This window comes from Myxocyprinus asiaticus, chromosome 7, assembly GCF_019703515.2.
Source record: "Myxocyprinus asiaticus isolate MX2 ecotype Aquarium Trade chromosome 7, UBuf_Myxa_2, whole genome shotgun sequence".
Classification (NCBI taxonomy): Eukaryota; Metazoa; Chordata; class Actinopteri; order Cypriniformes; family Catostomidae; genus Myxocyprinus; species Myxocyprinus asiaticus.
Window position 1 is genome coordinate 43,901,809 of NC_059350.1, and position 72,089 is coordinate 43,973,897.

The window sequence follows — 72,089 nt, forward strand, 5'->3', positions numbered from 1 at the left end:
TTTGTTGGAGAAGGAGACTCTCTGCAGCAACATAATGCTCAGCTACATCTATTTGCGATGTGGAAGATTGAGCCGCCCCATGTAGGTATGTCACTGTGGCCATTACCATGTCTTTCCAGGTGTTATACTGATTTGCATCTGGGAGTTGTACATCAGGACTAGTGCATAGGTGCAGGCAGAGTGCTGACTTCTTTAATTCGGTATCTGGTTCAGGATCAGCAGCTGGCATGGTTGGCCAGGATGCTTCTGATTGATACAAGAAGTCTGCTCCATTAGTCCAGTGACATGACTGTGTCAACTCCTTTAAGGATTTGCCATGGGTTATGTCGTCTGCTGGGTTATTCCCCGAATCCACATATCTCCAGGAACTAACATCTGTGAGGGACTGAATTTCAGCAACTCGAGTTCCTACATAGACCTTATACCTGAAGGAGTCAGACTGCAGCCAGCGAAGGACGGTGGTGGAATCTAACCAGAGAATGACTTGCCTGATGGTGACTGTGAGTTCTGTTTGGAGGACTTTAGCTATTTGCATTCCAGCAAGTACTGCAATCAGTTCAAGTCGTGGCATTGACATTTGTTTCCTGGGTGCTACTCGTGAATGGGCCAGCACGAATGAAATGTGTACATGGCCATCTTTGTCTTCTGTGCACATATAAGATACTGAGCTGTACGCTCTTTCAGAGGCATCACAGAAGATGTGTAGGTCTCTGGTGAATGTTTCATTGTGCACTTGAAATGGAGTGTAGCATCTGGAAATCTCTAGCTGCTCTAAATCAGGTAGTTCCTGTACCCAGGTTTGCCATCTATTTCTTAGACTGTCAGACTCAATGAAATCATCCCATCCAACATGAATTTTCCACAGATCCTGAATAAGTATCTTGGCTTGGGTGGTGAATGGAAATAGGTACCCGAGAGGGTCATACTGTGCGGCCAGTACATTGTAGATATTTTTCAAGGTTGGTTTGAGGCATTCCACTTGGCGAGACAGTTCCATCGCAATCCAAGTGTGCCCTCTAAAAGATCTGGACTCTTTTGGGATAACCATAGCTCACTGCTTTGTGACCTTGCTTCTGATGGAAGGTGTTCAATGACTTCTGGTTTGTTGCTGGCCAATTGGCAGAGATTGAACCCTCGAAGTAAGCAGCAATTGCTGTAGGCCATCTACAAGAGCTCTAGCCTTTTCAGTTGATTCTATACTTTGAAGACAATTGTCTACATAGAACGACTGGGTAACTGATTCTACAAGAATGGGATCAATTTCGCCATTGTCATGGGCTATTTTTTGCAGTGCATATATAGCACAGCAAGGACTGCATGTTGTGCCAAAGGGTAGGACTTGCCACTCATAAATCTTTGGCTGCTCAGTCTTTTGCATGTTTCTCCAGAGGAAGCGCAGGATCGCCTTGTCGTCTGGCAGTAGGCAAACTTGGTGAAACATACCTTTCACATCTCCGCTTACAGCTACAGTGTGTTGTCTGAACCGAAGCAGAACACCAAGCAAAGATGGACCAAGTATGGGTCCAGGAATGAGGAGCTCATTTAATGATTGATCCTGATACTGGAAAGAACAGTTGAATACAATCCTGTTTTTGCCATTGTGATTTACCATATGGTGTGGAATGTACCAGGATTCAGTGGACTTCTCAGCTTCCTGAGTGGAGAGTTCTGCAACGTAGCCAGCTTGCTCTAGTTCGTTCATCTCAGTGCAGTATGCTTCCGTGAGGTTTGGGTCTTTGGCGAGTCTCCGTTCAATACTGCGAGGCATGCCAGCACTGCTTCCTTTGGGGCTTTGAGGGTTACAGCATTTGGCCATCTAAGCAAAGGAGTGGCACATCTTAGAATGCCATCCACCTCAATCCGAGTAGTGCATGTTTGGAGTAGTGTCAGAGCATGCTAGTCCTGTTTAGAATGAGTGGCTGTTGTTTCATTAATGTAAGGCAGGGTGTCAATCTGACAAAGACGCTCAACATTCTTGAGTAGCTCAGCATTCTGAGCATCTATAGAGATGTGCAGACATTGTTGATCCCAGTGAGCAGTTTGGTTGTATCCAGCAGGGCCTTGGAGAGCCCAACCAAGTCTGGTGTGAACAGCTATGGGTGCATTAGGAGGTCCCATTCATATGGGTTGGACTGGCACAAGTAGGTGAGGCATGTCCGACCCAATGAGTAACAAAGGTTGTGCCCGCTCAATCTGTGGCAATGGTAAGGACCGGATATGGGCATTTTTGCGTTGGAGAGCAGCTACTGGATAAGAGTGTTCAGACAGTCTCAGATTCTCTGCAGTGAAGGCATGATTCATCTGGAACTTCCTAGTTGGTCTGTTTAAATGTGACACAGAGAGGGAAACAGATGCTCCATTTAATTGAAGTACATCCTGAAGTATTGTACGTAGTGTGAGAGTTTCAGGCACTGTGGTGAGGTTTAACTGTTCCACAGCCTGTGGCAGTACAATGCTGCACTCAGAGGCATCGTCTAACACTGCATATGTCTCCATGGCATTATCCCTGTTATGAAGTAGGACCTTAACTTCATTAAGCATCACCTTTGGAGATCAGTTGGGACAATCTAATTATACCTGGGAGGTGGAAGCATTGACCAGAAGAACACTCTTTTGTATCTGCAGGGCTGCTTCATGGAGAATGGTCAGGTGCAGCTCTTTACATGTCTGGCACCCTCGCTTCAGAGTGCAGTTGTCTGAAGTATGTATCCTTCCACATTTCCAACAACGCTTTCCATCCGTTATCCACTTCATTATTTGCTCTGTGGTTAGTAGCTTAAATTTCGAACAAGAGTTTAGGAAATGGTCCTTATTGTTGCAATATGGACAGTACGTTTGAAACTTGGGTGTCTTAACTCTTGCTTGTCCTTGAACAGTTAAGGTACTGTTAGTTGAGTTGAGGATTGAGGTGGATCTGTCCTTAGGGTGAGAAGGTGTACATGAATCCTTCTTAGTTGTCCTGGTTACCTCACTTTGATAAAGTGCTGCTGCCCTGTTTGAAATACGCTTAGCCTGAGACTTTAGCTGTAGCCATACAGAGAAATTGGGTAGAGTGTAGGTACAATCTGTGCCAGTCTGTAGAATGCTGTGTCTAAAGCAGTACTCCACAAAACTGTCATGGTATGATGGTGGCATTTTGCTCAAAAGGCGATCGACATGAGATCCACACCTTAACGCATAGCCATTTGGGCCTTATAAAGTCCTGAGCATCCCTACTAATTAATGGATGGATAAGGCAAAGTTTTCAAAAGCTTCAGCATCTCCAAACTTTACAGCAGGGGCATTCAGTATGGCACCTAACTCACACTGGACTAGTTGCCGTGGTTGGCCATATTTATCTTGCAGTGCTTGTAATGCAACAGTATATGGCCTGGGATCGTGCATGTATGCCTTTGCAAGCTGGAAAGCACTGGGAAGTTTTAAGTGACCTAGAAGCACTTGATACTTGTACTGTTCACATGTAGCAGTACATATTGTGCAATGAAAACAATTCAGTCTCTCCACCTATATCTATAGACTGTCTATATAGAAAGTATATCTGTCTATATAGATATATATAGACAGATATATATCTACCCCCCCCCCCCCCAACCCACCTCACATATTAGAATAATTATAACATCATCAAAGATATGAAACAACACAAGTAGAACTATGGGAATTATGTAGTGACCAAAAAATTAAAGCAAATCAACAATCTCATATTTTAGCTTCTTGTAATCTCTGAGATTTGTAATCTTTCAACTAACTCCATAAGGTGCCAACTGGGATGCTTTTAAAACTAAATTAAAGGATTTCCCATATAAACTGGGCATTTGTTGACAGCTTTTACTTTTAAAGGTGCATTCAGTCATTTTTTCCTCATTAAAAAGTGTAACTCCTAAAGACATGAAATGTCATTTTGCAATATATGTAGGAAATCATGACCACTCACATTAAAACGAAGACTCCAGTCATATCAGTAACCTTATAAAAGCTGTTTTATTGTACATAGAGAGGGTCCGCATATGGGGGCTGCCATGTTAGAATCACATGACCAGCCGAATACTACTCGCTTAATCTCAGTAACCATCCTGTTATTTGACACTTTCACTCATTGATTCAAGTAATCATGGCTGAATGTGCATATTACATTTCATGACATCTGAAACTGAAAACTACTGATTTTATATGATGCTACATCCAAGTCGCTAGGTGTCAGAAAGTCCAAGATGACACTAAGACAAAAGTTATTGAGTGCACCTTTAAGTTTTAGTTTTGCAAAGTAATGTATAAGCAGCTGCCATTTTCATTTGTCTACAAAATAGATTTCAAGTATTTAAGCACAAGCCTTTAGCTAAAATACCTTAATAAGATAATGAAAACAATAAACTCAGTCAAGTGTGCCATAAATTTTGACTTGTCAAAACCAATGACTACAGTCATTGTTTCTACAATAAAATGGTGGTAACTTGTTATACAAATGAACAGAGCAATTCTGAAGGCTTCTTACACGTTTTGAATAATATTTCATATTAATTTGAGTTTAAAATGATTTCACAGTGGTAACAATAATTATAGTGACTGTGTATTTTGTCAGAAAATATCATTGGCCACTATTGTAATAAAGAAAAGAGTTCGAAACCTCACACCTCGAAACTGTTTTCTTATGGTTGATCTAATGTGACTGAAATTTGTTAGTCAGGATTTTTAGTTTGATGTTTACGAGTGATGCAATGAACCAAGAGATTAACTGTGAATGAAATGTTGTGTTTCTGCTTTTCTTCTCTGGAAATTTGGCACAAGATCAACATCGCCATCTATTTGTTATTTTGTGGAAAACATTGAGATTGAGCGCATTTACGTTACAAACTTGCATAATAATATTTTTTTTTCATTCATTGTCTACAACGAACAACATGTTACCATGTTTACATGGCTTAAATTGCGCAAACAATAACATACAGGCAAAGAAAAAGTGCTAGACTATAATAATAATAATAAAAAAAAAAAAAAAACAAACGAAACAAAGAGAGGAAAGTGTGATATTTATTCATCTTTCCATATAATACTTCATTATACAGGCTCTGATAGCCTGTTTGCTTTTACATTTTTACAAAATACTACAGTATTGTTTAAAAATAAAACAAAAAAGACATGGAGACAGACCTTTTCATTTTATAAATGTGGAACATCGTCATTCATTGTTGTGTAAATATTATTAATAGGCTAATACTATTCTCTTTCTATCCCAAAGTCATTGCAAAATACTATTCTGTTTATTTCACCAAAACAACTACTAAATGACACACGGTGAAGCGTCATTGACCATAAAGTGCAAAATTATAACAATAATCAGAAAAAGAAATCAAATAGTACGTAATAATATTGTACATTCTTGGATTCATAACATTTATACAATCTATAAATACTTCAAGCACAGTTTCAGACATTTTTAAATGAGTTAATTCTAAAGCAACTGATTTAATAGGCAATGAAAGGGACGAAAGGATGCTAAGCAGCGTGCTGATGTTTGCGAACTCGCATTATTACGTCATAATGATTTAGAACTCGCTGACGCATTAAGCCAATAAAAGCAGTAGAGAGTGATGCGCCGCTTCAGTCTGTATTTTTGCAGTGATGGATTTTTATCGCTCTTCAGACAGTATGAATAAAACTTTCAAGACAACATTTCATGGGGCAATGGCCCCAATCAAAGAGGTTCTAACCCCGCTGGATTTCGAAAGAAATTCCATGCTTCCACCGATTACAGCTCCGGTAAGAGTTAGACTATATATAAACAAAATATATATCACGTAATATAATTCTTTATAAATATATAAATAAATAATTATATATAAAACTAAATTATATTTGTAGATAGATAGATACATACATAAATTATATATAAATATGAGAAATAGTAGTGTATGATAACTATCTGCAAGTACAGTGAGTCCCAGAGTTATAAATAATATCACTAATATGACTAATTGAATATATTTGTACATATATATTTTTGTTAGTTTCTGATATCACAGCTCCAATGGTCATGGATAACCTGTAAATATCTAAATATTTAATTGGCTAGAAATTGCTCTTTGTCAGTATAATCTTTATAAAAATATTTTTACAAATATTTACCAAGTAATCACAAAGAACTGGAAAAGTCACGGAAATGTCATTTTCAGTGGGTTTTCATATTTCCTGGGTCAAAAGGTGTGGGTACCCTGTAATATGTTGACAGTACAAGTTTAAGCCTCTGTTATGCCATTGTCTGCTTAGGTGTCAGCTCTCGCCTCACACCAAGAACCTCTCCGTGGAAAATGCACTTTAAGTACACTCGATTCAAACACACGGCTTCAACTACCAGCATCATGGGAAGTGATTGACCCATACTTGGTGCTGCCCAACAAGTAAGTTCAATTGCAATGTATTGAATAGCATAACTACAATTGATTTTAAGCATAAACCAATTTTCTTTTCTTTCAGATACCGCAAAATTGTTAAGAGGACCCTGAAAGAAAAACGCATTAGCAAATCACAACTGTGCAATGTGATACAGGAAACTGTTGAGTGCATAAAAACAGTTTCCATGGATGTGGTCCTTCCAGCTTTTTCCATCTGCATGGAAGAGGAAAAAAGTCTGCTTGAGAAAGCTCAGGTACTTCAAAAGAGAGCTGAAGAGTGGAAGTTCAACAGTGGCATCAATCTTAACATTGATTCTATTGACAGTCATGGAATCTCAGATGTGAGCTCTGCGGAACAGGCGCGCATCATTGGGAAGAACATTTTTGCCTGTATGATGCAGTTCTTGCACAGCAAAGATGAGTCAATGATGCCTCGAGGACGCTCTATGGAAGTACTTGGGCTATCAGACAACTTTAGAGCATCAGAGCAGTGCCTCAGTCAGGAGTTAATCATCAGGTTTACTAAAGATCTGGTGAACTGTGTTTACAGTGAACTCCTAGCTAACAACATGGGCAAGGCACTACATGAAGATTACTTGTTCTCTGAGCTTTTGATGTTTGAAGGGCACACTCAAATGTTTGTACGCCGGGAATTCTACCTGGACGTGCTTCATCACTTCTCTCAGTGCGCTGCAAAGTACAACCTGAAAATATTCCTGAAATTGGATGGCCCCAGCATCTTGGAATTGACCTGGGACTCTGCTGGCTCCACAACCATCACAAAAGCTGAGAAGACTACACTGAATGCCCTCAGCAAAATAGTGACAGGCACAGTGATGGATATCATCAATGAAATCACAGAAAATCCTCTACGGACTGCAGAGATAGTCAGGCAAGGTACATGTACTATACTTTTCATCCTCTTGATGTCATTGTGTGTAATTTCTTAAGTAAATTGTAATCTAAAATGAATTGTTTACCAATTCATGTTGTTGTTTTAGGGAAGAAAGCAGGTATGCAATCCAGTGATGTCGCTTCCAGCTGCTTTGAGCAGCTGGATGAGGCAGAACTTTTGGGAAGAAGAACTCCCAAACCTGATGTGATGCCTGAGAATGATATGCTTAGTCCAATTGCTGGAAGGAAGGACGAAGCTGAAGAAAAAGAGGAAGAGATAGACCTTGAGGAATTGCTTGGGAAGGATGAATCTCCCACTCCCACTGAGAGATGCAGTCAACATGCCCAAGAAAGTAGACTACACAGTGCTTCTATAAAGCATGAATGTAGCAGTGGTACTGTTGACCAGGGTCTTGACTGTCATCTAGACTGGCAGTATTGGGCAGTTGAGGAAAACAGAACTTCCACAACAAGACCTGAAACATCAATGGAAGAAATCGCTGAGGCCTCTTTCATTTTGCCATACCACCTTATAGAGAGCATTGTTGATGGACTTGTTTCACAGCTTGAGGCTACATTTGATGTGAACATCCCTGGCATCTACCTGTGTGACAAACTTGTCGACAACTTGGTAAAGGGACTGGAAAAGCTGACAAAAAAGAGTATTACTCGTTGCAGGTCTAGACAACACTGGTCTACCAATGAGAATACTACTATTTCAAACATTGTAAATGAAGCCCATGACATTCTGGCACAAAAGAGGTATTTGAGGGCAGCATGGTATGAGGATGAGATGGCTGTTGCCTATATGACAGTTATTCTGTCAGCAGTCGTCTTTGACTACACCATAGTGCGTGTGAAGGCACAGAAGAATGACTGTACACCATGTGGGTCAAGGGCTGAGTCCTGCAGTCCCATAAACAGTGAGAAAGAACTGATCCAGGCTTGTGCTTCAACAACTGACAGTGACGATTCACCTATTGAAATGAGGCCTGGAACTTACCTGGTTGAGCGAGAAGATTCGGATCAGGGAGAGATAGATGAAGATCTCAGTGAGGAGAGAAGATCTCCCAGTCCGTTTCCCAGAGAAGAAACACCTAAAGCAAAAAGAGGTCGCTCTTTGCTTTCTCGTATCCGAGCCTCCCTATCCAAAATCTTCAGGAGAAAAAAATAGATGCCATGTGAAACCATGTCCTTGAGAAAATGGTCAGCATAGAATTGCATGAAGCAGAAAGAGTGCAACCATAAAAAAAGATGGGAGAGCAATCTTAAAAAGATGCCGTAACCATAAAAAAAGATGGAGTGCCATCTTATAAATTAATAAAAGTGTTTGCTGTGCATGAACTGGCATTTTTGTTGTGTACATTTTAATGAATATTTTCATACCTTTTTTTTTTTTTTAAATCTGTAACCTTAATGCATATTAACACTCTTGTAATAACTCGAAAAACTGTTTATTATTCATAATTCACCAATTTAAATCAGCACCTTTCATGCTTACAACCTTACAACCTAATGAAAAAAAATTGATAACCAAAACTTCTGCAGAACAGTACTTTAATGTAAAACAGAACAAGCAAGCTGGATAGAGTAAGCTTTTTATTATACAAACATCTTGCTTCAACTTAACCTTTCCAGATCAACATACAAATTTTAACTTATGTTTCAACTTATCACAGTATGTCTGAAGTAATGTCCAGTAATAGCTAATAAATCACCCACACACAAAGTACTGGTAATAAAAACCAAGAATCCAATCATTATATTTTAGGTTTGCACATATAAGGTAAGTGCATTTCCATAAATTTTAAGGTATAAAATACACACACACACACACACATATATATATATATATATATATATATATATATATATATATATATATATATATATATATATTCACTTACATCAATTGATGTTCAATTACAATCAAAGTCCCTTTTCAAACTATGAACTAACCAAGATCTTCTTTTGGTTTCACATTGCATTAAATGATTGATATACATTTGTCATCACTGCAGAAACAGTAACTTTTTTATTGACTTAATCCATAGTTTACCTCAGAACGAAAGAAGAAAGGGCGTTTTTAATGAGTTTGAGAGAACAGCAACAAACTATCGGTAAGCCATATGAATAGCATGCTTGATCTAGTCTAGCAACATTTCAGTAATGAAAGGACCGTAATATCCCATAAAAGGTTTAATTTTGTGTAAATCAGTTGTGACCCATCTGTGAACTTAAGCTGTGAGTGTGGGTGTCCATCTAGCATCTCGTCTTCAATCATCTTCTTTTAGTTCCTCCAAAACCTGCACCAGAAAACACCTTTTATTGTTCTCATCTTTTAAACACATACAGTATTTGATTGACATGCAGACTAATCCATAATAGTCTCAGCCTCAGACGGCAAGCCCACAGTCCGTTCACTGACAGTCTGATGCATGTACCCAAAACTGATAAATGTTTCTCGATCCAATAAACACATATCTGATGATTTAAAATAACTTCCTAGAGTAAAAGCATTGAGCTTGACTTTCTTAATCATGTCTGTGTAATAGTCTGTACTTATTTTCTGTACTGTACTTAGATTCTTTACACATATTCCAGCATTTGTATTCTGTGCAATTGCTCACAAAGACCGACGTGCCATTATTTTAACACATTTTCTTTCCATGCCAGTCTATTATTATGGTATAATACAGTCACTGAGCACTTTATTAGGAACACTATGGTCCTAATAAAGTGTCCGACATGGTCTTTTGCTGTTGTAGCCCATCCACCTCAAGGTTTGACATGTTATGCATTCTGAGATGCTATTCTGCTCACTACAATTGTACAGTCTGAGTTACAGTAGCCTTTCTGTCAGCTCGAACCAGTCTGGCTATTCTCCGTTGACCTCACTCATCAACAAGATGTTTCCATCCGCATAACTGCCACTCACTGGATGTTTTTTGTTTTTGGCACCGTTCTGAGTAAACACTCAAGACTGTTGTGCTTGAAAATCCCAAGAGATCAGCAGCTACAGAAATACTCAAACCAGCCCGTCTGGCACCAACAATCATGCCACGGTCGAAATCACTGAGATCACTACATTAATGTGAACATTAATTGAAGCTCCTGACCCGTATCTGCATGATTTTAAGCACTGCACTGCTGCCACACAATTGGCTGATTAGATAATAGCATGAATAATATGATGTGAACAGACCAGTGGTGCAGGGGGAGGTGTGAGGAAACAAACTCTGAAATCGAACTAAGTGTGAAAGCACACTTCCTGTAATTTACCTGAGGCAGTGCGTGTTCCTGAGCTTGTTGGTTGTGATGGTGGAGAAGGTCTGCTGAAGTAAGATTGTCCTGTGGAGCCCATGTGTGGTTGTCGTCTAAGATCAATACAAAAGTCAGGTGGAGATGGGCTGCATGATTTGGTTAAATTATTAGCACTGTTCAGTTGTTATTAGATCACCCAAATGTAAACGAGGTAACTAAAGGTGAAAATTTTGTGCAAAAATACATAGCTCTCACTTACCTCTGACTCCCATACAGGTATCCCAGAACTCCACCTGTGCCCATTCCAGTCCAGAATCCACCACCACCTGTTCCACTGTTTCCACCAGTGAAACCGGTCCAAGAATTTTGAGGTCTAGTGTATGAGTCAGAAAAACCATAGCCAGGCCTTGAGCTGGAATGGTCTGCAGATTAAACACACATAAGGGAAAAAACTCAATCTTATACACACCATAGATATAAATATTATGCAAATATTTTGCATAGTTGGTTACTGTTTTAGTTAGCAGGCTTTCATACTCTCACCGAGCACCTTATTAGGAACACCTACTTATTCCTGCGATTATCTAATCACCCAATCATGTGGCAGCAATGCAATACATAAAATCGAGCAGATATGGATCAGAAGTTTCAGTTAATGTTCACATCAACCATCAGAAAGGGGGAAAAAATTGGATCCCAGTGATTTTGACCATGGCATGTTTGTTGGTGCCAGATGGGCTGGTTTGAGTATTTCTGTAACTGCTGATCTCCTGGGATTTTCACACACAACAGTCTCTAGAATTTACTCCGAATGGTGTCAAAAACAAAAACATCATGTGAGCGGGAGTTCTGTGGATGGAAACGCCTTACTGATGAGAGAGGTCAATGGAGAATGGCCAGACTGGTTCGAACTGACATAAAGGCTACGGTAACTAAGATAACCACTTTGTACAATTTTAGTGAGCAGAACAGCATCTCAGAATGCACAACACGTCAAACCTTGAGGCGGATGGGCGACAACAGCAGAAGATGACGTCGGGCACTTTATTAAGACCATAGTGTTCCTAATAAAGTGCTCAGTGAGTGTATATGTATGCTAAATTATTATAGTGCCTAAGAATAGGTTTTGAAGTCTATGATGTCTATGACAATGGAGAAAGGAAACAAACTGGACTATTCACACTGAACTTGATCACAGTTACTGCTTATGAAGTTAATTGCAAAGTCACTCCAAACTCAGTGCTCTTTAAATAGGTGAAGTGTGTAAGTTTCCCTTTGTTAAAACACTTTCTCCTATCCAATCTTAATATGCAGAGACAACTGAAAGCTATTCATAGGTTGATTTTCTGAAAAGTGTAAATACAGTTACATAGCAAACATAGTAACACTGGCTCAACCAATGGCTTGAGTTTGGGTGTGACTCTGTTTGTCTGACCAATGATATACGGGGTAGAGTTCAGGACCTCTTTGAACCTTCGTTATTTTTGCAATTCCGTTAGGTGACGCAATTGGTGCAGGCATTACACACTTCAGCTTTAATGCACTGAACTGATGTTGGCTTTTTTTGTCATGAAACTTAGTTAAAACACATTCAAACAGGGATTTTGATTTTTGTTGGGGTCTTTCTCCATTTTTTTAATACCTGTGTAATCTGGCTTAAATCCAGGAGGTGGTGGTCCCATGCCATGGCTGTTATCCCAGGGCCCACTGAACCCTTGTGAGGGATCGCCATCGTAACCTTGGTGACCCCGAGTAGGGCTGCACAAAAACATCTTATACACACCATATGCCAACAGCAAAAATAAAGCTACCACCATAAGCCCACCCACTCCATCATCTGATTGGCCATTCTGGGAGGGATAATGGTTATTAGACTGCTGATAGTGGCCACCGCTCTGCCGCTGTTTTTGATTAGAGAAGCCTTGGAAGAAGCTAGAGGCAAAGCCTGAAAAGCCAGACGAGCCCCAGGAGCCATGAGTGTGCTGCTGCTTCCCCTCCGCTGTGAGCTCCAGTGTGTATTCCAGACCGCATGAGCCCTTCAGGATATACGCATCATTAGGACTGCTGTAACCCTCACAGGAAACTTCCACATGGCCAAACCTGTACGCGTTATCCATGTCAGCCTTACACTCCCACTAGAAACAGAGTGAGAAAGACTATGAATAGTTCACTCAAAAATGAAACTTCTGTTTTCACAATCCGTACACCAATTGTCTGATGCACATTTGTTCTTTACACACTGTTCCAACCTTTTTGGAAATTAGGTTAGTAATGTAATCAGCAGTGGGGCAGTTTTGTGGCCCTTACCTGTATGTCTATGCCATCTGATCCTTTGTTATAACACTGGACCACCTCTGGGATGAATGATCCACAGCCAGCTGACCCCCCGACACATTGCAGCTGTTGAACCGGACTGGAGCGCCGTGCGGTGGCGTAGCGACCTTTGTAGAGGGTGAGCACCTGAACATCCTGCAGTAACACGGCATCTGTTGCGGGATAGGGAGATAAACAATCAAATTGCATGTTCACATAACAATGTTTTTTTTTGCATTAAAAGGAATATTCAGAGTTCAATACAAGTTAAGCTCGATCAACAGCATTTGTGGCATAATGTTGATTAACACAAAAATTTATTTCGACTCGCCTTTGCTTTAAAAAAAAAGCAAAACTCTGGGTTACAGTGAAGCGCTTACAATTGAAGTGAATGGGGCCAATCCGTACACGTTAAAATACTCACCGTTTCAAAAGTATTCCCACAAAATGTAAACAATATGTGTTTTAACATGATTTTAGTGAGATAAAATCACTTGCTAATCTTTTGTGTGTAAAGTTATATCCAATTTTACAACATTGTTGCCATGATGACGTAACGGCATAAAGACTAAAACACTTAAACATAAAAATGATGATTTAAACAACTTTACAGCTCAAATAATACACAAGTTTTAAAAGAAGAATGAATGTAAATAGCTGGTGTGTTTAAACTCTCCAAATATTGGCCCCCATTTACTTCCATTGTAAGTGCCTCATGTAACAGATTTTTTCTTTTTTTTTTTTTTTTTTAAAGGAGGAACAAGTCGAAATTATTTCGTAATCAACATTATGCCACAAATGCTGTCGACTGAGTTTAATTTGTATTAAACCTGTAATATTCCTTTAAGCTCTTTAACAAGAATAAATAACGGTTTTGGTATTTAGATCATTATAGTGCTTGATAGAAACATATAGATTTTTTTATTAAAAACCGTTTTAATCATATTTTCTTCTTCAACTTTATATTACTATTATCATTGTATACTTGTGAATGTAGAAATTACATAAATACATGACAATTGTCACATCCCACCAAAAATAAAAAGCCCAGGATTTATTACATTTAAATATATATATATATATATTCTCACTTATTATTATGTTGATGTTGTTATATAAATAAAATATATGTTGTTATATAAATAAAATACACGTTTAGATGATCATACTGGCCACAACCCTCAAAATCTTTAGTACAGAAAAAAAAAAAAAAAAAAAAAACCCGGATGTCAACTTTATACACCACAAGTGGCGTGTATCTCATTATTGGCATTGCTCATTATATATACACACTACAGAGAACAAAACTAAACTCCGAGCTTTACAACACCCACAAAAACTGTTTCCAATCTGACCTGTCAAACTTCTCTGACACCTCTACTTCTAACTTAGAAAACCAGACTTACCCATCTATCTTTACTGAGATCCCTTGTACTGTTTATTTAGCTCTATATTTCGAATAAAAGATGATTTACCATTCGTCCAGCAGATGATGTGAGGCACAACAAGCAAGATGTGCAGCAGTAAAACTCCAGCGCTCTTCATTTCTCCAAATATGATGTGAAACTCTTTTTTATCCTTGAGTTAGATGGTCTGAAGTTCGTCACTGTAATCCTCTACATGTACGTGGCTTTAAACAATAAGTGAAGGTAAAGATGATGTAAACAAAGTGAAATTGACAACCCTTCCTTACTCAGCGCAACATCATTCTTCACACACTTCCGCTTCCGTGTTTCTGGTGACGCAGATACGGTTCTTCTTTACGCCATCTACTGACAGGAACCTTGAAAAACATTTCATTATTGTTCTCCAGTGTTTGTTTGTTTGTTGGTTTGTTTTTGAGAGAGGGTTCTGTGAATATTTTCTTTATTAATAACAATGCTTCAATACTATCTTGCTAAAAGTAAGAGTCAAACAGAACACAGTCAAAAAGTAAGCTAATGTCCAGTCGCAACAGACCAATTGATGTTTATTTTGGTTTTATACTATACATTTTGCTGTTATGTTAATGTGTAATTTCGGTACACATGGGGTCTGTTTCAAAATGTGAGCTGCCTCGCTGTCTCTTGCCAAATAGGCAGCTGTCTTCTGACATTGGCTCAAATCTACGGCACCTACAATGGAAGTGAATGGGGCCAATATTGGGGGGTTGATAGGCAGAAATATGAAGCATATAATTTTATAAAAGCACTTACGCCTCTACACGATAACTAAATGATCGTATAGGCACAGCTTTTTATGCTTAAGAGTTCAATCAAAACCACAAAAACATGCAATATTGGTGAAATAAGTCCCAAAATCAATGTCACCAGACATCTACTGAATGTCTTTTTGACATCCGAGACATACTTACTGAGCTACGTCTTATGTTGTATTGCAGATGAGCAAACAACGTAAAAAAATAGGGGGCAAAGAATGAGCGGGAGGCCAGGTGAACTGCAGGAGGCAAGACATGCTATTCCAAGACAGGTTAGTGTACAGTAGGGATGTCAAACGAGATAGGCACTGATCGTTTTGCGGGAGCTCTTGTACTGTTATGTCACATTTGCATTGTTGCCAGTGGGCATACTGTTGCATGCTGATGTCCTGAAAATACATGCTACCTATCAGGATGTGCAACCAACACTATACCCACATAGTTTTAGGGTTGTGGATAGGGTTTGTGGTTGGGTTAGGGCTTAGTACAGCCTCACACCATATAACACTATCTGATAGTTATGCTGGTAGCACATCCTGATAGATATTATCTGCCTGACAAGATGTGCTACCTGGGTTTTTAACACATTTCATGCTGTTGTAGAACATACCAACAGGTCCTCCCGTGCCTCCTGACATGTGCTACCCATGTTTTAACTTTACATATCTCTGTTTTTACTGCTGGTAGCACATGCTGAGCAGGTAACACAGATTGTCAGAACATCGGCCCACTTCTAGCACTGGTCAAAATCCCTGTCTTGACGAGGGATTAATGAAAACAGCAGGTTTGTATAATGCGCAGGAAAAACATGGGATACGTTAGGCTTTACTCTGCAATCCAGCATTCCAGACCTGCCACTGTCTGATATGTTTCTACTAAGACAACATTATTGTCAAGAAAAAGAGAAAACTCTCTGCCCTTGGCTGGTTAACTGTAGTAGATTTAAATATTAGTACATTATTTACTTGAATTTACTTAGTTATGTGATACTGCTGTTAGACACCTGAAAGACTTGAACTTTTTATTTTATTGCTTATAGTTTCTTTGTTCTTACTGTTTGTCTTGAATCACCACTTGAGAACTTGAAACTATATTTACTTCAGACATTCTTGAAGGCTAAATGCCATTGTTTGATGTAATATGTATAGAAACATTTAACTTTTTAAATAAAAGAGTTTATACAGTAACATAGGCTATTACTTTTGGTACCGAAATTGGTATCAAGAAGCATGACATTTCACTGGCATTATAGAATACTGAAATTTTACTGTAATACTGAAATGTTGGTATTATTGAGAAGACTTCTTTGGATGGTTGATGATCAGCTGTTATATAGCAAGTACAAGTAAATACAGTACTGTCTAGTACAGTTGGACATCAAAGACATTATAGTGACAATATAATTAATACAATTTGTCATTGTTAGTTCATGTTAGTTCATAGTGCATTACCTAATGTTAACATATACAAATTCTGATTTTAAAATATATTAATATATGTTGAAATTAACATTAACCTATATTAATAAATGCTGTAAAAGTATTGTTCATTGTTAATGTTGTTAACCAATGTTAACCTTAATGTAAAGTGTTACCAAAATATGAGACAAGTGATGCTTTAAATATTACTTGTGAGTAGAGTATTTTTACTGGGCATCATTTCCAATCAAGCTGTAAAAAAGTGTGAAAAGTGTAAAAAAAATTAAATGTAATTTCCATCACTGTCATTTCCACCATGGCATTTTATTAAACACAATACAGAATTTAAGACGTGGTGGAAATTACACTGTAGTGGAAATTTTCATGACTTTCAGAAAACAAAATGACATAAATTTCCTGTAATAAATGTACACACACATCGTTATTTGACAAATTAAAACACTTGTTGAGAGTTTGAAAAAAGTTATAATGAGACTTACTTTCTAGAAGTCCACATTGCTAAAAGTGCCTGACATTGAAGAAACACCCATATACAAATAGACCTACTTGATTTTTAAAGTAATACTCATGTGTGTGTTTAGAAATCATTTTATTTTGTCAATCACTTATGTTTATACAGAATTTATAAATGGATCGACACATATAGTATGTATTTTTAGCTAAGAATAATGGTCAGCTGCAAAGCTGTTGGGTGCTGCATTCATTTTGCAAGCATTCTTAGAGTACGTTCACTTTAAAATTTCATCCAATCAACCAAAATTAGACAGAAATAAGAGATACAGGCAGGTATGAATGATTGTTAACAGATTCTGCAAAGTGCACTCTACAGATCTATTCACATTTACACCAACTGGCAGCTCCAATAGTGCGAGAGAAAGAGAGCAGAGTATGTCAATTACTAATCATTCATTGAAATTGACAAATAAATCAGATCAAATTAAACATCAGTCCCAGAGAATAAACATAAAATATTGCATTAACAAATAACATAGTTAACATAATCGATTATATTCAATAGTACAATGAGTGCTCCAAATCTGTGAGTTGGATAGTGATTATTTGTAGGCCTAGACTTCTGGAGACTATGTCTACAAGCCTATTCAATAAATTATTTGAAATACTCAGAAAGAAAATGCTCAAGTAACAATCAGAAAGGACCAATGTTCAGACAAAGCAAATATGGAGCTTTGTTGCTTTCTTCGTCAGTAATTGTGCAACACAAGGCTTTTGATATCATGAGCTTTAAAGCACAGTACCATGATCCAGTATAGTACCATTATTTTGTTGTTGTACTCATTGGTATTTATTTATTTTATTACATATTTGCAACATAGGTCCTCTCCTGAGTCTATAGACATTCTCTATAGATGTCCGTCTTCTTCTTGGATATAGTGTCTCCTTGGTCTTAATGTCCCTTCGTTCAAATCCGGCCTCTGCATGCAGCATATTAACAAATGGCTAAATCTACAGTTCATCAGACTTCAATCTCAAGTCTCTATGTACTGCCTTTGAAAGTGCATGCAGAATATTGCACTACTTTCCCATAACAAGCTACAGAAACCCATCTACTCAGTCTTCAGTGGATATGTGAACACACTGCCACATCCAAGCTTCCATGTTAAAGTTAAGATGCCCTGAGTTTCAAGTGAAAAAGAACAGACTGTGACATCGAGATAAGGACAAGGACATGCAGGATAAAGGAATTAGATGGAGACTGGGCAGATGATGATCTTGTCCTCCAGCATTACACTGACTACCAAGAAGACAAAGTACAGCAAGAACATGAGGAAACCCAGGAGCTTGCTCATTCTCCATTTGCACACAGCGATGGAGATAATGACAAAGAGGAGCATGAGGAAGAGCAGTACAATGGCGCAGAACAGACCATTGCTGCTCACTGTCACTGAACTCAGGTCGTTGAACAATGAAAACATTAACCATGGAAACGGCAGGCTGGGGATTGTAAACAAACACAACAAGATTCAGCATTCAAATGATGCTTTATGTAGTCAATTACTGTAAATTGAAATGATGATGAATATTATTGTAGCAATGATGAGGATATCTTACCCCACAGTAATGTCAAAAATGTTGGAGCCAACTGAGCTGGACACGGCCATGTCTCCCAGACCCTTCCGTGCAACAATAACACTGGTGATAAGATCTGGAATGGAGGTACCAGCTGCTAGAATGGTCAGACCCATGATCTCCTCTGTGATTCCAATAGTTTCGCCAACCTGCGGGGGAAATTTGCATTGCGTTTTTTTAGTAAGCATGGTATTACACCCACTAACACATACTGATGCAAACATATGATCCCCATCTAAACTGCTAATGCACACACCAGTATATCACAAGCTTGGGATCCAAAGGCATCATCCAAGTGAGCTCATCATCAATTTAAGGCATCATAGATACACTCTGGTAGTATTTAAAATGGACTAGTTCCCCCAATATTTGTTTAGGCTGTGTATTTTTGAGAGTTTTTAGAGTATCAGGTAATTAGCTTAGCAACTAGTGCTAACGCTAGACTCAATTGAGTGTGTCGGGTTTCTTGCACTTTGAGTGAGGAGCGCTATTTGTGTGGCGCACTTGAGTGACCATTAACAATGTCACTGCATTTGTTACATTTTTCAAATCAATCAAGTTTCATTGCCTTAAACGGTAGCTGTCTGTGTAGGCAGTAGATGGACAGACCTACCATGAGCTCTGAGGTTGTTAATCTATGGTACTGTACTTTTGTTGAAAGCCATCAGCCCACGTTATTTTAATTTAAGAACTACACTACCTATGAAACCTGATGAGAAAGATCCACCAATCAGAGAGTCGCGGTAAACAAACCACGGCAAAAAAAAAAAAAACACTGCAGCAACCTCCCACTCCCATGACGCACTGTAAATGACGCAATCGAGTAAGTCTCCCTACACTCTCAAACTTCTTATATATTTGTATATATCTGAATATTTTGCAACAAACGTAAAATATGTAATTCCTATACTTAACCTTGTCCGACTCCGCGTCCCCATGTGTGGATGTTGTATTTTGGCTTTGCTATACGCAATGCATAATTTAAATTAATTTAAACTGACTGAATACAGTTCATAAGACTCTAGACTGTCATTTAAGGGTTAAACTTCTGCCACACTGTGTCACGTGATACAAGTTGCTTTCACTGTATATGGAGTTAGGGTGAAATAAGGTGCATTTCGAACTGTTCTGAGACCAGTGTAGAAAGACAGCACACTGAAGGTCAAGTCATTCACTAAATAAGGAGTTCACGATCTTTAAATGGAAAAAAGGTAAACATATTTGGCTTGCTGTCCATGATGGAGGGCTCGAGCTCCCCCCCAACCCCATGGACTCCTTTGTCTGATTTAGAAGTACCTAGTCATGATAGTGGAGTTGGGGTGGAGGAGGGATGCCAGAAGAACAGTTGTAGGACGGAGGTAAGCTGCGGCTTATACAGTTGTGCTCAAAGTTTGCATACCCTTGGAGAATTGGTAATATATGTACCATTTTTAAAGAAAACATGAGTGAGCAGGCAAAACACATTTTCTTTTTTATTTCTTATGGGATTCATATTCAACTGTAGGTTATAACAGAATGGCACAATCATAAAACAAAACATGGCAACAAAGAAAAAAATGAAATGACCCCTGTTCAAAAGTCTGCATACCCTTAGTTCTTAATACTGTGTATTGCCCCCTTTAGCATCAATGACAGCTTGCAGTCTTTTGTAATAGTTGTCTATGAGGCCCCAAATTCTTGCAGGTGGTATAGCTGCCCATTCGTCTTGGCAAAATGCCTCCAGGTCATGCAAAGTCTTTGGTCGTCTTGCATGAACCGCATGTTTGAGATCTCCCCAGAGTGGCTCGATGATATTAAGGTCAGGAGACTGTGATGGACACTCCAGAACCTTCACCTTTTTCTGCTGTAACCACTGGAGGGTCAACTTGGCCTTGTGCTAAGTCCAAGAGTCCCATGCTCAGCTTTCGTGCAGAAGAATGCAAATTGTCTGCCAGTATTTTCTGATAACATGCTGCATTCATCTTGCCATCAATTTTCACAAGATTCCCCGTGCCTTTAGAGCTCACACACCCCAAAACATCAGTGAGCCACCACCATGCTTCACAGTGGGGATGGTATTCTTTTCACTGTAGGCCTTGTTGACCCCTCTCCAAACATAGCGCTTATGGTTATGACCATAAAGCTCTATTTTCATCTTATCACTCCAAATTACAGTGTGCCAGAAGCTGTGAGGCGTGTCAAGGTGTTGTCGGGCATATTGTAACCGGGCTTTTTTGTGGCATTGGTGCAGTAAAGGCTTCTTTCTGGCAACTCAACCATGCAGCTAATTTTTGTTCAAGTATCGTCGTATTGTGCTCCTTGAAACAAACACACTGTCTTTTTCCAGAGCAGCCTGTATTTCTCCTGAGGTTACCGGTGGGTTTTTCTTTGTATACCGTACAATTCTTCTGGCAGTTGTGGCTGAAATCTTTCTTGGTCTACCTGACCTTGGCTTGGTATCAAGAGATCCCCGAATTTTCCACTTCTTAATAAGTGATTGAACAGTACTGACTGGCATTTTCAAGGCTTTGGATATCTTTTTATATCCTTTTCTAAAGGATGTCCTTTTTATATCTTTATAAAGTTCCATTACCTTGTTACGCAGGTCTTTTGACAGTTCTTTTCTGCTCCCCATGACTCAGTATCTAGCCTGCTCAATGCACCCACGTGAGAGCTAACACTCTCACTGACTATTTATACACAGACACTGATTGCAATTTAAAAAGCCACAGGTGTGGGAAATTAACCTTTAATTGCCATTTTAAACCTGTGTGTGTCACCTTGTGTGTCTGTAACATGGCCAAACATTCAAGGGTATGTAAACTTTTGATCAGGGCCATTTGGGTTATTTCTGTTATCATTATGATTTAAAAAAGAGCCAAACAACTATGTGATAATAAATAGCTTCATATGATCACTATCCTTAAATAAAAGACTTCTTGCATGATCAGTCATATTTTCAAAATCAATGCCAAAATTTCACAATTTCTGCCAGGGTATGCACACTTTTGAGCACAACTGTATACAGTGCATCCGGAAAGTATTCACAGCGCTTCACTTTTTCCACATATTGTTATGTTACAGCCTTATTCCAAAATGGATTAAATTCATTATTTTCCTCAAAATTCTACAAACAATACCCCATAATGATGACGTGAAAGAAGTTTGTTTGAAATCTTTGCAAATTTATTAAAAATAAAAAATGGGAAAAAAAATTAAAAATCACATTTACATAAGTATTCACAGCCTTTGCTCAATACTTTGTTGAAGTACCTTTGGCACCAATTACAGCCTCAAGTCTTTTTGAGTATGATGCTACAAGCTTGGCACACCTATTTTTGGGCAGTTTCTCCCATTCTTCTTTGCAGGACCTCTCAAGCTCCATCAGGTTGGATGGGGAGCGTCGGTGCACAGCCATTTTCAGATCTCTCCAGAGATGTTCAATCGGGTTCAATTCTGGGCTCTGGCTGGGCCACTCAAGGACATTCACAGAGTTGTCCCATAGCCACTCCTTTGTTATCTTGGCTGTGTGCTTAGGGTCGTTGTCCTGTTGGAAGATGAACCTTCGCCCCAGTCTGAGGTCCAGAGCGCTCTGGAGCAGGTTTTCATCAAGGATGTTTCTGTACATTGCTGCATTCATCTTTCCCTCGATCCTGACTAGTCTCCCAGTTCCTGCTGCTGAAAAACATCCCCACAGCATGATGCTGCCACCACCATGCTTCACTGTAGGGATGGTATTGGCCAGATGATGAGTGGTGCCTGGTTTCCTCCAGACATGACGCTTGCAATTCAGGCCAAAGAGTTCAATCTTTGTTTCATCAGACCAGAGAATTTTGTTTCTCATGGTCTGGGAGTCCTTCAGGTGCCTTTTGGCAAACTCCAGGCGGGCTGTCATGTGCCTTTTACTGAGGAGTGGCTTCCGTCTGGCCACTCTACCATACAGGCCTGATTGGTGGAGTGCTGCAGAGATGGTTGTTCTTCTGGAAGGTTCTCCTCTCTCCACAGAGAAATGCTGGAGCTCTGTCAGAGTGACCATCGGGTTCTTGGTCACCTCCCTGACTAAGGCCCTTCTCCCCCGATCGCTCAGTTTGGCCGGGCAGCCAGCTCTAGGAAGAGTCCTGGTGGTTCCAAACTTCTTCCATTTACGGATGATGGAGGCCACTGTGCTCATTGGGACCTTCAATGCTGCAGAAATTTTTCTGTACCCTTCCCCAGATCTGTGCCTCGATACAATCCTGTCTCGGAGGTCTACAGACAATTCCTTGGACTTCATGGCTTGGTTTGTGCTCTGACATGCACTGTTAACTGTGGGACCTTATATAGACAGGTGTGTGCCTTTCCAAATCATGTCCAGTCAACTGAATTTACCACAGGTGGACTCCAATCAAGTTGTAGAAACATCTCAAGGATGATCAGTGGAAACAGGATGCATCTGAGCTCAATTTTGAGTGTCATGGCAAAGGCTGTGAATACTTATGTACATGTGATTTTTTTTTCGTTTTTTTTTTTTTTTTTAATACATTTGCAAAGATTTCAAACAAACTTCTTTCATGTTGTCATTATGGGGTATTGTTTGTAGAATTTTGAGGAAAATAATGAATTTAATCAATTTTGGAATAAGGCTGTAACATAACAAAATGTGGAAAAAGTGAAGCGCTGTGAATACTTTCCGTATGCACTGTATGCTTTCTCCGGTGCTGATTGGTTGGATTAAATGAACATGCTCCTCCCGAACTTTTGTTAAGAACTCCATCAAGAGAGCATTCTCTCTATGCAGCTAAATGCATTCAATCAAAACGTCCTATCAAAAGATAAGTTTCAAGCTGCAGATGATGTTTGAACCACTGGCAGACATGGGACAATGATAATCAGTATAGATTCAGAATTTATAATGTATATTTTTTTATTTTAACATGGTTGGCAGTGATTGGATGACACTGGCCATAACTTTGAATAAGAATTAATTATGCTGATTTCAGATGTAATATCTGTAACGTCTCAGAAACATGAATAACTAACACTCCTGGAAACATAATATACAATTTGAAAAAAAGAAAAAGGTCTGACTTTTTATAGCTTGGTATTATTTAACACTTGTGTGACCTCCGGGACATTTTTGTCTTTCTCATTTTTTTTTTTTTTTTTTATCATTTTGGCTGTGTTAATGCCAATGGCATACATTTTGCCAAAGGTGTGTATTTTTGGGGGAATTTTGATATGTCAACCTCAGTTCCTATAATACATCTATAATAAACTGTGTACACAAAATATTTACACTCAGGGCCTTCAGGACAAAAATGTCCCCATTGAAACCCATTAAAACTGCAATATATGATCCCAGTGCCATTAAAGCATAAAATCATGAATTCTATTATATTATGCTTTTATTCCGGAGCCCTGGCTTCAAAATTTTAATTTTTTATATTTTCCACCAGATGGCACCATTTTTCTCATGTTTAGCCTATGGAGCAAATACATGCTTTTTTCCTATTTTCTGTATTATGGAGCACTGCAGGCTAATTGAATAAATGATGCAGATAAAATTGTGTGGGTGTGTTGGTATGGATGTCAGAGTGTGTTTTGTATGTGTGTATTGAGAAATTTGTGTATGTATGTGTGTGTCTTTAAAAAAACAACAGTGGCATTATGTAAACAAACTGGCATTTAAAGGGTTAAAATCATGGAAATGAATGAATATTTGGTAGTTATGATCAGGACTGATGTTGGTTAAAATTTAAGTCAGTGAAATTGGAAAATAATATTAATATATAATATTTTTATGACAGTTTTTTGACACGGATATTTTTGTCATCTAAGTGTGAATGTGAGGTTTTTGTTTTTTTTATCTGACACTGCATAAAAAATAATAATGCATCAAAATCAGTGTTGTCGCTAATCATTGACATATCCCAGTCTGTGATAATCCCCCACCCCCAAAAAAAATTTCCCCTTACCATTTAGTATATGGAAAATAATTCATTTGTGTTTTTTTCATAAAAAAAACAACAGTGGAATTATATAAACAAACTGGCATTTAAAGGGTTAAAATCCCGAAAATTAATGAATTTGGTAGTTATGATCAGGATTGATGTTGGTTAAAAAAATGAACATTGAAAGTGGAACATAATATTAATATATAATATTATTATGGCAGTTTTTTGATGTGGACATTTTTGTCCTCTAAGGACATCTGAATAACTTTTTTAAATTGACGCACAAGGGTTAAAATATCAAAACTTAGTTTCGATGTCCACATATGTGGACATCAATTTTTAGGATTTATTTATTTTTTTATTTTTTATTTTTATTTTTTTGCATATTTATTAGGTGCTACTAGATACAAATCAAAAAGGGAAATGGTAAATGCATACAGCAGTCACGCTCGGGTCTCAGGAGGTTTTCATTTGATTATGTTATTTGCAATGCTTTATGGGACTGTAGTTCATTCCCGCATTAAATACGCTAAGTACACATTCTTGTAGCTTTGTCTTTTTGTCCAATTTTCAAATTGTATTTTTTTTGCCATAAATTTAAAGTTTGTAATGTTGTGATTCACCTTGGAGCCAGTTGGTTTGGTTCTTGGGTTGGAAAGCTTTTATGAAGAATTTTATTAAATCCCAATGGAAAAATGAATGGGAAAAATACTTTCGGAACCAAAACAGCTGAAAAATGGGCAGGCACTGTTGCGCTCTATATCATTCATTGCACTCTCACCACAGTGTTATTCCTCCTTGTTCCTTATTGTTTATATAACTTACTAGCAGTTAATATTATGATACAACTAGAAGTATGTCTGATTCACTAAAATCTGTTCTCCAGTAAAAAATGTTAGTATGGTTGATTATAGACCTTCTGTGGAAAACGTTGACTGTTTGACTGCAATGCTACTTGGGTATATTAAGGGACTTTCTGGAGGGAGCTAATGCAGCACTAGAGAACCATTTGCTCTCAGAGAAATGACAAGAATAGCTAAATGGCTTTGGGGTTTGGCTGGTTTTATTGTGCTGCTCTGAGTTACAGATTTACAGCAGTGTTACAGGAGAGCTCAACCTTCACCTCTGACTACCTCACATGGAAGATATACTCTTTATTCTCTCATACTTTCTATTCTTTTTTGAAAATACAGAATCCCACACAGGGATAGCTGCCTAATGTATGAACATTTTAAAAGGTGAGGCTTGAAGGAATTGTGTAGTCACAAAAACACAGGTGATAGAAACCCAAGATGACATTGTTATCATTCCTACAGAAGGCACTGGAAATACTGAATCAACCCTTTGTTTTGAGATGACTGACACAGTATAGGACACTTAAATATTTTGACATGTAAGCCACACTTGAATGTATGAATGTAATTGCATGGAAGAACAAAACATTTAAACAAGTGCAAAACACTTAAAGATAGCACAAGCACATTTCACAAAATGAATTTTCTTTTTTAAATGATTTAACAATAGATATACTGTTCAAAATGTTTGAATTGAGAATAACCGTATTCATACAGCTCCAAAAAAATTACCTTGGGACCAGCTGGTGAATGTACATGCAAAATGGCTTAGAAAAGCGAAGATAGTTCTGAGAAAAGATCAAGCATCATTCGTTTGCAGAAGCCACTTGGTGTGATGTTTAGTTCTTTAATGCAGTGACATAACAAAGTGTGTTTTAAGTGTCCATATACTTTTTGGGACCACTGTATTTCAAGAAACTATGATGCTTGCCAAAGTCAAGAACATTCTTTCTGCAGAAAAGAGTGCATTTTAGCATATACTTTGAGTGTGGTAAACTAAAGGAAGGCCAGTTAGAAAACTTTACACATATAGAGGATTGGCTGAGTAAGTTTTTGTTATTGGTGGAGTGTATCTGTAGTTTAGAAGAACAGAGTTGCTAAACTCTAGAAGGCAGACCTCAACCCCAGATGTAGCTGGTAATGTGTAACTGAGTGATGAATTGTGAGCTTTAGGTGTGTGTATCTGTTTACCTGATGAGCCCACCACACCATCAGGTAGGAGAAAACAGCAATCCAACTTATAGATCCCAAAAATGTAATGGGAAATAACCTCTTTGAAGTCTGAGGAAAGCCATGGGAAAGATGGTAGGAAGAGAAGAGGGAGTAATGAGGAAGGGACATTGACTCATTATACCTTTACTTTTATCATGTTATTAAAATATTCTAAAAACAGTGTCACTAATCTTATTTGAAAGTAGCATAACTATAAGTACACAATCAGTTTTATTTCTGTTGTTATTCAAATATAGCATTAAAGGAATAGTTCACCCAAAAATGAAAATTCTGTCTTTATTTACATACTCTCATACCGTCCCAAAACCATATGACATTCTTTCTTCCATGGAACACAAAAGCAAAGGTTTTAACAAGTCTTTTTGCCATATAATGAGAGTGAATAATGACTGCGGGCTGTCAAGCTTCATAAAGGACAAAAAACAAAACAAAAAAACCCCCCACCATAAAACCACAGTGAATGTAGTCAATACGACTAGTGCACTATATTCCAAGTCATCTGAAGCCATACAATCAATTTGTATGATAAACAGACCAAAATTTAAGACAATATTAGATCTCAAATCAAATTGTGGCGGTGTTGAGAATCGCACTCGCACAATTACCAACACGTCTTTAATTATATTGAGACCGAAAGCGTGGAAGAGGATAAAAGGTGGCAGATTGTTAAGATCAGCGGAGAGAAAAGGAGGAAAATGGAGAAGATCAAGCAGCTCACTGAAATGAGATGAGTTTGCCGTGTTTGCGGTGTAGAGGCGATTTTTGAATTGAATGAGGCAGTGGAAGCATGTGAGAATGTCTGTACTATACATTGCCTTTGCACATTAGAGGCCGATGTCGCTGATCGGTGAGGGAGGCGTTCAATTGATCACACTGCAACGCAAAGACGAGCAGGTGACTGGAGTCTCCACTCGAAGAGCCGACAGTCAAGACGGGAATGTCGAGGATGTGTGTAGTGCAGAGGATCTAGATCTGTTCTCTGTTCCCTTTGTGATTTCCCATTTGTCCTCTGGATGTTTCACTATCAACTCTCTCTGCCCCCTGCGATGTGCCTGCAATCAACTTTGTTCCACCCAACTCCTCCATTGCACCACACGCACATAAACACACTTGCGTACGTACACACACACAAAATACTCTGATGTATGTTTGTTAATTGTTAAAGTGTTTTGTTTTATGTGGAATTCACATGCTGAGGTTTATGTCTTGTCTTAAGTCATTGTCTTACAACTTTTGTGTTGGTTTCAGTTTACTTTAAAGCCTGTTATTTCACTGTTTAATGGTTTATTCATCTGTACTTTTGTAACCGGTGGTTCTTAGTCGCTATCCAAGATAAGACTATATATTTTGACAGGGTTAAACCTGTCTGGCACCTGAAAATCTGATTTTTAATTCAGTTAAATTTAATTTAATTGAAGAACGTATTAAACTGTAGTTTGGGTACACCACCGTTACAGAATTGCGTGACCTGGATGGGAGTGAGGTTTAGAGGGGTGAGTGTAATTGTAGCCAGCTGGTAGGTAGCTGTGCAGTGTGTGAACCTCACTCCTCTGGCCTCAAGAGGCGCACTAGCGACTGATGCTAGGGGCTGTAGCCTTTAGCCTCCTCGTTAGCGTGCCCTCCTCCAATGCCAGAGACCCCGGTTCTCTGAGCGGGTCGAGTAGGACCAGTTACAGTGGTGCCGTGACCCAGATTGATTAACAACTGTCGCTATTAACTTTCATTATTCACTCTCAGAAAAAAAGGTACTGTTAAAGTAGGTGGTAAAATGAGTTTTATTTAAAAGTTAGGTTTATGTACATTTTCTATTGATCGGATCAGCAGTAATTCATCAAATAATGATCATATGATGGAAAAGCGCGTTATAACCTGGCACATATCCAGATGTGCGGTGTAGTCAAGTGCACTTTCTGTTTAAGAGATTTAAATTTTTGGGGACATTCCACAGAAAAAAAGAAAGTCATATGGGCTTAGAGCACTAATAGAAGCAGTGAATGATAACAGAATTTTAATACTTAGGTGAACTGTTCCTTTAAATATAACTGCTCCTTACAGAAGTCTGTGTGATAAATGATGACATCATTGTTCAAATGTTAAAAAAAAAAAAATCTTAATCGTACATCTCTGCGGACATCTGGCAGTGTCAGCCACAATGGAAAGACGATGGGGAATATTAAGAGGTATGTTGCTTGCTTCCTTGCCGTCTCTGGCCATGCCAAGCTCAGAGGCTGGTCTGCGTCCTCATCCTCCTCCTCAGCCTTTATGATTAGAACCAAACAAATGATGTCAGTTTTCCTCAAATTTGGGGATTAAAATGAACACTGTGGGGGAATATGTCAAATATGTGCAGTGTGATTTGGTCTTGATGCACTCAGTAATTGAGTATAATGACATCACCTCAAGTCCAGCGCTGCCATTCATTGGCGGAGTGACCTCCACTTCCACATTAGTTCTGTTGGGAAGGTTCTTATTTACTAGAAAATAAAATGAATACAAAGATGAGGAAGGGAGCAGAGAATGTACTGCTAGGTGTAAATATTTAGTACGCGTTTTATTGTGTTGTTGCTGAACTAGTTCATTCTGGGGCAGTAACTTGGGCTGCTGTAATGTTATAATGTGACAGCTGGTTTAGCCAAAAGGAAATTAGCTATTAAAATCAAAGTTATATTGTAATTGACCCTATATTTAATTTCTAAATGCATGTTTTGTGGTCTTATTGTGAATGTGTAACTGGTGCATGTTATTCTAAAAATAGGTTTGTCTCCATAATCTTTCATAAACATTTTATAACTTGCTCCACTCCAATTCAGTCAAGTCATTCAAATCAAGTCCAGTTTTTCTTGTTGAATATCCTGTTTCACTTGCCATATTGCATACAATAGGTTTCCATGTTGAAATTACAGAAAGAGTTTAAATTTACCAACACCATTTGCCTCATCTTCCCCCTTTTTTCTTGCAATGCTGTGTAGTATTGACGCCTTCTCCTTGAACTTCCCTGGAGCATACATATATAACAAATTTCATTAGACTTGACAAATCTACAAAGTGAGTCTTTTGTGTGTGTGTTTATACATTTTGTAACTATTTAAGTTTGCACATTACCTTCACTGAGAGGGTCAAGTGTGTGGATCATTAGCTGGAAGATGCTGTTTCTCATTAGAGTGTTGTGTAGGGAGGCGGAGCTTCCTCCTCTCTGGAGGCGGGGTTTAGCCTAAAAGGGGAAAAAAATAAGAAAACCTTTAGAAATAATTTTGTATCTCATCACGGCCACTCTGCCATATTGCATTGTCTATTATTTTGTATATTGTGTTAAAATGTAAGATGTGAGCAGTGACAGTATACACTGTATACAGTAAATGCCGTGTTGAGGACAGTACTTACGGAAAGTTTATTCTCGTCATCTCCAGTACTGTTAACCTTGAGGGGAAAGAGGAAGATAGAACTCAGTGATTTACATGTGAAAAGTAAAATCAAAACCATTCCATTGTCAGGAAGCAGATAAGACATGGTACAGTATTTGTCTGTCTGCTTCATGTTTCTCATTTGTGCTGCCTCGATCTGATATTCATGTGTGGTATGATTTTTATTCCTTAAAAGAAGGAAAATTTCATCTTTATTATCGCCAGTGTGCTGAAAAAAATCGACATTGTTTCATTAATTTCTAACATATTTCATGTGAAATACTTGTTATATACTTTTGTGTGTTTGTGTATATTTCATGTTTGCCTTTATTCGTAATTGTGAGATTAGGATTTCTAACAAAGAGAGCAAAATATAGAGTTGGACAAGGCAACAATTAAATTCACTAGGGCCGTGTTTCCCAAAAGCATCGCAAGCTTAAGTTGATCATAGAGACGACTGACGCCAGTGATTTCTAAGATCTACTTAGGCTTACGATGCTTTTGGGAAATGCAGTCCAGGTCAGTTTGGGGTATTCTTTCAAAACTGTTGATAAAGGGATAGTTCACACAAAAATGAAAAAAATTATCTCGTCATTTACACACCCTCATGTCATCCCAGATGTGTATGACTTTCTTTCTTCTGCTGAACACAAACAAAGAATTTAGAAGAATATGTAATCTCTGTAGGTCCACACAATGCAAGTGAATGGTGACCCAAACCTTGCAGGTCCAAAAGCATATAAATGCGGCATAAAAGTAATCCATAAGACTCCAGTGGTTAAATCCATATCTTCAGAAGAGATGTCATAGGTGTGGGTGAGAAACAGATCAATATTTAAGTCTTTTTACTATCAATCTCCACTTTCACATTCTTCTTCTTTTGTTTATGGCGGTTTGCATTCTTCATGCATATCGCCACCTACTGGGCAGGGAGGAGAATTTATAGTAAAAAAAGACTTTTTTTTTTATATTTATCTGTTTCTCACCCATCATTTAGCTTCTGAAGATACCGATTTAACCACTGGAGTCGTATGGATTACTTTTCTGCTACCTTTATGTGCATTTTGGAGCTTAAATATTTTGCTACCAATGCACTTGCATTGAAAGGAACTACAGAGCTGAAATATTCTTCTAAAAACATTTATTTGTATTCAGCAGAAGAAAGAAAGTCATACACATCTGGGATGACATGAAGGTGAGTAAATGATGAAAGACTTTTCTTTTTCAGGTGAACTATTCCTTTCAGAGATGAAAAAACATTTTCAGAGCAGCTCAGCAATTTAAAAAAGGGGAAAAACTCAGTGGCTTTAGAAAGTCATATACTGCAAGTGCCATAGATGTTTTAACTCCACAGCATCAGCATCATTAATTCCAATTCCACAAAGTGTTCACTTGATTCTATTAAAGATTATTTTTTTCCCTATTGGTCTATGCTGCAAATTTGGATTAGAATCACATTAAAACTTGAATTAAACAGTAACTGAGATTGCACAATTGTTTTTTTGTTTTGATGATCACAAATCACTCTGTGGGAACAGTGCTTCTTTTGATAACGTGTCTGCTGAATGGCATGTACCTACATAAGTATATACTTGATTCTCTATACTCTGTTAAGTCTTCATTGTGTCCTTAAATTAGCAAGAGCTGAACCACCAGTGGTTATATATTGTTTATTATGGTACAGAGGGTTCCAAAATTGTTAGGACAGTTTATCAAGATAACCCCCTCAAACATAATAAGGGCCACTTTATAACAAGGTTGTATTTGTTTACATTAGCTACTGCACCTACATTAGTTAACATGAACTAATAATGAACAATACTTTTACATCATTTATTAATCTTTGTTAATGTTAATTTCTACAACTATTTATTTATTTGCATACACAAAAGTTGTATATGTTATCATTAGTTTATGCAATATGAACTAACAATGAACAGTAGAATTTGATAAATTAACATAATGTTAATCTAATGCATTTACACATTTTGGTGTTGCTTAAAGGCCTAGTGCATTAAAACAATCTATTGTACAGTAAAGTATGATACATTGGCAAGCTGTTTGTTTTATAAAGGAAATACTAGATCAATGTAGTTGTCATAAATATCTATATCACAGGTTATATAAAATGTTAGATATTAAAGCATGGTATATTCTCTCTATTAAAATAAGGATAATATTTTAAATAGTTTATATTATATCACTCACCTAAAAAAATAGATATGACTCCTCTTAATTGTTATAGTGATGTAAATTATTGACCAGTATATACAAGCAGCAAACAAACTGAAGGAATCAGCTGTCAAACCTTTTAATGTTTTTATTTTATTTTATTTTATTTTATTTATTATTAAAGCAAACAAATTATGTAAGTATAATGGGGCTGCTTTGTGAAATCTTTTATTGATTGCCTGCAGGGAATTCTTAGTGAAAGAACTGACAGATATGGAGTTAGACAATAAGCAGAGGTTGTTCAGGGCCTCCCTTTAGAAAAGCTCAAGATCAATCTGTTCCCAAGTCTCAAGAACACATTAAGCTGTTACATAGTACAGCTGGAAAAAACCAACAGCTAGGAGCTACTGTAGTTCTGGTCTTCAGTCTGCATCTAAATAGTATTTCTCAAGCACTGAAAGGTGGAATTCAAAGAATTGTGACCAATCTTCCAATGACCATCAGCAACTATTTCTAAGAAGCCCTTGAAACCAAAACTTAAAATCAGCCCTTACAAGAGTGCAGGGCAAAATCTGATCCAAATCTGACTCTAGCCCCAAGCAATGCATAATATTGCTTGACTGATCAATGTATGCTGCTATAATCACTGTTAAACATAAAGCATGACACACTATTAACTGCTTTTTTTAAATTACTTGCTGGTTTTTAAGTTTCATTGCGTTACTTATCTATTTGTCAATAACTTCCTCAAGGTTTTACTTGCTTTCTATAACCAAAAAAAGTTAAATAAAAATAAATAAAATAGTTTTTTATGTCATTATAATCACCCACATCATTGTAACATACAATTTTGGAGCAAAAGTGAAAAATGTATGATCTGAATATACTGATGTACACAAATTTGCAAATTTGCAATGATTCTGAATAAGAACTATTAAATTGCAGACCTTTTTTAGAGCCCAAAATGGTCAATTATATTTGAGCGTTAAAGTATTTTGTTTAACTATTTCAGAGTCCTTTGGTACAAAGGATTTGAGAACATTACATAATAAGAAAGAATAAAATGATGGTAAATACAAAACATAAGAACACAACATTTACATACTGTAGAAAGGTCAGACTCAGTCAGTGTACTGTTTTGGGGAATGAGTGTAAAGTAATATTCCAGGTTCACAAGTTAAGCTCAATCGACCACATTTGTGGCATATTGTTAATTACCAAAAAAAAAAAGCCATTTTGTTATCACACTAAAATCATGTTAACACACATATTGTTTACATCTTGTGGCTATATAACTCTTTAACTCTTTAAAGAGTGAGTATTTCAACGTTTATGGATTGGCCCCATTCACTTCCATTGTAAGTGCCTCACTGGAACCCAGAAGGAGAGACGAGTCGAATTCAATTTTTGTGGTAATCGACATTATGCCACAAATGCGGTCGATTAAGCTTAACTTGTATTGAACCGTGAATATTCCTTTAAAGAGTTAGCTCACCCAAAAATTTAAATTCTGACATCATTTACTTATATCTTTCCAAAAACGTAGGACTTTATATGAACTTATTTCTGTCTTCCGCGGAACACAAGGAGAAATTTTGAAGAATGTTGATGCTGCTCTAGTTTCCCATACAATCAAATTTAATGGCGACTGAGCCTGTCAGTCCCTAACATTCTACCTAACATCTCCTTTTGTGTTCCGAAGACGCAAGAAAGTCATACGGGTTTGGAAAAACATGAGTGTGAGTAAATAACAAAATAAGTTTAATTTTTTGGTGAATTTTTCCTTTAAGTGCCCCTAAATGGTTCAAAAAAACAGTTCTGGTATTGCCCAGTGAGGTTGCAGCACCAGCAATGTCCTCATGAGAATATTGGTTGGCTCAGCATTGACACACAAACAGCCTTAATTAAGCCTAATCATCCCAGTAGAACATAGAGAGCTTAAGCACGTTTCTTTAGTGATTAGTGGGCCCTGACATTTGGTCTCTGTTCACATTCTTCCCGCCCCAGCTTTGGTTCTTCTGCAAGTGGAAGATAAGCTCTGGCCTATCGCCAGCAATACCTGTAGAAACAGAGCTGAGCTCTGCGTGTTCATTAGAACAGAGGTTAGCCCTCAGAAGACCGGCATTATGAAGCTGTCTGACATTAACGGACCTCCTGCTGCGGGGCCAACACTCTTAAAAGTCTGATTTAAAGGGATAGTTCAACCAAAAATGAAAATTCTGTCATCATTTGCACACCCTCATGTCTGACTTTCTTTCTTATTTCTTACATGGAACATAAAAGGAGACATCTAGAAGAATGTCCAAGCTGCTCTTTTCAATACAGCCGTGGTCACTATTCACTTTTTTTGTATGGAATAATACAGCTTAATTATTCTGCTAGATAACTCCATTTGTGTTCCACGGAATAAATAAAGTCAGACGCTCGTGCTACAGACATGAATCATGCAGCTTCTTGAGGAGAGATGTGCTATTACTTTTCTAAGTGATCAGACTTACTGTACGGGCAATAAAACAAGCGAGGTTGGGGGGGGGGGACCAGTAGATTTACATTGAAGGACGGACCAAAGCTATATCTAGGGACCAGAATATCATATAATCTTTGGGGTAGGCACTTTTGACTTAGGTCAGAAGGCCAAAACCAATCAACCACCTTGAAAACGCCCTAGCAACCATGCAGCGCGGGGTTAGATACACTTTGTAACATCTGCCTAATTTCCCTCTACTTCTCTTTCTATTTGAGTTAGTACTATTACAATAATTATCAAGTGCAATTTATCCTTATGCTGTAATAACAGGACTGCATCATTAGCATCTATAGGCCAGTACCCTGTCAGCCATCAACCCATCCTTATACTATATTAGGAGTCCCCAAGCATGAAGATTATGTTTTATGCTACACACTCTCACGGCGAAATCGTAAGGATTCATAGGACTTTTCTAAATTTGGCTAATTCGTATGATATTGTACGACTGAACTTGTATGAATTCGTACGACTTTCACTACAGCCAATGACGCCGCTGGCCATCGTTTCCATCTAATACGCGACAACTAGTTGCTCCTGTCACACACAACAGCTTCCTATCATGTTTACACACTCTACTGATCGGTTAGGTTTAGATAAGGGGTTTGGGTAAGGGCATAATTTTAACAAGCATGTCCTTAATGCCTCGTCCGCGAAACTCATGCTTACTTCCGCATTAGACATCCAGGCATTTTCACGTGATGAAATCGTACAATTTTATACAAACAAACTCGTACAAAATCATATGAAATAGCCAACTCGTAAAATATGTACGGATTTTCATGAGACTGGATTGGTTTCATTATTACACATTACACAGTTCAAATGAAATCAATAGAAATTCTTATTCATAGCATATTCTTGAGTATTTACAGATTGTGTATCATATCAAACGTTCTTCCCTGTCACAAAATTTAAATCCTTACCTGCTCATCTGAAATGCCTGCCTGGCTGCTGTCCTCACCCTGTGCCTCGCTGTGATATAACTGTCCCTCGCAGAAAAACAAAAACAACTAATCATTTCTATGAAAATGTTTAACATCTCCATTGAAAATATGAATTGTATTACACATACTAAATATATAAATGGGGCTTAAAGACATTTTAAGACATTAAACTTTTTGTAATGTTGCTTTTGATATGTGTACTGTGAAATGCACTACAAATAAAAATGACTTGAGGATGTTCTCACTGAACGTTTAGACATCAGCGGCAGTACAATGGTTATCTATAATAGAATCTTGTCATCCTTCAACTGAAGGTGCGACACGTTGTGACACAACGAAAATGAATTAATAAAGTGACAAAGTAAGGTTGTTTTTGCTAACTTCTTACATTGATAGTTGTGGGACTAAATTGCATTGAAGTAGCTAGCTAGTTATAGTATAGCTGGAGTGTCCTTAGCTAGATTTATGGAAGTATTTTAATGACATATGTCTTTGAAAAAGAAAAAGCATGCCGAATTGCAATAAATAAAAAAATGAACGCATTGCATTAACAGGGCTTGCATTTTTTGGAGGATGCGATTTCATATGTTTGGATATTTAAGCTGTGAATATTTCAATTGAATACACAAAATCACAAAAAATGTCATCATTAAAAATTCAATCATAAATATTCACCTTCCAAAGTTCAGTTCCAAAATATTCCGTTTTTTAATTTTTAATATCTTTATTATTCGACAGGTAATATTCGGCCCATTATATTTTGCTTTGCGAATTCGCATCTTAAATTTTAGTGTTTAAAATTCAGTTGGAAATTCAACAGTATTGTGCTTCACCACTGTTAAATTTCCAACTGAATTTTAACCACTGAAATTTCTGAAGCGAATTTGCAAAGTGAAATATAATGGACAGAATATTACCTGTCGAATAATAATGATGAAAAAAAAACCTGAATATTTTGGAACTGAACTTTTTGAAGGTGAAAATTAATTATTACATTTTTAATGATGAAATTTTGAGCGAAATATTTGCAATTGAAATATTCAAAGCTTAAATATACAACCACATGAAACTGCATCCCCCAAAAATGCAAGCACTCTTAATGCAATGTGTTTATTTTTCAATCAGTGCAATTCAGCATGCTTTTTGTTTCAAAGACATTTGTCATTAATATACTTCCATATAGATTACAGCACTATCCTTTTTTACAGTCTGTGGGAAACATTTCTTTAAGATACTTGGATGTTAGGCATTACCAACTTGTTGAATGGAGGGAGAACTTTATTTTTTTCGGTTGATTACGACAGACTTGACAGTTGATTCTAAATACCTAATGATGCCAAACAAATTTAAATTAATTCTACATATTTGTCCATTAATCATGACTAGCCTAAATAACTGGCAGTTACCAAAATTGATACATACTGTATATTTTTATCCAAAACATATTTGCTTAACAGAAGAAATACATGGGTGTCTGAGACCATTTAACCGAAGCCAAATGACCCATACAAAGTCTCCCAGTACAAATTCACTCACATTAAGAACTATTTTTATACATTTATGCATTTTGGCAGACGCTTATTTCCAAAGCGACTTACAGTGCACTTATTACAGGGACAATCACCCTGGAGCAACCTGGAGTTAAGTGCCTTGCTCAAGGACACAATGGTGTTGGCTGTGGGGATCGAATCGGCAACGTTCTGCTTACCAGTTCTATGCTTTAGCCCACTACGTCACCACCACTCCTGTAGTTTATAGTAATAAGTAGTCTAAAGAGCAAGAACTTGTTCTTGCAAACACAAACATAATATGAAAAATCCACACTTGTCCTTGCAGTCTGTGCGTTGTGAGTTAACATACAAAGTATAGCATAAAAATGATTTCTTACAAGCATTCCATGTACACACTATTCAATACCTTAACTTCCAAGAGTACCTTTTGTCGACATCATGTGAAAATGTTAGAAAATCAACAACTGACCTTGTGAAACCTTAAAATCTGCTTTCATATCACAAGTGCAACTTTATGCATGACTAAACTGACTGTGGGGGGGGAAAAGACAACAGAAACTTTTCCAGCCTTTTTGAAAAGCCGAAGCATATTTAACAAATGTTACATAACTTTGTCATCTAATTTGGTTTCATTTGACATGCACCCTTACACAAGACACAGATGCTGAAAAGAAAGTCACTGGGATCAAGGCCAGTCTTACCAGCTAGTTATCTTTGTGGAGTAACAGTTTAACAATTAGTTGGACCAATTAGGATGCTGAATCCGGATTGCAATGCCACCAATACAGAACTATCTTTAGTTCTTCTGAGTTGAACTTACTAAGCCCTATAAAGAAGCCCTATATATAACAGTTCTTGAGCTGCAGTGTGGGCACTAAGTAGTTATTGAATTAATTTTGTTTAAGCAATAATACATAATTTACTCCATATTGAATCACATTTTTTATCTGAATTTTTTCTCCTTTTCAATCACTTCATCACCTTTATTTACTCTCAGTAACTATATTTGGGTTTATATTTGTAAATAAAGATTTAAATAAAAAAGTATGCATATAAAGTGTACATTTAAGTTAGAAAATGTCATTAAAATATTTTTAAATTAAAATAAAACATTTAGCATTTAAAGTGTTAATCCAACACACTGAGAAACATGCAATTTTTCATTATATGTTAATGTGAACAAATCATTTAGAGAACTCGACATAAAGCAAATATCACCACGGTAACAAAGTCAATCAGTCTGTAACAATGGATAAATAGATTGACTGTTACATCAACATGCTAAGACGGAACAAAGCTCTCGTTAGTCCTCTGGCCTGATGCCTTAACTAATGAAGTTAATTCAGTATGATGTAACTAGAGGAGTCAGAGAGACTGTGAAAGATGCTGAATCATCTTTGTTTTAATGAATCAAGAGAAACAAAGAAATCACTGTGTGGTTCATTATGTATGAGGGGGCCACAAATCAGAGACCAGATTGAAAATCTGGGATTTAAAATTCCATTTAAACCAGAAAATGTACAAAGACGTTTCTGGTTTTAAGGGAATTTAAAAAGAAATAGTTTATGATGTATAATGAAGGAGAAATATTTAAGATTCTGCACTATTTCTGCGCTACTAAGCAAATGTAGGATTATTAGGCAAATTTGTGACATTGGCCAGGTTAGCTCCTTAGTTCTATTGAAGCACACAAGATATTCTTTAGAACATTCCCAAATCATGCTGGATAACATGGATCATCAGGTTTTGTACAAACGTTTGGAGTCCATTCCAGCTCGAGTGCATACAGTCATTAAAGCAAAAGGTGGGACATACCCAGAAATTCTTAAATACATATTCATTTGTTAGGAAAATGTAATAGACTATAAAAAAATTTCACTTAGATGTTCCCATACTTATAGATCCCACTGTATTTTGATTTGATTTTCATTTTGATAAATCCACTTTTTTGTTAAAATCTTTTAGTACATGTGCTTTTTAATATGGGTTATCTACAGTATATTCCTAATTGAGTTGATCAGGTTTAATCATATAGGTCATCTCGTAACTCTTGTGTCATATTGTACCCGCAGTGTCTCTTTGTAGGGAGCCTGCAGTTAAACAGAGAAGGCAGGCAAGTATGCTAAAGAGGCTTAAGGTGACATGTAACCAATTTTAGAGACAGAAGCATTTAAGGATTCACAAGTTAACAAAACACATATCACTAGGTTCTCACACTGTCCCCCTTTACTTTTCAATTTGGAATCAAATATCCTTATACGCCTTAATCTATCCTAATAGAATCTCTTTTCCTTTAAAAAAAAATAAATAAATAAAAAAAGAGGGTATTTAGAATATCGTGCTTATAATGCTTATATTCATTGACTTATAAGAAAGTCTTTCTAGCAAGTCAGTCCACTCGGCAGCCATCTTTGGAATGCTCTCGGTTAGCTATTTTTCTATGTAAACAAGCGGCATAAAAGTGCAGCTCCTATCTACTTGAATGCGGAAAGTCCGAAATCTCCAAAACGGTTGGTCAAGATTACGATCAAACAACATATTTCAAATCAGCAGTAAAATCTGACAACAATGGTATCATAAATTGTGCTTCTTTACCTCAGACTACGCTAAAAAACACAATTTTACGGCTTGTATAGCTAATGTGCATGTTCTCGATTTGATTGACAGGCGATGTCTGTATCTAAAAGGTGATTTTTTTTTACCTGTAATGTGGGACTAACTAATTTATACTACTAAACTATGTTGTTATCTTTAATTATTAAATGTATTTTGTTATTTGTCTGCCAGATGTATAGCTGCTCTTCCACCTTTTCCTATTTTCTCTCTTAAAAATCATACCTTGTTCAACAAATGACTACCATTTTGATGTGAAAATGAAATACTTTTTATGTGTACCCATTGGGACCAGCACTTAGTGGTTCATAATTCAAAAATATCCCTCTTTTCCAGGAAATTATCTATTGTGGGATAGACTTGTTGTTAATAATATTCACCACTCCCTGAAAAGGCTTCTTCAGTGGGCAGGTCATTCCCGTAAGCACTAAGAGTCTTTTTACTTTGGTTGTCGTCACTCCTTGTAAGCAGTTGATTTGGGATTACAAAGGATTTCAGGCCAGGAGTCAAAAATGACGATCAGAAATGAAGATATCAACAATCTTTCAGAACACCTTCATTAACCAATGATTGGCAAAAAAGGCCCGACAGCAAAAGGAAATCTTAAAACATGATATAAAAGCCTGCAGGTTTCCCCCACAATGCTCCATATTGGACTGCAGTTAAAATAAGAACAGGACACCTTCTATACTTAGCAGTACTAAAAGGATCACAAACTTATTGGATTAGCTTGAGCTTCAGCTAAAGGAACAGCAAAGAGCACATGTACCATCCACCCCCTCTATTTCTGTATCTATCTACATAAGTGTTCTGTTTCTGCCATTCTCTCTGTCCCAACCTTGTTCCATCTCTCTCGGTATAGCTTAAATTGAACTTCCAAGTCATTCTAAAACATACGCTCAACCATAAGCTAGTTCCATTAGATGAACTACTATGTACTTACATTAAAAAAATAAGCATTTGATAAAATGTACATATTTTGCACATATGTTGTTACACTAAAAAGTGGTAACCTGCAATTGTTACCTCCAAGATCAAAATTCTATTTGATTTAACCCATAAAAAAAATTACTTTCACTGGTGTAACCTCATTTGTCATGATTTTGTTTTTTTTGTTTGTTTTTTTGTTTTTTTTGGTTAGATAAAGTAGAAATAGATCCTTAAAGGGAAAGTTCAGTATATAAGTCCTTTTTTACTATAAATTCTCCTCCCTGCCCAGTAAGTGGCGATATGCACAAAGAATGCAAATTGCCAAAAACAAAAGAAGAAGAATGTGAAAGTCGGGATTGATCATGAAAAAGGACTTAAAAATGTATCAGTTTATCACCCACATATACCATATAACTTCAGAAGATATGGATTTAACCACTGGAGTCTTGATGATTACTTTTACACCGCAGAAAAAGTAAAAAAAAAAAGTGTTAAACTGCAATTTTTACCTTAAAGGGATAGCCTTTAAGATAAAAATGGCAGGTTATCACTTTTTTAGTGTACTTGCCCAAAAGGATTATCATTTCTATCTGGTCGTGTTAAATGTATTACTAATGCAAAAAGTTAAAACTGGGATATTTTCTTTGTTGATGCACCTATTTCAGAAAAAAAAAAATGTCATCCCCAGTCTACTGAGGTGTCAGTCCCACATGCAAAGATAAATCTAAGATAAATTAAATGTGCAGCTAATGATCTTTCAAAGTAATGTCTCTGATGCATTACTAACCACCAAACTCAGATGAGCAGGGTCAATTAATTCACATGTGTTCCATATAATACAAACTGCATCTACAAACAAATCTGAATCCAGCTGTTTGAATGAAATGATATAGGTTGGACAGATAATAGGGCCGCAATGGGTCCTTTAAATCCTAAATGGGGTCTTAAACTGCCAATAGAAGATAATATGACCATCACCAAATTGTGACTAATATCCAGATCCATGTTCATGTAGTGTTTGAGTTCTAATTTATTCTAAGTGATGTACCATTGTGCCAATACTTGGACAGTGCATGACTTATAGTAATGTATAACAAGTCATATCATCTTCAATACAGGATCAATAAGCTCTCACCTGAGAATGGAATCGAGATCTATTGCAAATACAAAACTGGGCTGCATTTACTCTATATTTATGCATATTGTGCCAGTTATGCTTAATACAGTTATACCTTTAAAAGTGTGAAAAGACGTTCTTCTTTGAAAGCTGAGTTTGAAAGAAGTAGCTTTATAAATGAGTCCAACCAGTTGTTGCCTTTGTTCAATTATTCATGTTTGTAAGAATTCCCATATGACCTGATGATACAATGCCGCTATTACCTAAACACTCTAGTTCTTTAAATGTAAAAATTTGGGGATCCTTTCTCTAGAGATCAGATAAAGTGTTTTGGGGGGAAAAATATACTTCTCTTGTGTAGGCCTATGTATTATAAGCCTCAACCACCAACACATGGACATTGTAAAAAAAAACAAAAAAACAGGAACAGACAGAAATAGAGCAATCTTCCATCTTTTTTTTTTCTTCTTTTTTCTTTTTTGACAAAAGGGTTAACAGAAAACGATTTTACCAAATCTTCTTTCTCCCTATACTGTATGTCTGCATCTTTTTACACTGTAAAACGTGGTAACCTATAATTGTTACTTTTGGGAGTGATTTCTACCTGACTTACATAAAATGTTACCTAAAAATGCGTCACGTGGTAACATCTAAATTAACTGGTTGTATCCAAGTCAGAAAATGATTTACCATCACTAAAATCAACGTGAATACATTAGGTTACACCAACAAAACTCATTTTAATGGAGTAACACTTAACAAAATGTTTCCATTTGTTAACATTAGTTAATGCATTAAATATCATTAACTAACGATTAACAATATATTTTTTTACAGCATTTATTCATCTTTGTTCATGTTAGTTAATGAAAAAATGTCATTGTTTATTGTTAGTTTAAAGTGCATTAACTAATGTTAACATACACAACTCTTGATTTTAAAAAATGTATTACTACAGTATATGTTGAAATTAACATTAACCAAGATTAATAAATGCTGTAAAAGTATTGTTCATTGTTAGCTCATTTTAACTAATTTTAACAAATGGAACCTTATTGTAAAGTGTACCACTTTTTACAGTGTGCAACTTTCATTCCTGCTCTCTTGCTTTCTTTCTTTTATTCTGCTGTTCATCTCCGTTTTACTCAGCTGAATGTGTAGTCTGTTCTGTCTAGGCGACACCTGATATAATGCCTAATCCGGCTCAGAGAGGTGATAAAACTGTTGCCTGTGTTCTTTTCGTTGGGAACACTTGACTCTTAGCCAACCATAGGATTCTGCTCCCATTGAATGAAAACATTCAAACTCAATGCAGTTTCTTACCATTCAGAATTCAATTTAGAATTCCTTTTAAATACTTCAATTTGAATTGAATTTGTGGCAGTAGAATTAAAATGGAATGAAATTCAAAGAAATTCATACAACTGCTCTAAGTTTTTCCCAGTATGAAGTACTCATTAACATGTTATCATACACATGGGGTATGTTAGATTATATTAATAATAAATGTTTGAAATGGCACCTATACAAATGTTGGCTTATTGTATGTTATTGTATGTGTGTTTTCGATATATTTTATAAATTTCATTTTATGGAGCATGGTGAAATATCACTTAATTTCTGGGAGCCAAACATCAATATATGATCAAAATACAGTATTCACATTTCGATACCAATATTACCTAAAAACAATATGCTAGACGTTTTGTGGTGCTGTATGGCAACATTTTGATGGCTGTTACTAGTTTAGATAGTACTGAACTTAGTTTAGAGAAATATAACTAATCAGTTGAGAAGAGTGTATTCAACAAATCAGGGAATAAATAGGCATAATTAGTTTTAAACATGAATGTAATTATGTTTTATCACAAAACTATCAAATGTTGAACTAATACAATTCCTCTGTTGTGTGTTGAATTTCTTTGAATTGCACATCAGTAAATTCCACTTCCTGTTAATTCAATTTAATCCAACTCCAACTCATGAACTGAGAGGGTGCCAATTCTTAAATTCTGAATTGTGCCCAAACCTGGGAAGCAGACAGCACACCTGGAATAACTCAACTCACCTTAGGAGGAACTTCAATATCGTCCACTTGGTTCATGTTTAGTCTGCTTTTGATAAAAGTCTCGACAGTCACATTGTATTTCATAAACGTGACATAGACAGCGTAACAGAGCAACAGACCAATGCTCTCGCCATAGGTAATTATGTTATCCAGGAAGAAGAAAATAAGCATAATTAGTCCAATAATATAAAAGGTGACGTCTCTAAATAGAGGCCACCAGGTGAGGTTCAGAATTTCATGTGAAAACAGAGCGCACATCCCGATCACAAACAAGATGTTGAAGACAGCAGAACCCACGATGGTTCCGATGCCCACGTTGCTGTGCGAGATGAACACACCGATCACAGAGGTGAAGAGCTCAGGAGCTGAACCTCCTGCGGCCATGAAGGTGGCACCAGCCACATCATCCGAGATCTCAAGTTTTTCTGTGATAACAGTGAGTGCGGGGACGAAGAACTCGTCACATACGATGGCGAGGGCAATGAACATGTAGATCATTCCGAACATATGAAGCACCACAGCCCCTTGCCTCCTCTGCTCCAGTGTGAACAGATCCACAGGGTAGTCCCCTTGATTGAGTTCGCCAGATGACGCCATTGCAATGGGCATATCTGCTGAAACATTGTGTTCTTCCTCAGTAGAAAGGACAGTTCTATGTGGCACTGGCTCTGCTAGTCCCTCATGGTTGGTGAGTGAGGTGAGTGGCATCCATCTTGAGAATGGGCCCAATGTAAAAGCGAAGGCACTCCAGGACAGGAAGAGTGAGAGGGCAGAGATGCTCAGGATAAAACCAAAAATCCGGGAAGGACGCAGTTTCCTCCTGACATGCTGCACTCGATGGCGCTTGACGTTCTGCTCCAGAGGGGTGGAATCTGACCCCAGTTTGGGGCCGGGGAACTTGGGAACCATGGTTGATGGGCAGGTCAGGGGTCCAATGGTCTCAAATCTATGGAGCGCCAGACATGGTTACACACCCAATCAACTTAAACCTGACAGGAACAACACACTCCAGATTCCTCACAGGGTCCAGAGTCTCTAATGGTTTCCTCATAATAATCTCTGAAACGTGAGAGTGTGAGAAAGAGAAACACAGAGAAAGAGTTCAGATTAGTCTTGGAATAAAATGAAGAATTACGATTTTGCTTTATAATTTCCCTTTAACCTTGTGCGACCCCACGCATACACATGTGTCTTATATTTACTGTGCATTATCAATTTGAGAATCAACAGGTTCATCCCAAAGCTGAACATTTTTGCTTTCAGAGGCTCTATATGGTGTTAGGATGAAAATAAGATGCATTTCAAACTGTTCTGAGACCAGCGCAGACAGACAGCACACTGAAGGTTAAGTCATTAACTAAATAGGGAGCAAGGGAGCATCCGATAGCTCTCTATACAAGTGCATTCAATTCAAACTTCCTATCAAATGTTCAGTTACTGCAGATGATGTTTGGACCACTCATGTTTGGCAGACATGGGACAATGGTAATCAGTACATAGATGGAGAATTTATAATGTATCATTTTATTTCAGCATGGTTGGCAGTGACTGGATGATGCTGGCCATTACTTTGAATCAGAATGAATTATGCTAATGTCTGATGTAATGTTTGTAATGTCTCAAAAACACGAATAACCAACACTACTAGAAACACAATAAACAATTTGATTTAAAAAAATAAATTCTCACTTTCTATAGCTTGGTATTATTTAAAAAAATTTATTTATTTATTTATTTGTTATTGCTACTAGTTACAAATCAAAAAGGGAAATGGAAAATGCACAATGCGGTCATGCTCGGGTCTCAGGAGGTTAAAGAATTAAAGGGGACACCGAAAAGTAAATTTAGCCTTAAAAATTAATTGTATTGAATAATTAACAAAAGATCAAACCAATTGACATCTGCAAACAAATGATGCTAGGCCTTCTCTCAAAACTAAGTTAACATCTTAGCAATTTTTTTGCAATTGCTTTTACCCAACTGGTCCCAAGGTCATTTTAGTTTTTCTTAAATTCACATATTTTTGTCTTAATTTTAAAAAGTGTGTTTGAGCTATCTGTCTTAAAATTGATGAGAGTTGGTTTGATATTTTGTCCTATCTAATGCAATGAAATTTATACATTTTTAAGTGTGGCCTAAGTGTCCAAATACTGTTTGGGGCCACTGTAGATTTGATTTACTTTATAATTTTGATTAAAAACAAACAATTCAAAACACCTTATTTATAAAAATCACAAATTAAATACAATACCATCATTATCTATCAGTGAAACCAAAATATCAGTTTAGCAAGTTTAGTATGATTGAGGCGTTTGTATATTCCTGTTACAAAAAACTTTTAGCAACATTTTTTGTTCTCATGCCAAAGGATTAAGATAACAGATGCTTTCCTCAGCCAATCAGGAAGCTGGCTATCAGTCACCTTACTGTAACCTATTAACTTCCTGTGTGTGTCTTTTAGCAGTGGCGAAGGAGGACAGGACTGTTTCTAAGACTGATCCCACACCTGTTCCATATGGCTGTTGATTTAAAGCAACACTGCTCACTTCTAATGTTAAATAATACTTAATAAAAGTCTATTCAAAAGTATTAGTGCCAAAAGTATCATTATGTCTAAAAGAAGAATTACATGTATTACTGTAAGTCTATGATTAGAGCAAACTGCAAAACATGTTTTTTTTTAATAAATATATTGATGAGATCACATGAAATCCAGCAGAATTTGTACACTAATTACATCATAGCAAACATTCTCGGCCTTTAAGACTTCTTAGTCAGTTTTGGACAACAGGTTAAATACACTGCCTGGCCAAAAAACAAAGTTGCCATTTGGATTTAAATAAGCAGATACTTAAGAGCCTATGATTGGATCATTATTGCAGTGATTAATATGTTTCAGATGGCAACAATTCTTTTAACCCTAACTGATGCAGTGTGTATCTTCTCATTTCTTAAAACAACCATGTCGGAAGTCGTATCCCGTGGTCATGGAAAAGATGTTACTGTGTTTCAGAAGGGGCAAATTATTGGCCTGAATCAAGCAAAGAAAACAACTAAGGAGATTGCTGAAATCACTGGAATTGGGTTAAGAAATGTCCAACGCATTATTACAACGTGGAAGGATAGTGCTGAACCATCAGCCTCGCGGAAGGAATGTGGCTGAAAAAAAAAATCTTGAATGATCTTGATCGGAGATCACTAAAACACTTGGTGAAGTCACATCATAAAAAATCGATAGTAGAACTCACAGCTATGTTTAATAGTGAAAGTAAGAGCATTTCCACACACACAACAACAACAAGAACTTACAGGATTGGGACTTTTCTTGTGTGGCCACAAGAAAGCCACTTGTTAGTAAGACTAATCAGGAAATAAGAGCAATTTGCTAGGGAACATAAAGATTGGACTGTGGGGCAATGGAAAAAGGACATGTGGTCTGATGAGTCCAGATTTACCCTTTTCAAAGTGATGGGCGTATCAGAATAAGAAGGGAAGCGCATGAAGCAATGCACCCGTCATGTATAGTGCCCACTGTACAATCCTCTGTAGGCAGTGTTATGATCTGGGTTTGCTTCAGTTGGTTAGGTCTTGGATCAGCAATGTTATGCGGCAATAAAATGAAGTCAGCTGTCTACCTGAATGTACTGAATGACCAGGTTATCCCATCAAGGCACGGGCATATTCCAGGATGACAATGCCAAGATTCATCTGGCTTAAATTGTGAAAGAGTGGTTCAGAGAGCATGAGGAATCACACATGAATTGGCCACCACAGAGTCCTGACCTTAACCCCATTGAAAGTCTTTATAGAGTGGTTCGACTCTCCCGTCATCAATACAAGATCTCGGCCAAAAATTAACGCAACTCTGGACGGAAATAAATGTTTTGAAGCTGCATAAGTTTGTCGACACAATGCCACAACGAATGTGTGCTGTAATCAAAGCTAAAGATGATCCAATGAAATATTAGAGTATGCTACTTTTTTTTGGCCAGGCAGTGTATTGCTTTGGCACATATAGTTCTCTTTTGCAGTATAATAGTGCCATTGAACTATAGTTCTAATCCGTGTGACACCTGGATCTGACCATTTTAACAAAGCAACATAGGAGCCTTCCTTAATCTTTTCTCACTTCATTTCCTTATCCTCTGTAAACTCCTAATAGTTTAAATAATACTAATGGTGACAAAAATGGTATCTTCCCCCAGTTTCATACAGTACTTTAAAATATTATACGAATATGACTAGTTGCTTTCCACGCCGTAGAAAGTGAAAACTAGGGATGCACCAATGTATCGGCTGCCGATACTTATTCGGCCAATTATTGACCAAATATAAACCATCGGCATACCGGTAATAAGCATTAAAACACAGATATGAAAAACCGATGGTTGATTAATAATTAATTATTAACACACTTTGTAAAAACTCTGTGAATTCAAATGTACAATCCAAAGATAATAATAGCCACAATATGTAGAAGGGTTGACACTCCTATGAACATTTAATATTTTATTTTTATTCTTTTTAGTTCTCATGCTAATGCAGAAAAAATTCCATAAACGGATGTGACAGTTGTGAAAGCGGCACTTACCTATAGGCTACTTGATGGAGGGAAACCATCAAAACCACTTTGAAGCCAGCATACTTTGACTTTTGAAATATTGGAAATTATATATATTGGAAAATATATGGAAATTATTTATTGTTAGAACAGTAAAAAAGCTTTTGTACCTCTTTATACATTTTGTAAGCATTCCTAACTTTAAGTGGCAGAATATCGGTATCGGACTATAGTTTTTGGTTAAAATCGATATCGGACAATTTTTTCATATAGGTGCATCCCTATTGAAAACATTATTTTTAGCTCATTCAACCCTTAAAAAATAATTTTGGTAGTGTAAGTAATGTAGATGAATTCATTCAGATTAAATAATAGGCTATATTTGACTTGAATACAACCAGCTAAATCAGATGTAACCATGTTAGCACAGGTTACCTCACAATTTTTTTTACAGTGCACAATAATGTTCAGAATATTTCTTCTCCTGTCTCTGACAATGTCTGTACTTTAAAATCACCTTCCAAACACTCTTGAGAACTCAACTGTATATAGTCTAGTAGGCCTATCTAATATTTGATAACAAATCAGAAAGAAGACACATTTTTCATTACGCTGTACCTGTTACTGTAGATAGACAGTTATACAGCGTCTTCAAAATACAGTGGAAGCAGTTTTCTGAGCTTTAATTCAGCCCAAACCGATCTGAGAAAGCAATGACTGGTATACACTCCAAGCGCATTTCACTGTTTCTCATCACACGGAGGTCTGTAGCTAATGGGGTAGATTTGGCTTGAACATTGGGGGTTGCAGCGTGAAGCATTTACATGTTTCCATTGATCATGGTATAAATACTGGGGGGTTGTACTTGTTTGTTTTGATTACAAATGCCCTTGTCTGTAGCAGATATTTAACCACAGATCAGCTAAAACCGCAAATGACAGAAGTTTGAAGGAGACTAGTAAAGGGTTTCAACACTAGCGTACTTTGATTGAAACAACTACAAGCTTAAAATACTGCAATGCTCCATGTGTAAGGGAGGAGAGAGAGAGACCTGACGAATGCATGCATCCCATTGTTTTTTATTAAATATATGTTTCAATCTCCATTTGTGTCATAGTTTCATTGATAAGTACTGTATATCAACATATGTTGAAATGTAAATGCATAAGTAGTATAACTACAAAAGATAATGAGCTATGACGTTTGAAACTGATTAAATATGTGTAGTGCCATTATATATTTTAGCACAGTTAATGTGCTTATTCAATTTGACATTAAAACTGCTTCATTCTGTTCTCAGTGATTTTTAAAGCCTGGTCAAGGTATTTATAAATCAATCCATCTGGGACATTTAACCAAAGTAAAGTCATTTGCAATCATTCTATTGTGGAATTTATCCTTGAAGCTCAACAGGTATGCTATCATCAATGAATGAAACACGTTAACAAGATGGCCAGGCTGCTGCAGGTTATATGTTTGATTTATTATTCAGCAGCTGAGTGTAGCTACATTTGGAAAGGAAAAAGGTAATTTAGAGGCAAATATCAGCAAATTATCAATTTGAGTTCAGTCACGCTAAAAACATTATTTATTGTTTTAATCAAATGATAGATAGCCCTAAAAAGTAATCTGCCTTCCCATGAATAAACCTCATATAGGTGTGCTGAACGCAGTAACCTAAAACGTCTGAGTAGAACACAGAAGCAGTTGGGCAAGTAGTCCATAGACCAGAGCAGCACCATCTTTGGCAACATGACTGTGAGTGGCAGACATAGGGTCTCTTCAGTGGGCTGTGCTGCAGTTTAAAGTGTTTTTGGATCGTTCCGTGGACAAAACCTTGAAAAATATATTTTCAAGAACATTCAGTAGACAAAAAACTCCTGTTGTCGAAAATCTGATGAGATCTAGGAGCTTTTTGATAGCTTTTACACCGTGCATGTCATTAAAGACATGGTGAGTCTATCTCTCACAGCCTCATTTTCATTCCCGTAAAAATCAAAGATGGCGCTACTGTGAATAAGCTAATTAGAACTGCTTCCAAAAATGGTCTAATCACAGGACGAAGCGCTAAGAAGAGCCACATTCGCTGTAATCTGGCATGTGTAGGTTACAGGAGGACAGGAGCTCATGTTTAGCGTCTAAACCAATAAATAACTCGCAGGCACACAATGTAATCTGGCAGAAGCCCGTGTTCTCTTAAAATGGTGCAGCTTTCTATAAATACACCAACATTTATTTAATTCAGAAAGAATATATTAAATGGAGGCAAAAGCCTATGCTCACTAATTAACAAAAAATTAAATGTATCATTAGCCTACATGTATTAGGCTAGTAAATGTAAACTGCAGAGCAATGCAGCAATTTGGCGCATGCGATGTGCGTTCACAGATCACAGGTGTGCGAACGCGGCTCATCCAATCAGAATGCAGCCCAGAGACTCGAGACTATTAGTTTTATAATATGTTAGCGTATTAAAACATGCCTAAAAGTAATTAATTACATTTAAAATATTAGAAAAATTATATTAATTTGAGAACATGGATTAAAACTGTAAATTGTTGTTATTTTGAAAAACGATTAAACTGCACGAAAAGCTAAACGTTTTTTGACGTAATGCATAGACTGTGAAGCAAAACTACCCTCGAATATTTGTAAGCTTAAAAAAAGCCAAAATTGCTCTTTAATATCTCTAAAAAGTACGTTTGCGAACTGCCTGGCAGTCCATCTGTCAAGTTAAAGATTTAATCGGATCAATAGGCCAGTGTTATCCTGATTTACACAGTCTTTACTCTTACCCTGACTCACAGTATATATCAGCACATTTATTACACAAACACTAAAATCTCTTTAGCACGTATGAACATACCAGCATGACTGATGATAGCAGCATTATAGGACATCAGTAACTTGTTGAATACACTTGTCAATGAATACCGTTTGCATCGTTCACGCTGATTTAACGACATATTGATACAACAAAAATGTGTTTCATCGTTTTAAATGAAACAGAATCACCTTATTTATTTATATTTATATTTCCCCTGAAATTGACTTTATAGACTTACTTACTTTTCATGTAGATAAAATAACAGGAAAAAGACAGCAACAAATAAAAATAAAATAAAAAATAAAAAAAACTGAAATTACACTATTGAATAAATTAATTTACCTTAGCATCTGATAGTTTACTCTGTATGGGGAATCTTCCAGAAGAACCCACAGACTGATGGACACCAACCACTTGCTGTTTCACTTTCATGTACCAAGAATACTGCTGCTGCTTCCACAGGTTAAAGGGGAGGTCTGATCTCTCCTCTAAACCATCACCCCCCCCCCCGCCCCCTCTCTCTCTCTCTATCTCACTCACTGCCCTCTACTTTCACTCTCTCCTACCTTGTCCCATCCCTTACCCCTTTGCTCTGTCCTTGTCAAGTCGGGCACAACCTGCCACCTGCCACGCTGTAAATAATACCGGTAGTTGACACATAACATGTACATGGACTTTTTTAAATCAACATCAATATTTCAGGTGACATTTTTATATGAATAAGGCAAAGTGTATGTCTTAGGTCCGTCCCATTTTCACCATTTTTATCACCTTTTGCCTTTATTTGTTCATTTTAAATGGTCCTGCGCTGTGAGAAATAGTACTAATATTTCATCAAATTGATAAAAGAACTAGCAAAATTATACTTAAAACAGTTTTACATTGAGTATAGAGTGTATATGAAATAAGCATTTTGTTAAATTGTCTATCGACCCATTGATTTGCTGATAATGGATGAAAACCTTTCAATATTTGCCATACCTATATATTTCATAAGCTTATCAGTTTTTTAGGGGAATTTCTAACACAATGAAATCAACCTTTCTGTGTGTGACTGTGTTCCAGCATTACTCACTATTCCAAAAAAACGTATCTTTAGCTGTGATCTCACCCTTTAGTGGCCATCTCTGTTGCAGGTTCAAGATTACCCTTAGCCACAAAGTCTCTTAAGCCATGGTGAGTATTATGCAATCTCCACACCCCTCCCCTCCCAATGTGTCTCTCATTGCCTCTCTCAGGGGCCTGGTCGCAGAGAAAATTGCATGTCAGAGAGCCGTGTCCCCTCACGCAAGGACGAGATACACCTATACCACAGGGTCCTGAGGCAGTGGTAACTCCCTCTCTCTCGCTGGACGTCTAGCTGCTGTCCAGCGCCATAGATTGAAGCCATAGATTAATGCATCTTTGTAAAGAGCTGATTAAGCCTGTAAGGCAAAAGCTTTCACTGGGCTTTAAATAGCATATGAGCGCAGCATGCTGGATGCAGCTGAACCTGACCCTGCCCTGCCCTGCCTAGAGGACATTTCAGCTTAACTATTGACTAATTCCACCTCCAATCAACCACACAATCTTCCAGGAAATGGGCCAGGACTCTGGACATTGTGGTTGTATGGAAAATTTAGTAGAGTGTGAAAACATATCTGACCTGAGGCTAACTTTGTTCTGCAGGGTGAAAGATTCTCCTGTGATTTTGGAGATTCGTCCTACACTGTATTTTTATTTTTTATTTTGTATATATTTATAACATCTGTGGTTGCCAGAGGTTGGTTCAGGTATTATGGATTGGTTGAACTGTTCAAATTAAAGCATAGATAAATAGAAAATTATATTCAATGCTTACTCTTAAATATTTATATACTGTCTATCATATCAATCATTCAGAAAAACATTAACCCTTTCAGAAAATTACAATTCTTATCTGCTCATCTGAAATGCCTGTCTGCTTTCCTCACACTGAAAAGAAAAAAAAAACTGCTCATTTCTATGGATGCTTTTAACATCTATACTGTCACCACATATGACTCGTGATATATTTCATGTTTTCTAAATTCAAATGAAAAATTTGTGTGGGTTACAGACTTACAAACCAAAACTGCACATGTTGTCAGCAACTGACTGTGTCTTGTGAGACACAAAATTTCATTCCTGCAGGGGGCGCTTGACGCTCTGAAAACGGAATCTTCCATGCATCCGCATTTAAAGGTGCAATCAGTAACTTTTGTCTTTGTGTCATCTTGGACTTACACTGATACCTAGTGGCTTGCATGCAGTGTCATTTAAAATCAGTAGTTTTTAGTTTAAGATTATCTGCATTATCTATAAAAGCATTTAAAAAAATCTTCATCCAGTAATAATAAACGATTGTGATTGGCCTATCCTAGCCAGTGCTGAGAAAAGTAACAGGTAGGCCATCTACGCTAGAGGGGGATTGCATGACACTAGTTGGGTGATACTAACTCGTACAATGGAGGGGGGACTTCAGTTTTTGTCTGATTATGACAGACTCACAGTCACGCAATTGCAGGGTTATCTCATACTCAATTATATTTAGCGTTGATAAAAATATACTTATATACAAAAACAAATGCTGCGCCAATGGTTGTTGTACTGTGTATCAGCAAAACTTTGATTCAAGTAGCAACAAGGCTGAAAACCAAGTGCCACAGGTCACAGCATTTCTGATATTCAGTACAACAGCATTGTTGGTTATGTAATATTGCTGTAATACAACAGATCTGCTATATAAATACAAAATAACTTACATTTCAGACAGAATTGGGTCATTTACTCTGTACAGTTTTTTCTCAGTCAATGAAAATAGATCCAAAAGAATCCAGCAAATCAAATACAGACAATCAGAGTGATACAAACAGTGCTATTATTCTAAATATCAGCACTTTTGGAACGCCACTTGGTCATCAAATTAGAGTAATGACTAACTGTCAACCAACTGAGAACTAACTGTTATATTAAATACAATATACGTACAAGATACAAATAGAAAGCACAAAATACAATATACAAACTCAAACAACAAATATTTGCTTGATGCTTTTTAATGTACTGGTTTAACCACCATATTTACAGGTGGTACAACAGAAGGCAATTCCTTTCCAATAAACATGAACATAATTATATATTATAGTGCATAGTGTTATCCACACAAAAATGAAAAACCATCAAACACACACACCAATTCACATAACTAATATTCTCATATAAAATTTAAATATATCATTTACTATTTAAAATAATTTAGGTCATCAACAAATGGCTCATGCAAAGTCTTCTGGAAATGCCCCTTTCTACATTAATTAAAAGGTGAATCATACTTTTATATATGCATCCTCTCACTAATAAAATAGAAATTTCCACCATTAAGTTAACTTATCCTTTTAATTTTTTTTTAAATTTTTTTTTAAATTTTTTTTTTTTTTTTTTTTGCTTTTTAGAGTAAAATTACATGTATTATCATTCTTAGCCATCAGTGTTAGGTAAGTTACTAACCCTAAGCCTAAAACATGATCTATGTGGTATAACTTTAATTACAAGCCCACACTTAAAGGCTATGCCTGTGCAGCTTGTGCATATGTACAGTGTGTTTAATTTGACAGCATTATTTATGTCATATTATTGCTTGGACAGTGACCCCCTGATGCTGATGATTATGAGAGATCAAAACACAGTGACCCCTGATGCTGTACCTTTGGGTCCATAGGATAGAGAGAGTGTGAGATAGTGTGCATGGAGAGAGAGAGAGAGAGAGAGAGAAAGAGAGAGAGAGAGAGCAGTTACTGTGATACTGAGTCCAGGAGATGAGATCTAATCCTATTTTAATCGTGGTGAGATTAAGAAAACACATCTGATCCTAATCTGCTCAGATTACCCATGTTGCTTCCAAAAGGAAGAAGGGGGTTTTATAAGAAAGTGCACTTAAGGTGATTCAGACATCACGGTTTCATTCCCTACAGGTCTCAAGATGGACACACCCATGAAATGTAGTTAAGATAGCTGTGTGTTTATGTGTGTGTCTGTGTGATACTGTAATAATGTTACAATGTTTAATGTTTCATATTTACACTATACAAGTTTGTTAGTGGATATCAATTAAAATTTTACCTCTTGAGAAAAACATAGGTGAAGTGGAAATGAGCAGACAATGATTTTTAGCCTGCAATTCATGCAGTCTATTTTACCACAGGCACATGAAGACTCAGACAAAGGTTAATCTGTAAGCATATGTCACGTGTGTTACAAAAATCACTTACTTTCTCATAACTGAATCATGAGAGTTTTTATAAAGCAAGGAACAAATTATGTCGATATTTTGTTCAGCCTTATCTGAATTAATATTCACAATATCAATCAACATATCATTAGAGGCCACTTTGTTCGACACCTAGCCTTGAGTAACATCTCGCATAACCTTTAGCGCCATCTAATGTCCACATTTAAAACCTCAGGATGAATGAATAAGTGTTCTCCAAGCTGCTATGAGACAACGTGTAGCAACAGTTCTTGATCATTAAGTTTTTTTTTGTTTGTTTGTTTGTTTGTTTGTTTGTTTTTTTGTCCAGTTACAATTTTGGGAACTATTTTAGCTTTAAAAAGTACAATTTTAAATTGGACATCTTTAAAAAACATTTAACATTGCATAAGATATATTTCATAGGTAAATGCCGATGTAGAGACAACAAATAAAATTTTATCAGATTTTATTATTATTGTTATGATGAATTAAAAAGGTATTTATTGAATATGCAACTCTTTCATTTTAACACTGTCCGTTTATGTAATTTTATGAAGTATTTTAACAATAACTTTATATTAGAGACATTATATAGGCTACCATTTCATTAGATTATATATTTGTTGTTAAAGGAATATTCCTGGTTCAATACAAGTTAAGCTCAATCAACAGCATTTGTGGCATAATGTTGACTACCACAAAAAATAATTTTGTGGTAATCAGTACTGCCCTCCTTTTCTTTAAAAACAGCAAACATCTAGGTTATAGTGAGACACTTACAATGGAAGTGAATGGGGCCAGTTCGTAAACATTAAAATAGACCTACTCACTAGTCACAAGACTGCACGTTAACATGATTATAGTGTGATAAAATCACTTACTAACCGTTTCTGTTTAAAGTTATAGCCAATTTTACAACTTCGTTGCTATGATGATAATGTCAACAAACCCTAAAACGACTGTAAAACGGCGATTTAAACAGCTTTACAGCTAAAATACATCAGTTTTATAGAAGAATTAATGTAAGTGCTTTTATAAAATTATAAGCGTCACATTTCTGCCATTAAACCCTGTAAATATTGGCCCCATTCACTTCCATTTTAAGTGCCTCAATGGAACTTCGATTTTTGCTTTATTTATTTATTTAGTTAGTTAGTTAGTTTTAATGAAAAGGAGGGTTTAAAAAAATATTTTTGGTGGTAATCACCATTATACCACGAATGCTGTCAATAGAGCTTAATTGTATTGAACCCGGAATATTCCTTTAATAATAATAAGTGATGAATAAATATAACATAAATAAATTCAACATTTTGAAAAAATAAAAATAAAAAATAAAAAATAAAAAAAATTACAAGGCACACAGGAGCTTTTATAGGTTGGCGATGCTTTTATATTAGAAACAATCGATGAAATGTCATCACGTTATATGTTTGTTACTGAAAAGTGAATAAATAAGGAACTAGAAAAGAGTCATAGGCGTTGACACAGGCTTACCACACATACAAAAACATATAAAATGTTATTATTTCCAATACCACCATCTTGCGAAATTATGTTGTGTTTATTACATTGGTTAAATTAGAAAATGAAAAATGAATACTTAAAATGACACAGAGATATGGTAAAAATGAGTGCTATCAATACACACACACACACACACACATACGCACACGCACACGCGCGCGCGCGCACACACACACGAAGACTAATGAGTAAACTAGAGACAGCTGGAAACAATCAGGGAGGAAATCAGGAACATAGACATGACAAGGAAAATACAAAAATTACAAACTAAGAGTCCTACATCATTTCAACATAAACGTCTCTCGAAATACAACAATGACAAAAAGGGGTTCCCAAGTATCAACATGCAGAGCCAGCTCAAAATCATAAACAAATCCACAATAACAGTTCTCTTTATAAGTACAGCGGTGCATTGCCGCCACGTGCAGAACATATACATTTTCCTTCAGTTGCTATTAAGAGATATTGTGTTAAATCTATTATTATATGTCTGTAAACATCACATTTTCTAAGAATAACTCATTTCTGGTAATAACAAGATAATTACATCATACTAACCAGAATATAACAATCACTAAATGCCATTTTTACAGCATGATATCTTGTTTTTACTATCTTTTATATCTTTTTTTTTTTTTTTAATATGCAGATTTTTAAGTATCAGTTCCAGACCATTTGATCAAGAACAGGACCTGCAGACAATGGGCTGAAATTCAGGCTAGATTACAAAGAATGGTGTTGGTGTAGACCTACAGCGTTGTATATATGTATATACAGCACAAATAATACATGAGTTTTAACAGAAGAATTAATGTATGTGCTTTTATAAAATTATACACTAAGCTTCATATTTCTGCTTTTAAACCCTCCAAAATTTGGCCACATTCACTTCCATTGCAAGTTCCTCACTGTAACCCAGTCGAAACAGTTTTTTGTGTTAATCAACATTACTCCAGAAATGCTGTCGATTGAGCTTAACTTGTATTAAACCCAGAATATTCCTTTCATTCTCATTAAGGTAATGCGTCAAGGTGTTTTACTTCTGAGTTTGTTTGTAATTCTCATTATTCCCAATGGTCATTCTCAGTGGTAGATTCTCAATAGTGTAATGCAAATCATCTTGTGTAGACACAATTATTATTTTTTAATTAAAGTCAGTTTAAATTAAGGACACAGTACAATCAATACAACCATGATGTGTAAGTAAATACTTAATAAATAATATATAGTTGTGTAACAGTATAAGGACGGGCAAGGAGGAGGCAGGAACCGGCTGAACAGTAACGTAAAATTTATGAACAACATAAAACATAAACGAACAGACATACATGCAGCACGAATGCGTGCGTCTCACTCTCTCTCTTGAACTGGCGCCTCTGGCTCGTCTTTATCCCCCTCCCAGCTGATTAGCCCGATTCATCACAAATTGTTTTTAGAATTACTGTAATGTAATGATCTTACAGTAATGTCATGAAAATTATGTCACAATGCAAAAAGTGTAAATGGCACCATAATATGCTTTATTTTTCTTTATGCAAAACAGAATTTCTTATTTTGTCTTTTGATTTTGAAGTGAAATGTGTCATGTTCTTGACAGACTTTGAGAAATTCACCCATATACTCACATTAGTGGGTTTTGTTCTGGGTTTACCTCACCAGTTTAAATCAAAGCCATCAAACCTAAGTGCTAATTTTTTTTAAACATTCTAGTGACACCATTACTTACACAGTGTCTATAATTTCAAAACCCAGTACAGATAAACAACCACTCACAAAAATATTTTCACACTGGGAAAATGTAGGTGTTATTCGAATATGCATGCAATGCATTTTCCCTTAGTTTCAAAAGCAACTGTTTTTATAAAATCAATTTAACAGGCAATATACACAATGTGACAATGTGAACAAAATAAACATATAGTCTCAATGAATTATGTACATTTCACGTCATCATGAGAGCTAAACACTCATATAGTGTTCAGGAGACGTACAGTAACTCTTTACTTTGCACAATTTAGTGTGTCTCACTAAAAACTACGCCTGCACTGAATCGGCACCCACAAAATTCTACTAAAAGCTCTGTAGAATATGAACGCTTGTCATTCACAAAATTAGAACAATCCTGACCCTTGCTTGTTTGTTTATTAAATACTATGGATAACTGAACAATGCTTTTAGCCACCAATATAAGTATAGTAATCTCAACATTTTTTAACACATTTGACCATATTTGAATTCATTTAAAATAATTCTACTGATTTACCGACACAATCAGTGCAAAAAATGTGAATTTTTTTTTTGTTGCAGATTCTGTTTGGGTATACAATGACCTTTAAATACTGAGTGAGTGTGTTTGTATTTGCCTACAAACATGGAAACTCATGACTGATAGCACCTTTAACACCACTGCATCTTCTGCATCAACTGCAATTAGGCAGAAATGTGTTAAGGGGCAAACACACATCATGTGCAATGAAATAAACTGATTACAGGTTCTCCAGACATGCTTTTACTTTTACAAGTTTAACTATTTTTAACTTGACACAGCGTCTTAAAAATGCAACATTTAAAGTGTACTTTTACATAGACAAACAATTTAAAAATAGTGCAGATGCAATGAAAGAATGCACCCTTATTTGTTTATTGTAACATTATGGGTACTCTTTAGAAATTGCGTGTTGAGTCAGCATGTTAATACTATTTAAATTAATTTGTGTCTGATGTTTGGATCAGAGGATTAGAGGTGAATTCAAAATAATACAAATCTAACGTTGGACACCACTATCATGGAATCAATAGGATGTCACTGTACATTGTAATAAAAGAAGTATGTGAATGGACTCCCTCGCTGGCTGCTAAGTTACTGTGATGACAATGTGCCAATTCTGTTGCTGAGAGACAGAAAGATGAAGGCTCTGTCTGCGGAATGGCTCAAGCATTTCAGGTGAATAAACTGGAGGATGGAAAAAGATACAAATGTTAGCAAGATGCCACATCTCAACAATTAAACTGATGGTCTTTTTCCAGTGGACTCTCCTTGTCCCCATACTATGAACTGAAACTCTGGCCATCTGATTGACGATGGCAGACAGCATAAATATTTTACAGTAACAAAATGTATTCTAATTTCAATTAATTGGAATTTGGAATTAGAAATTCAAAAACAATACGTGATTTTGGTAACTTAAACTTTGCGTTAACTAATGTTAACCAACACTACCTTATTGTAAAGAGTTGAGCTAACAATAAACAATACTTTTACGGCATTTATTAATCTTGGTTGATGTTAATTTCTACATATACTAATACATTTGTAACATTAAAGTTGTATACATTAACATTAGCTAATGCATTTTTAACTAACACGAACTTACAATGAATAATAGTATGTTAATTAACCATAAAAATGTTGTAAAAATATTGTCTATTTATAGTTTTTAACATGTAATGCATTAATACAGAGACCCTTAGAGGACAGGGCGGGATTTATTTTTTCTGAAATAGTTTTGCATTCCCTCGCAATAAGTTTTGCGTGCCCTCGCAATATTTTTGCATACCCTCGCAATAAATTTACCATGGTTTTACTACAGTAACCATATTTGAACCTTGATATTCATAGTAAAACCATAGTAATAATACAGGAAAACGAAAACTATGGTAATAAAATTCATAATATTGCGGTTATTATGGTTTTATTACAAATACCATGGTAAAACCATAGTAACCACAAGTTTAACCATGGTTAACCATATTAAAACCATGGTTCCTATATGGATACAGTATATTGTATTAAAACCATGGTTTCTGCAAAAGAAATAAAAAATAAAACCATGGTTAGCTAACTACAGTCATGGTTATTACAATACTACCATTGTAAACCTATAATTTCTGCCAAAACTATGGTTACTACAGCCCACAATATACAAATAGTAAAACCATGGTTTCTTCCAAAAAAACAAAAAACAAACAAAAAACATGGAACTGTCATGGTTACATAGAGCAAAGCCATGGTTTTACTACAGTGAACCATAATAACCATAAAAAAAAAATAAAAATTTATTACCATAGTTTTCCTATATTATCACTATAGTTTCAAAACAAATAGCATGGTTAAAATATGGCTACTGTAGTAAAACCATGGTAAATTTATTGCGAAAGAAGGCAAAACTATTGCGACGGAATGCAAAACTTATTGCGAGTGAACGCAAACTATTTTAAACTATTAGGTAGTGCAAAACTATTTTAGAAAAAAATTCCCACCATGTCCTCCAAGGAGCTCCGTACATTAATAACTAATTTTAACATATTGAAATTTAATGTAAAGTGTTACCATGATTTAAATAAGTGAACAATAAGTGACGGATTCAATAAATAGCCTAATGACCCTACAAACTGGAGTCATCTTTAGACAACAAAGGGCAAATTTAATCTGTATATTTCTGTAACAAAACCCTTCTTTTGTATACAGTGCATTCCGAAAGTATTCAGACCCCTTCATTTTTTTCACATTTTGTTATGTTGCAGCCTTATGCTAAAATGCTTTAAATTATTCTTTTTTTCACATCAGTCTACACTACATACCCCATAATGACAAAGCAAAAACTAGATTTTTGATAACTTTGCAAATTTATAAAAAAGAAAAAAACTGAAATATCACATTGACATAAGTATTAACGCCCTTAACTCAGTACTTAGTTGAAGCACCTTTGGCAGCGATTACAGCCTCAGATCTTTTTTGGTATTATGCGACAAGCTGTGCACACCTGGATTTGGGGATTTTCTGCAATTCTTCTCTGCAGATCCTCTTAAGCTCTGTAAGGTTGGATGGGGACCGTCGGTGAACAGCCATTTTCATGTCTCTCCAGAGATGTTCAATTGGGTTCAAGTCCGGGCTCTGGCTGGGCCACTCAAGGACATTCACAGAGTTGTCCCTAACCCACTCTTGCGTTGTCTTGGCTGTGTGCTTAGGGTCATTGTCCTGTTGGAAGGTGAACCTTTGGTCCAGTCTGAGGTCCTGAGTGCTCTGGGCCAGGGTTTCATTAAGGATATCTCTGTATTTTGCTGCATTCAGCTTTCCTTCAACCCTGACCTGTCCTCCAGTCCCTGCCACTGAAAAACACCTTCACAGCATGATGCTACCACCGCCATGCTTCACTGTTGGGATGGTATTGCGCAGGTAATGAGCAGTGCCTGGTTTCCTCCAGACATGACAATTGGAATTGAGGCCAAACAGTTCAATCTTCGTTTCATCAGACCAGAGAATCTTGTTTCTCACAGTCTGAGAATCCTTTAGGGGCTTTTTTATGTGTCTTGCACTGAGGAGAGGCTTCCGTCTGGCTACTCTGCCATAAAGCCCAGATCGGTGGAGTGTTGCAGTGATGGCTGTCCTTCTGCAAGTTTCTTCCATCTCGACACATGATCTCTGGATCTCAACCATCTTGGTCACCTGTCTACCAAGGCCCTTCTCCCCCGATTTCTCAGTTTGGCTGGGCGGCCAGCTCTAGGAAGAGTCCTGTTATTCCAAACTACTTCCATTTAAGAATTATAGAGGCCAGTGTGCTCTTGGGAACCTTTAATGCAGCCAACATTTTTTGTAGCCTTCCCCAGATCTGTGCCTAGACACAGTCCTGTCTCTGAGCTCTGCAGGCAGTTCCTTTGACCTCATGGTTTGGTTTTTGCTCTGATATGTATTTTCAGCTGTGAGACCTTATATAGACGGGTGTGTGCCTTTCCAAATCATGTCCAATCAATTGAATTTGCCACAGTCGGTCTCCAATCAAAGTGTAGAAACATCTCAAAGATGATCCAGAGAAATGGGATGCACCTGAGCTAAATTTCAAGTATCTTAGAAAAGGGTCTGAATACTTATGTGATATTTCAGTTTTTTCTTTTTAATAAATTTGCAAAGTTATCAAAAATCTGGTTTTGACTTGTCATTATTGGGTATGGAGTGTAGATTGATGTGAAAAAAATAATAATTTAAAGCATTTTAGCATAAGGCTGCAACATAACAAAATGTGAAAAAAATGAAGGGGTCTGAATACTTTCTAAATTAACTGTAAAGAAGAGCTCACAGCTTTCTCACACTGCATCAGATAGTTTCATTGTTATATCTTTAAACCTTCATTTTTTTTTAGTGGTTCTCATCCTCACATTAGGGTGTGGTGACTCAGTGCAATGCTCTTGCTGTATGAATGTTTCTTACCAGCTCTCTCTGACCGCCTCAATGTCACTCAGGAGATTCTGAGCTAGACAGATCCCAAATATCTAGAACCAAAGAAAAGTTCATGTATTTGTCACAGAGGGCTACAAAGACACATTGAGTTACACATTATCATGCATAACATGGCACAATCTTTAATACTAATGGGTGACTTCCTGGACATAAATTAAAGTTAGTCTTCCAAAAGTATTCAAATCTTTAAAGGAAAAGTTCACCCAAAAATGAAAATTCCCTCATCATTTACTCACCCTCATGCCATCCCAGATGTGTATGACTTTCTTTCTTCTGCAGAACACAAACAATGATTTTTAGAAGTATATTTCAGCTCTGTAGGTCCATACAATGCAAGTGCATGGGTACCAAAATTGTGAAGCTCCAAAAAGCACATAAAAGGCAGCATAAAAGCAATTCATGAGACTAGTATATATCTATATCTCTGAATCTATATCTTCAGTAGTGATATGATAGGTGTGGGTGAGAAACAGAAAAAAGTCAATAAATTCTCCTACCTGCCCAGTAGGTGGCAATATGCATGAAGAATGAAAATCGCCAAAAACAAAAGAAGCAGAATGTGAAAGTAAAAGAGGAGATTGATAGTAAAAAGGACTTAAATATTGATCTGTTTCTCACCCACACCTATCATATCACTTCTGAAGATATAGATTTAACCACTGGAGTCATATGGATTACTTTTATACTGCGTTGTGTGCTTTTGGAGCTTCAAAAATCTGGTACCCATTCACTTGAATTGTATGGACCTACAGAGCTGAAATATTTTTCTAAAAATCTTCATTTGTTCAGGAGAAGAAAGAAAGTCGTACACATCTGGGATGGTTTGAGGGTGAGTAAATAATGAGAGAACTATCCCTTTAAGAATTGGTAAAAAGACAAAAATGTTAAAGGATTGGAACAAGATGAGGTTAAATAAATGATTACAGAATTTTTATTTTTAAATAAACAATTCCTTTTTGTTAAAATGCAGGGACTGAAAAGACTACTTATTCTAACCACATATTTAATTTTTTTTTCCCCAATGCCAAACATATAAACAATTTAACATTAAAATAATGAATTTGGGTTTTATAAAAATGTGGGGTTTTATGAAATAAAAATATTGTAGAGATATAAAATTCAGTGTAGAATTTGTAAATCAATAAAGTGTTATGGCTTTATGGTCTTTTGAAGGTATTTTCATGTTGACTAACTTTTCAAAAATCCTTTCCGTTGTAAATTCCCTATAAATTACTTCAGTTTTTACTGATATTTGTATAGTGGGGCAAACACTACACATAGACCGACACACACATATAAATGCATTGGCGTGTGCTTCAGTGATGTTGTTTATTCACCTGCAAAAGTGCAATTCCTATGAAGATTCCGGCAACTACTGTTAGATTCTCTTGTAGCCATTTCTCAAACTGTGGTACACATCCTTTTATGTGTATAAACAACTTCTGTTCAGTGTCCTTTAAACATAAAAACACATTAAAATTGATAATTTTTACTGCTAATAGAAACTTTCTGAAGTAAAATGGGGGAAATATATGCAGTTTTTCCACAGGCTTAGAAGAGCATATTTCAGTAGTGAGTAATGTAAACTAGAGACGCTTGAAATGGTCAAAAAAGAGCTGAAAGATTCAGCTGCAAAGCACACATGAAAGCCCTTCCAGTCTCCAATGTATACATACCCTAGTGTGAATTATCTTAAATGTCTCCCTTTAAAGGGATAGTTCACCCAAAAATGAAAATTGTCAACATTTACTCACCCTTATGTTGTTTCAAACCCTGACAAATTTATTTCTTCAGTGGAACACAAAAGAAGATGTTAAGCAGAATATGAGCCTCAGTCACCATTTACTTTTATTGCAACTTTTTATTTCTCTATACAATGAAAGTGAATGGTGACTGAAGTTAGCATTCAGCCTAACATCCTTTTTTTGTGTTCCACTGAAAAAAGAATGTCATACAGGTTTGGAACAACACGAATATGACCATGTTGACAGAATTTTCATTTTTGTGTGAAATATCCCTTTAAGCATATTCCCATGTGCACTACCCCAGGTATACACTCTAGTTGCACCTTGTGTTTTTATATGTACTTACACTTTTCGCTCGAATGTCATATCCACACTGTGTGTTTATTACGTCCTCCTTTGGGAAAAGAAACAGGGAGAAAGCTGGAATTTAGTTCTTTGGAAAATTTAACTAAACATTCTGTTTTAAAATGTAGGATTTGACTCTTTTGGGGGAGGGGAGAAGGTAAAGAGCAATGGTTCTCAACTGGTGTGTCACATGACTCACAACCCAAAAATGAATTGCAAGTCTGTTCTGACAGGTTCACAGACAGCAGGGAAAGCTAACGCTACTCTAAATTCAAATGACAAAAATTCAACAAACCATATAGTCGTATATATTATAGCAAAATAAATAGGCTTATCAACCTTTAACCTCCTGAGACTCCCTGTCCACATGCGTGGACATTAGGTTTTGGCTTTGCTATAGGCTATACATAATTTCATTTCATTTAAACTGACTGATCTTAGTTCACAAGACTCTAGGCTGTCATTAAAGGGTTAAACTTTCGACACACAGAGTCATGTGACAAAACAACATGGCGCTGACCTCAGCTGAGTTTGTCTTTGGGAGAAACGCCAACATAACTGCATCTGGTATGAAAGCTCATTAAGTTTTTACATTAAAACCTGTTTGACTTAAAAGAGTAGAGTCTCTAGTGTCATCCGAAATGCCATTTTAAAAATGTCATCAATTTACCGTGAAACGGCACGCTGTTAGACACAATGACCACATATGTGGACTCTAGGCTCATTTTCCTTAAAACATCCTATATTCACTGTGCATTATCACATTGAGAATCAATGGATGCATCCTAAAGCTGGAAAATTTTGCTTTCAGAGGTTGTGTATGGAGTTAGAGTGAAAATAAGGTGCATTTCAAACTGTTCTGAGACCAGTGCAGACAGACAGCACACTGGAGATTAAGTCATTCCCTAATTAGAGAGCAAGGGAGCATCCAATAGCTTTCCTATGCAGCCAAGTGCATTCACTCCTAACATCTGGTCAAAAGCAGTTTCAGGTTGCAGATGATGTTTTGACAACTCGACATGTTTGGCAGACATGGGACAATGGTAATCAGTACATAGATTCATAATTTATAATGTATATTATAAATGTTATATTTTAACATGGTTGGCAGTGATTGGATGATGCTGGCCATTACTTCGAATCAGATTTATTTTTGCTAACTTCTGATTTCTGTAACGTATCAAAAACATGAATAACCAACACTCCTGGAAACATAATAAACAATTTTAAAAATCTGGCTTACTATTTTTGGTATATTTCAAATTTCACAACTTAGTCCCTCTGTCCACAAATGTGAACATACATTTTTAGGAAAACTATTTGCTCTAAAAAAAAATAAAAAAATGTATGGGCTACTAGTTACAAATAAAAAAAAAAAGTGGAATGGAAAATGACCTGCTTGGAGTCAGGAGGTTAGAAAATAAGAGAAATCCCATATCTTTTGTTATTGACATCAAAAGCTGTGCATTCAATCAAACTCTTCCGTATTTTGACACAAATTCACTTAGCAGAAGCTAGACAAATTAGGCAGATGCCAATGTGGACAGGTTCAGGAATAAAAGGCAAAAGAAAATACAACCATGTCAATATGTTTTTTTGCTTTGAATTATTAACTGCAGAGAGCACGAAACCCTCAAAATTCAAGAGACATTTAGACACAAAACTTTTCAACAATAAGTTTGAGTTTTACTAACTTATAAAAGCAATTTTTCTTTACTTTTGTATGATAAACAATACTGTTGGACTTGATGTCCAATGTAAAATCTATGTTCTGAAGCAAAACCCTTTGAGAACCACTGAAACTGAAATGTATTTGGGTGTGCTCTGTCTGTGGTGGATCTACATCACTTCCTGTTTATGTTATCAAGTCTTCCGATAACAGACAATAACACTTTCAAGATGATGAGGTGGCTGGGAGATGTGTGTCTGTGCATGTCATGCATGTATATGGTGTGATTACTCACAGCAGGGTCCTTGGTGCAACAGGAAAAGGGAACACCACATTTCTCTCTGCTCAGATTAGTGTCGGTACAGTTAAAGTAGATATTCAGATTCCAGTCTTCAGGCCCAAATGCTCCACAACACTCCCACTGCAGAAACATGCAGTTTATGTATTCGCATTACGTATCCGCACACACAGTGAACCAACCAAAAGTTTCAAATCAATGCATATTCAAGCAAATTTCAGGCTGAGAATATAGATATGAAAGGAATAGTTCACCCAAAAATGTAAAGTCTGTAATAATTTACTTGTCTTCTTGTCATTCCAGATTGGACGAATGTTGTTGATGCTCTTCTTTCAGATACAATGAAAGTATAAAAGTAGTCCATATGACTTGTACACAATATATTAAGTCTTTTGAAGTGTTTTGTGAGGAACAGGCAGAAGATGAAATTCAAGTTGAAAATCTCTCAAATCTCATTTACACCCATGCATATTCAAACAAGGTCACTACATGCTTACATTGTATGGGAAAGAGTAGCATTTACATTCTTCCACCTTCTGTGTTCCATTAAAGGAAAAAAACTTGAGTCTGGATAGGTAAATGATGACACAATTTTCATTTTTGAGTGAACTATCCCTTTGAGAGTGGTTTTGGAGAGCAGGTTGTGGTCTGATATGTGTGAGTGTGTGTATTCTTACATAATCTTGCGTAAAGTCAATGAGATTCTGTAAGTCAATGTCATCTCTGTAGGCTCTAATATTGTTGTTGATGAAGAACTTGAGCTGGTCCTTGATCCAGTCTTTAAAGACAAACGCCAAGACTCCTGCTGTCAACTCCAGGAAAAATATGATTCCAAGAAAGACGGAAAACTGAAAATGATAGCAGAGTTTTGTTTAGACAACTCATGCTTGATAATATCTACCCTAAAGGTTTCCAATGAGTTAAGAAAGTATTTTATTTCCACAATGGCTTAAACCAAGCTGATGTTTTTATAAGAAAGAATTCTTAACCCTGCCAGCATCCCTCTCGACACATTTACAGACAAATTTACATTCTTTAGAGAAGTCATAATTTCCTCTCTCAAAACAAAGTGAACATTGTTTGAGAAGGTTTATTTCTAATGGCACACAAAACTCCTAATACACGTACAGTAACTGACTGACTTGCTGCTGTGACCACAATGAATACTTCCACAGTGACATCACAGCTCATCTGGTGTTTCCAGATGTTTTAAGAAGTCTCTGTGGCCCAACAGAGGAAACGGGCCTTTCGTAATAGGGGAGAGCAGGGATAATTGAAACACTCAATATATGTAACACTGGTAATAACTTCAAGCACAATTCACTCACAGTGGCCATTTCTGGTCCTGTATGTGCAAGCATAATTCAAACCTTGTGAAAATGTAAGTAAATAATACTACATTGTTCAAAGTACAAAGACTAAACAAAGATCTTAATAGTGAAATTATTATATTGCTAGGTGTAGGGATGTGCAAAATACATTATGCCCATCCTGAACAAAGAATTATACGCTTCAATGTAACCGGAGTGCTTAAGGGCGATCCTTGCTGCCCATTCAAAAGCGCAGAACTACAAGACAATATTCCGGATACACATCTACTTCACAGCATCAAAAAGTTTAAACCTTTTTTCCTGCAACTATTTATTTAAGCAGTGTCAGACAGAATCAGCAAAAGACTTCAATCTCTCCACAGCACCTCACAAAAATGTGAATATTACTCACAGCAGAGGATCTCGTGTCCGACAGTGATTGTCTTTTAATGTATTGCTGATGCAGTGCTTTGCTGTAACAACAGTGCATAAAAAGACTAAACCTAAAGCATTAAAGAGACGAAACTTCTTGTACATCAAGCTATCATCACGCCGCAAAAATGCTCTCTAAGAAATTGCGTCTCTGAATTAATTTGAGTCTCCCATTAAAACCACCACCACTAAAAATGTCAATGTGAGTAGTCGACCCTACTAATTGACTAGTATGTTGTTACATGACTAGTCGATTTGTCGACCACCCTGGCACATCCCTAGCTGGGTGGATCTGCTTGAAACTGTGTTTACACTGTCACAAAAAAATCAGATTTTTTAGTCAAATCTGACACAGATCAGATATTGTTGCAAATGTGTAAACAGAAAAATCTGCGTGTGATCGGATTTTTTCACATCTGATCTGAGTTACTTCCAAATGTGGTTTTAAATCAGATACATATCTGATACCTGGATATCTGACCTACGTCTGAACACATATAGTATACGATTCCCCTAGGCTTTTCTTAACAGTGTGTCCTTATGAAGCAGACATGCCTGTAGGCGCTCGCACAAAAACTCAAATCTTCTCTTGTTGAGGCGGAAATTTTGTACCCACTCCCTATCGTCAAACATGTGGACCTGGTCCCAACACTCATGACTTCTAGCCCTATTCGTACGGTTTAGCTTTACATGTGACGTGGCGTAATGTAATAATTACCTGAGCTCCTCAGTATTTTGAATCCCGAGCGAATCGGTCATGTCATTATTTTTCCCAGACTTTTTCTAGACCATGCATTCCCAAGTAGGTATAGCTGCAGGCCGGAGACCTTCAAATGGGGGCAGTATCTTTAAAAGAGGGTGGAGTTACTCCAAAAAGGGGCGAGGTTATTCCAAAAGGGGGTTGCGCCAACTCCAAAAGGGGGTGTTACATCCACTCACTGTTAAGGTTAGGTAAAGGGTTAGGTTAGGGGCTCTCTATATCTTTAATGTCGATTTGGAGCTCACACCCCTTTTTGGAGCTATGCCTGCCGCTATACCCTTCTCCGCATTCCTGTGCCGGTTAAAACTGCAGTGTGTTTTATATACAATAAAACAGCCTGTAAAAATCACCCCTTGTAATATTGATCCAGTGCGAATTGACATGTTAATAAAAAGCCCGTAAATCAGCATTTTCCAGCACTTGAGCCCTTTAAATATTTAATATTTACCTATGTAAAAGAGAAACGAGCAGTTTTTGATTATGATTTGAGCAGAGCGAGTGTGGGAAATTGTGTTGAGCCCACGTTTCAGAACATAAAATTACATAATATGAAAGGATTGTCCATATTTTTAATTCAAGAGTGTAATACAAGATTACAGGCTTGTTAATTTCATAAATTCTGTTGTATTTAGCCAGACATTCCAATCGATTTCTTCTAATAATCACGGATACAGTATATACTCATGTTTAATATTTCCTACATAATTAATCAGCACAGTATACATTTTCTAATAGGTCAGTTACACGTGACAGCAGTGTGTAAATGCTGTAGACACAGCAATCTCTGTGATTTTTAAATACATCGCTTATCCTGTGCGAATTGACTGTAAATATGACAGACATCCGCACTACTAATAACTTTACGGACATATGTCCGAAAAACAAATCCCGTCCAAATAGGGCTTTAGCCACACTTCTTGTCTGACCAATGTTGAAATCTGTTTAAAGCTGTGCTTACCATGGCAGCAGTAAAAAGTCGCTATCACCTTTTTTGCCTATTTTATTGCAATCACATGCAATTTTGCCTAGTTTTGAAAATATGAAATAGCACAAGGCCATTCAAAACCTGAGGGTAAACCGTGGCGCTCATAAGTGTAAGCGATCAGCAATGGAATCATTCGAGTTTGGGCGGGAGATTAAAGTAAACACAAATATCAGATATGAGTCTTGTGTTCCGTAAATGTAAATGGGCAGGACAAAAAAATCGGATACGGTCAAAAAATCTGTGCATTAAGCCTTGCAGTGTAAACTCAGCCTTTTTTAAAGATAAAAAAGAACTTACAAACTTGAGTAGGAAGGAGTTTTCTCTCAACGCCCCAATACATCCGGCGAAGCCCAGCACGAACATCACCCCACCCACCACGAGAAACAGCCACACTGGGTCAAACCCACCCAGATCTGTGATGGAGGAGATGTTGGAGAGAACTCCCTGATGGAAAGACAAATAGGCACAAAACTGAGAGAATGAATGCAACTCTATTTCATTTTAATGAGACCAGGATCTCACCTGACACATACATTCATTCATTCATAAATATATTTACTGCGTTGTGAGAAGAAAGCTTCACGCACCTTCTCACTCCAGGCCCACAGAGCCACAGACAGGAAAGCCACCCCGAGCAGCTAAATGGTGTGTGTGTGTGTGTGTGTATGTGTGTGTGTGTGTGTGTGTAAAAGAGAGAAGGGCAGTTAGAGATCAGATCAGCACTATCAGTCACTTTTGAAAATACCTACATTTCATTTGTGGTTACATTTGAAAGAATTACTATAACCGGCCTCTGAAACAGACAAGGCAAAAGTCATCTGTCACATGGTTTGTGTATCAAAACCTAGTGAGTTGTTGTCTAGACAGCATGTTTGGGCATCATAAGCACTTGTGAAACGTTCAACAGCAGTTTGGGCATCATAAGCAAGTTTGAATGTTCAACAGCATTTTTGGGCATCATTAGTGTGTTTGAAAGCACTTTTGGGCATCAAACACTTTGGAACGACAGCGTGAAACACATATTGAATATTTGACAACTTTTTTAAGCATCACAAGCACATTTGATAGCATTTTTTCATCATCATAATCACGTTCAGAAAGTTCAAACTGAATTTTGGTCATCAAAGGCACACAAATGTTCAAACAGCATTTGGAGTGCTGAAAACATTTTTGAGCTAGTGTGAAACGTTCGATCAGCATATCTGGCCATTGTAAGGATGTTTGAATGTTCAAAGGCATTTTTGGCCATCACTGGTGCGTCTGAAAGCACTTTTGGGCAT

At 36.7% G+C, this 72,089-nt stretch overlaps 3 protein-coding genes across 5 annotated transcripts in view; all 3 read right to left on the reverse strand.

Annotated features, from left to right (window-relative positions):
* Window positions 1–8,869: 8,869 nt before the first annotated feature.
* LOC127444148 (store-operated calcium entry-associated regulatory factor-like) lies at window positions 8,870–14,594 on the reverse strand. Its single transcript, XM_051703370.1, has 6 exons — window positions 14,336–14,594; window positions 12,855–13,033; window positions 12,190–12,682; window positions 10,807–10,969; window positions 10,566–10,660; window positions 8,870–9,589 (listed from the first exon to the last, which is right to left on the reverse strand). The coding sequence occupies exons 1-6, from the start codon at window positions 14,403–14,405 to the stop codon at window positions 9,564–9,566; spliced, it is 1,026 nt and encodes a 341-aa protein (XP_051559330.1). The 5' UTR covers window positions 14,406–14,594; the 3' UTR covers window positions 8,870–9,563.
* Window positions 14,595–16,610: 2,016 nt separating this feature from the next.
* LOC127444416 (sodium/potassium/calcium exchanger 2-like) lies at window positions 16,611–52,571 on the reverse strand. Of its 3 annotated transcripts, none has more exons than XM_051703779.1 (11): window positions 52,366–52,571; window positions 43,867–44,925; window positions 35,607–35,666; window positions 29,965–30,000; window positions 29,686–29,794; window positions 29,504–29,578; window positions 28,981–29,057; window positions 28,704–28,841; window positions 26,542–26,631; window positions 18,567–18,733; window positions 16,611–18,449 (listed from the first exon to the last, which is right to left on the reverse strand). In XM_051703779.1, exons 2-11 carry the CDS (start codon window positions 44,773–44,775, stop codon window positions 18,200–18,202), a joined length of 1,911 nt encoding a protein of 636 aa, XP_051559739.1. In that variant the 5' UTR covers window positions 44,776–44,925; window positions 52,366–52,571; the 3' UTR covers window positions 16,611–18,199. The 3 variants fall into 3 exon arrangements, with proteins under 3 accessions (XP_051559739.1, XP_051559740.1, XP_051559741.1); XM_051703780.1 differs by lacking the exon at window positions 52,366–52,571 and adding an exon at window positions 51,597–51,733; XM_051703781.1 differs by lacking the exon at window positions 35,607–35,666 and having other exon boundaries at window positions 16,612–18,449.
* A 5,958-nt stretch (window positions 52,572–58,529) lies between these two features.
* Window positions 58,530–72,089, reverse strand: part of LOC127444329 (tetraspanin-5-like) — a 15,674-nt gene continuing 2,114 nt past the window's right edge. The window contains exons 2-9 of the mRNA XM_051703621.1: window positions 71,397–71,447; window positions 71,107–71,253; window positions 68,000–68,170; window positions 67,320–67,445; window positions 65,357–65,404; window positions 64,603–64,719; window positions 63,236–63,297; window positions 58,530–59,983 (exon numbers count right to left, since the gene is read on the reverse strand). Coding sequence (XP_051559581.1) covers window positions 59,971–59,983; window positions 63,236–63,297; window positions 64,603–64,719; window positions 65,357–65,404; window positions 67,320–67,445; window positions 68,000–68,170; window positions 71,107–71,253; window positions 71,397–71,447 — 735 coding nt within the window. The 3' untranslated portion in view covers window positions 58,530–59,970. The remainder of the gene's footprint in view (window positions 59,984–63,235; window positions 63,298–64,602; window positions 64,720–65,356; window positions 65,405–67,319; window positions 67,446–67,999; window positions 68,171–71,106; window positions 71,254–71,396; window positions 71,448–72,089) is intronic.

Coding starts and splice junctions, on each gene's coding strand:
- LOC127444148 (XM_051703370.1), bottom strand. CDS start 14,405: ATGAAGAGCGCTGGAGTTTTACTGCTGCACATCTTGCTTGTTGTGCCT. Junction 13,034..14,335: donor CATCATCTGCTGGACGAATG/GTAAATCATCTT, acceptor ATCCCGCAACAG/ATGCCGTGTTACTGCAGGAT. Junction 10,970..12,189: donor ATTTAAGCCAGATTACACAG/GTATTAAAAAAA, acceptor TTTAATCTGCAG/ACCATTCCAGCTCAAGGCCT.
- LOC127444416 (XM_051703779.1), bottom strand. CDS start 44,775: ATGGTTCCCAAGTTCCCCGGCCCCAAACTGGGGTCAGATTCCACCCCT. Junction 30,001..35,606: donor CAGGCATTTCAGATGAGCAG/GTAAGGATTTAA, acceptor TTTCCCCTCAAG/GTTAACAGTACTGGAGATGA. Junction 29,058..29,503: donor AGATGAGGCAAATGGTGTTG/GTAAATTTAAAC, acceptor TTTATTTTCTAG/TAAATAAGAACCTTCCCAAC.